The sequence below is a fragment of the Jatropha curcas genome, chromosome 10 (genome assembly GCF_041381405.1).
Source record: "Jatropha curcas cultivar XTBG-Jc1 chromosome 10, XTBG_Jcur_1.0, whole genome shotgun sequence".
Classification (NCBI taxonomy): Eukaryota; Viridiplantae; Streptophyta; class Magnoliopsida; order Malpighiales; family Euphorbiaceae; genus Jatropha; species Jatropha curcas.
The window spans coordinates 2,601,877-2,665,634 of NC_143160.1; the positions used below are offsets into that span (position 1 = coordinate 2,601,877).

At 33.1% G+C, this 63,758-nt stretch overlaps 9 protein-coding genes and 1 pseudogene across 11 annotated transcripts; 2 read left to right on the forward strand and 8 right to left on the reverse strand.

Moving 5' to 3' along the window:
• The first annotated feature begins 250 nt into the window (after positions 1-250).
• On the forward strand, positions 251-8,326 carry PGM (phosphoglucomutase). Its single transcript, XM_012234960.4, has 22 exons — positions 251-722; positions 806-871; positions 1,084-1,128; positions 1,224-1,316; positions 1,423-1,475; positions 1,922-1,973; positions 2,086-2,154; positions 2,521-2,589; positions 3,123-3,245; positions 3,324-3,376; positions 3,961-4,039; positions 4,123-4,187; positions 4,264-4,331; positions 5,803-5,921; positions 6,002-6,076; positions 6,189-6,304; positions 7,115-7,256; positions 7,411-7,492; positions 7,562-7,608; positions 7,718-7,795; positions 7,883-7,988; positions 8,090-8,326. The coding sequence occupies exons 1-22, from the start codon at positions 477-479 to the stop codon at positions 8,155-8,157; spliced, it is 1,914 nt and encodes a 637-aa protein (XP_012090350.1). The 5' UTR covers positions 251-476; the 3' UTR covers positions 8,158-8,326.
• A 6,736-nt stretch (positions 8,327-15,062) lies between these two features.
• GA20OX2 (gibberellin 20 oxidase 2) lies at positions 15,063-16,397 on the forward strand. The gene is made up of 3 exons (NM_001308765.1): positions 15,063-15,601; positions 15,706-16,027; positions 16,128-16,397. Exons 1-3 carry the CDS (start codon positions 15,063-15,065, stop codon positions 16,395-16,397), a joined length of 1,131 nt encoding a protein of 376 aa, NP_001295694.1.
• A 4,914-nt stretch (positions 16,398-21,311) lies between these two features.
• On the reverse strand, positions 21,312-23,337 carry LOC105648540 (carboxylesterase 20). Its single transcript, XM_012234962.4, has one exon. The coding sequence runs from the start codon at positions 22,621-22,623 to the stop codon at positions 21,607-21,609; it is 1,017 nt and encodes a 338-aa protein (XP_012090352.2). The 5' UTR covers positions 22,624-23,337; the 3' UTR covers positions 21,312-21,606.
• A 149-nt stretch (positions 23,338-23,486) lies between these two features.
• Positions 23,487-25,024, reverse strand: LOC105648541 (carboxylesterase 1). The gene has a single exon (XM_012234963.4). The coding sequence runs from the start codon at positions 24,817-24,819 to the stop codon at positions 23,656-23,658; it is 1,164 nt and encodes a 387-aa protein (XP_012090353.1). The 5' UTR covers positions 24,820-25,024; the 3' UTR covers positions 23,487-23,655.
• A 1,433-nt stretch (positions 25,025-26,457) lies between these two features.
• On the reverse strand, positions 26,458-27,933 carry LOC105648542 (carboxylesterase 1). Its single transcript, XM_089726682.1, has one exon. It carries the CDS (start codon positions 27,752-27,754, stop codon positions 26,744-26,746), a length of 1,011 nt encoding a protein of 336 aa, XP_089582808.1. The 5' UTR covers positions 27,755-27,933; the 3' UTR covers positions 26,458-26,743.
• A 925-nt stretch (positions 27,934-28,858) lies between these two features.
• On the reverse strand, positions 28,859-30,089 carry LOC105648545 (carboxylesterase 1). The gene has a single exon (XM_012234965.4). It carries the CDS (start codon positions 29,979-29,981, stop codon positions 29,007-29,009), a length of 975 nt encoding a protein of 324 aa, XP_012090355.1. The 5' UTR covers positions 29,982-30,089; the 3' UTR covers positions 28,859-29,006.
• Positions 30,090-33,379: 3,290 nt separating this feature from the next.
• Positions 33,380-37,916, reverse strand: LOC105648546 (Protein kinase superfamily protein). Its single transcript, XM_012234966.4, has 4 exons — positions 36,330-37,916; positions 35,848-36,249; positions 35,715-35,762; positions 33,380-35,543 (listed from the first exon to the last, which is right to left on the reverse strand). Exons 1-4 carry the CDS (start codon positions 37,444-37,446, stop codon positions 34,111-34,113), a joined length of 3,000 nt encoding a protein of 999 aa, XP_012090356.2. The 5' UTR covers positions 37,447-37,916; the 3' UTR covers positions 33,380-34,110.
• Positions 37,917-43,445: 5,529 nt separating this feature from the next.
• LOC105648859 (PTI1-like tyrosine-protein kinase At3g15890) lies at positions 43,446-45,031 on the reverse strand. Its single transcript, XM_089715583.1, has 4 exons — positions 44,913-45,031; positions 44,666-44,810; positions 44,312-44,574; positions 43,446-44,215 (listed from the first exon to the last, which is right to left on the reverse strand). Exons 1-4 carry the CDS (start codon positions 44,969-44,971, stop codon positions 43,603-43,605), a joined length of 1,080 nt encoding a protein of 359 aa, XP_089571709.1. The 5' UTR covers positions 44,972-45,031; the 3' UTR covers positions 43,446-43,602.
• A 3,703-nt stretch (positions 45,032-48,734) lies between these two features.
• Positions 48,735-50,083, reverse strand: LOC105648860 (transcription factor bHLH126). 2 transcript variants are annotated; one of them, XM_020684996.3, is made up of 3 exons: positions 49,587-50,083; positions 49,104-49,454; positions 48,735-49,016 (listed from the first exon to the last, which is right to left on the reverse strand). In XM_020684996.3, exons 1-3 carry the CDS (start codon positions 49,872-49,874, stop codon positions 48,948-48,950), a joined length of 708 nt encoding a protein of 235 aa, XP_020540655.1. In that variant the 5' UTR covers positions 49,875-50,083; the 3' UTR covers positions 48,735-48,947. The 2 variants fall into 2 exon arrangements, with proteins under 2 accessions (XP_020540655.1, XP_020540654.1); XM_020684995.3 differs by having other exon boundaries at positions 49,104-49,478.
• Positions 50,084-59,530: 9,447 nt separating this feature from the next.
• Positions 59,531-60,551, reverse strand: LOC105648861 (transcription factor bHLH36 pseudogene; annotated as a pseudogene). Its single transcript, XR_016322928.1, has 3 exons — positions 60,208-60,551; positions 59,728-60,075; positions 59,531-59,608 (listed from the first exon to the last, which is right to left on the reverse strand). The product of XR_016322928.1 is annotated as a transcription factor bHLH36 pseudogene (transcript).
• Positions 60,552-63,758: the final 3,207 nt, after the last annotated feature.

The following is a 63,758-nucleotide window of genomic DNA, read 5'->3' on the forward strand; positions in this document are numbered from 1 at the left end:
TCTCCGGATATTAGGAAAAAAAAGTTAAAATGAGTTTGATCTCGCTTTGCTTGAGAAATGATAGATAAGATATCACATGACATGAGGCACTGTTATCAATCACCTCCAGCAATAAGAGTTAAGAAGCTTAAAAATGAAAATTAAAAAAAAAAAAAAGAAAAAAAATCATGGAAGAGGCAAAACGGCTAAAATAAAGAGAGAAATAATAATAAAAAAAAGCAATTCACACTTCACATGATGAGATGTGACGTCCAACGGAGGATAAAGCGTTTCCAAGTACACGAGGCAGTCGAGGATTTCCTTACACAAAAATCAAATCAAATCGATTTTTGACTCAGCTCCACTCTTCTACTCTCAGATCTTCTCTTCTCGCTCTCACTCTCACTCTCACTCCCACTCCCACCTCTTTCTCTAACTGATCATCGTATAAAACAGAGAGCTATCATCTCCACTATCAAATAACAATTGGAAAATCAATGGCGTCTTCTTCTTGTTTCAGAATTGAAAACATCTTCTCTTCTGCTCTTAAGCATTCTAATGCAAACGCAAACAAAAAAGCCAACGTTTTCTCCCCTCAATTCTCGTCATTTTCTTTGCTTTCTTCTTCTCGTCTCTTATCTCCAAAACTCCCTCTTTTGAAATCCTCATTTTCTCATTCTCTATCTATCAGAGCCTCCTCTCCTTCCTCTTCCACCACAATCGCAGAACCTGAAGGCATCAAGGTTTTATATCGCTCTTTCTTTATCTCTCTGTTTCTCTTTATATGTATAATGACATTCTGGGGATTTTGTTTCGTACTTTTCAGATTAATTCAGTGCCAACGAAACCAATCGATGGGCAGAAGACTGGGACCAGTGGTCTTCGAAAGAAGGTTTGTTTAATTTTAAACTGTTTCTTTCTATTTTTTGTTTTTTATGGTTCGATTTTTTTTTGTCTTTTGTTGATAGAATAGGGGCAATAAATTCAATTCTGTGTCTTATGCTTGCTGTTGGTTTCTCTACTAACAATGGAATGTCCGGTTTCAAATTTGATTGCCTTGCATCGTGACGTCACTTCGTTCTGAATAATTTTATCCTTCTGCAGGTTAAAGTTTTCATGGAGGAAAATTATCTCGCCAATTGGATTCAGGTCTAATTTTTTTACATGTTTTTGTGCCATTTTATTTATGTCTTTGTGTTCATGATATGGCGGTGTTCATTTATTTATGGATTTTGCATGTGTAGGCATTGTTTAATTCATTACCGGCAGAAGATTACAAGAATGGTTTGTTGGTGTTAGGAGGGGATGGCCGATACTTCAACAAAGAAGCTGCACAGGTCATATTTGTTACTTATCAACCTGTTTTCATTTATTTTCATTTATTCTTTGGTTATATAATTCCTCTGTGTCTCACTGCTGGAGTTGCTTGGATTTGGAGTGCAGATAATTATCAAAATTGCAGCTGGTAATGGTGTTGGTAAAATTTTGGTTGGCAAGTGAGTATTGTGATTCCCTTTTTGTTCTAATATGTGATAAATGATTACCTGTTCTTCCATCAGTAATTCTGTAATCTGTGGTATTTATTTGGAAAGTTGATAGTGCTGGTTTTTCTGTTGGAAATTGGGTGATTGCTTGATAAAAGCTCACTAGGTTGAAATTTCTAATTTTGACTGAATCAATCCATTATTGAAGTTATTCAGAATTTCGTAGTTTTCATCAGTAGAAAGTCAATGAGGACCTCCTTGTAAGAACTATAAACTACCTAGTTTTCCAGTTGGCCTACTAGGGAATCACATTGTAAATTTCTGCAGGAATTCTATTCTCCTTATCTGTTTGTGTGTTTATATGATGCTGTTATAGTCTTTTTAAGGTTTGAAATCAATACTATGTATCTTTTTTTCTGCACACTTTTGCTGTGGACACTGATATTCCACCATTTCAGGGAAGGCATCATGTCTACCCCTGCTGTTTCTGCTGTAATCAGAAAGAGGGAGGTTGGTACATTCATAATCCTAATTGTTACTAATTTTGTCAGTAGTGATTTTCAGCTAATTGTTACTAATTTTTTTTCCCTTCTGTTTTTTATTTAAATTTATGGTTTAACAGGCCAATGGTGGATTTATAATGAGTGCAAGTCATAATCCTGGCGGCCCTGAATATGACTGGGGTATCAAGGTGAATTGCTGGTGCCTATCATTTGCACGCATCCAGAAATATATACATAGCTGTAACTTGTGTCTGTATGAGTTTTCCCTTCATGATATATTGCTATTGACTTGCAACCAAATCTATCCCCACTCCTTCACATTGTTTTTACCACCTATATGAGAATATGGCATTTAAGTGTTTCAGGAATTTCTAATGCAGTAAAATATCCATATTCTGTGTTTATCACTTGACATTTCTATTTATCTTGAGTTTTCATTCTCAAACCTTGATCAAATTTTATATATATCTTACAGATAATCACATACACGCACGTGGGAATTTTTAAGCTCTCAGATCATTCTTGTAATTTTAATGTTTCTGTTGATTTTCCAGTTTAATTACAGCAGTGGTCAGCCAGCACCTGAATCTATCACTGACAAAATTTATGGAAATACTCTATCTGTAAGTATCTGGTTGTTTATCTTTCTTAAGTATGTTCACATGCTCCTTGCCTTTATGCCCCTTCCTGATGAGTAAAGTTGAGGTTATTAGTAGTTCTCTTTTGGTTGTGGTTTTGAAATAGGGTATTATGCAGAATGTAGGGTAATTTAATAGGTTTGCTGTTGTATCCTATTAAACTATAAACAAATTGCACATTTATTTAATGTATAGGGTGTGAGAAAAATTTGCATCTTGCTATATCTAAGAATTAAATGAAGAAGTATAATGAAGATTGCTTATTTTTTATCAAAATTTTCATTTCTTTATATTCATACATCATTTGGTAATATTTTGTTTTAATTACTTAGAGGTATTGTAATTTTCTTTTCTTGTTCTTTGAAAAAATGTTAAATCATTGCATTTTTGCGAGTTAAGTTCCAGATTTTGGATTGCAATTGAAAATTATTATCTCCACTGAACATTTTAACCTGGGCATTAGCTGGCTATGGTTTTATATATGCCTATGTTTTATTTTTTTAAAAAAATCTATGCAGATCTCTGAGATTAAAATAGCGGAAATTCCTGATGTTGACCTTTCTCGTCTTGGAGTTACAAAATATGGAAACTTCATTGTTGAAGTAGTGGACCCAGTTTCTGACTACTTGGAGTTAATGGAGGTTAGAAGCAAAAGGCATCCATTTTGTATTACAATTCATGTAGATTGATAATAAATAACTATGAGAGATTCCTTGCAGAATGTATTTGATTTTGAGCTCATCAGAAGTCTCGTTTCACGGTCAGATTTCAGGTATGTGTCCTCTCATGACACGTCAGTTTTTTAGTCTACTGGCTGGTCCATGAACCTTTTTTTCTCTTCTCTACCACTTCTCTTTATAGCAGCTCAGATTCACTTGTTGTTTTATCCATATGATGCACAAAGACAAACATCTTTTTTTGGGCTATCTCACTGTTAGACAGACTCCTTATATGTTTACTGGACTTACTCTAAACTGACCTCGCATCATTTCTGAACTTAAGTCCATTAGTCTCCCTTGAACTATTTGTACTTGTCTTTGTAACCTTGTTTTAATAGGTTATTCTATTTCTGGCTGTATTTACAGTTGCATAATTGCATTTGTTCTTTCAATTCTGCTTACCTCTCTTGCAAAATGTTCAGCTTGATCATTATGTCCACCCATTTAATTATCTGTGGTTTTTGTTATTTGTTTTTTCAATATTAAATCTTCTTTTCTCTGTAAAGAATTATATGCTGTTTTTTTCCTTCAGATGCCTCTTTTTGTTCTTGCAATCATAGGCATCATGAATCTTTAAATCCTATGCTTAAAGTGACATGTCTTTGAATTGAATATATTCTAATTGGTGTTGTTTTAGGTTTATATTTGATGCCATGCATGCTGTCACTGGTGCTTATGCAAAGCCCATCTTTGTAGACAAGTTGGGGGCCAGCCTGGTATGTTCTGCACTTGAAATATTTGGAAAACAATTTTCATTTATGCCTAAGTTCTTGATAGGGATGTTATATTTTACATGTAGGATTCAATTTCAAATGGAGTGCCTCTGGAGGATTTTGGACATGGTCATCCAGATCCTAATCTTACGTAAGATGCGAACTGTGGATACTAAACTGGAAGCGATTTTTCAGTAAACCGATACTGACTTTGACTTGTATCACAGATATGCCAAGGATTTGGTCAAAATTATGTATAGTGAGAATGGGCCTGATTTTGGAGCTGCAAGCGATGGTATGTTAGACAACTTTTCACGTTTACTTGATTTTTAGGTTTGAGACTGAATTTTTTGGATCAAAATAACTAGAAGGATATAAAAAGAAGAAATCGAGTGTTGATTATATGGACAGATCTATGAGATGAATAGAATAAAACCTTAATTAAGAATGAAGATTGAGAAATAGCTGTGAATGACTTCATTTCCAGCATTGGAATATGAAAAGGTAGTGGATGCATCCAGACATTATCTTTTTATACCACTCCACATAAAGGAGGGATGGGATTTCTTCACTTGTTGAAGCTATTAATCCAGTGGAGAAAGTCTAAAACTTGAGGGAAAAATATTAAAAGACATTTACATTCTAAAGATGAAGAGCTAATATCTCAAGTTGACATTGCTTAAAACTTTAATTTTAATGAGAAATGCAATAACAGTGCATTATAGATTGCTAAGAAATCCACTAAAACTTTCTCTATGCTTGGGTTTGCTATAATGATATCAAGAGACATATAGTATGCTTGTGTTATAAAAGTTTAATATGTATCTTTTGTAATTGTTCTGTGATGTGTAATTAGATAAGATTATATATGAATTTATGTTTTCCTTGCTTGTGCACGTTAAAAGAACAAGTAAATCTGAGAATCTATTCTCAGGTTGTGCTGCTTGACAAGAATATCAATCTGAATTCCTCAAAAGGAATCCCAATTTGAGTTTCAAAAAACTGGGGTTGGTGTTACACAATGGTTTCAACAACCTATCCAGGTAGATGATATTAGTAGGTTAAAAGTAGTCAAAGGAGCAAAACAAACTGCCGTGATGAAATAATGGAAGAAATTTTGGAGCATCTAAATTGCATTGGCTAAGAGCCTGAGAAACATGCATTGCTAGATTTTGGTCTAACCATCTAACCTGGCCTTTTTGCAAAGCATGCTTGACAAGAATTAGTGTCAAATCCAATCCTCTCTTTAGTTTGCTGTAGGATGGATTTCAATGCTGAGCATGTGGAACTAGGTTTGCATAGATCTTGGTAGCTCTCATGCCCTAAAAGGGAAGGCAAGTGTTATTTAGTTTCAATCAAATAGCATGAGGAATTTTAGGATCTGTAAGTTTGGAATTAGTATAAGTGCAGGTGAGCTCCATTTTGATATTGAAGCTTTGTTAAGAGTGTGCATTAAACTGGATTGTTGCTGTAGAAGATGGATGGAAGTGGACCAGAAAGAAAATTCTGGTCAATAAATAACTTATTTTACACTAGTAAGCATGCGTTGTAGTTGAATGTTGAATGAATAATTTATGTTTATGGTTCAATCATTCAGGCCTTGTTTATTCTCTATATCATTATGATATCATGATTGACATCCTTTGTCAATAAATCTTTTGAAAACAGAACATAATTTCTATCCTCAGATTATGTAGAATTGAACTAACATAGATATGTTTATATTCATTTGCGACTTTGATCTTTTTTCCTGTTTCATTATTCAGGAGATGGTGATAGAAACATGATCCTGGGGAAAGAGTTCTTTGTTACTCCTTCAGACTCAGTTGCCATCATTGCTGCCAATGCACAAGGAGCCATTCCATATTTCAAGAGCGGCCCTAAGGTAGGATATTATCTATCCTTCCCTTCCATTATTTATATTCAAAGAAACAATTACAGATGACTTCTATTTTCAACCTTCAGGGTTTAGCTCGGTCTATGCCAACAAGTGGTGCGCTGGATCGTGTGGCTGAAAAATTAAGTCTTCCTTTTTTTGAGGTTAATCACTTCAAGCAAAATAGTGATTTTCTGAAGAAAATAAAGTTACAAGGCAGTTTATATCCATGAAGATGATTGAATCCTATTGAATGCTCTTGTTTCCTGGTTTCAGGTTCCCACTGGTTGGAAATTCTTTGGGAATCTTATGGATGCTGGAAAGTTGTCAATATGTGGGGAGGAAAGTTTTGGAACTGGTTCTGATCACATTCGTGAGAAGGATGGCATATGGTAACAGTCTATGGCATATAAAATAGGCAGACAAAATCACCCACATATACTGACACCAACACATCTTAGTTGTTACTTACATATTGTTGCTCCACTTAAGGTTGTCCTCGGGTTTCTACTTTTAGTATCCTATTATCCATTTCTATTTATCCATTCATCATTTTCTCATATTGCTGTACACCCATTCAGGCATCTTAAATTTTGTCATGCATAAGACCTTGCTTATCAATTATCAAAAATGACAGCCAGAATCACACCCCACAAGTCTAGTCCCACATCCCAAAAACCTGGTTTGGTTATACTTTTGGTATCAATGAATTGTTAAAAATTTCCTGGGAGCCTATTTTGTGGCAGCATAGACCTGCCACTGTGCCCCTCCGTCATGAACTTTGTCGTGGGACCAATTATTAAGGTGGGAGCCCTACCAGATAGTCCATTTTACTCATGGATCTGCATGCCACATCTAAATTCAATTTTATACTAGTCTGTTGACCTTATGAGGGAAGTTTTAATTTCACAAGGAAAGATTTTTGTCTCATTGTAAATGTGCGATTTATTATGGATTTGATTTGCTTGTCTAAATATCAAAAACATTCTCATAATCATGTTGTGTACTTGTTTTCCAGCATATCATAACTCCCCAGTGAGCATTAATGTTAGTTCTATTTCCTCAAGTTCTATCATATTTCAGATTTCTCTCGTTTCTCTAGGATTTCAGTAGAAGTGACTGATGATTTCCTTTTTAGAGGCAATGGCTGTTATCTACTGTCAAAATCCTGATTGGAATGAATTAAAATTTTTAAATGACAGGGCTGTGTTAGCATGGCTTTCAATTATTGCACATAGAAACAAGGACAAGAAACTAGGGGACAAGTTGGTATCTGTTGCTGATGTTGTGAAAGAACACTGGGCGACGTATGGAAGAAATTTCTTTTCTAGATATGATTATGAAGTAAGAAACAGAATTGCAGTTTAAATATTTGCACTGTTTTGTAATTACTGGATTAATTATCATTTTGAACATCTTGAAACTCGCTAGACTAAGCTGAATTGTCCTGACTCCTGGGAGATGCACAATTCCTTGATACATCTAAATTCCTTTTCAGGAGTGCGAGTCCGAAGGAGCAAATAAAATGATAGAATATCTTAGAGATTTGGCCTCTAAGAGCAAACCAGGAGAAAAATATGGTAAGTTTGTATATACATTCTTCTCATGATATCATATTCTGAAAATGTTTGTAAAATTTGTGGTGGTAGGGAGTTATGTCCTTCAGTGTGCTGATGACTTCAAATACACCGATCCCGTAAGTTAAAATCAGTGCATATTTATTATCTTTACTTTATTTCATTAAGTTAATTGGAACTGGACAATATGGTTGTTGTCACTTGTCTCCTAATGTTTATGTTTTACAGGTCGATGGAAGTATGGTATCAAAGCAAGGGGTTCGATTTATTTTCACAGATGGATCAAGGATCATATTTCGGTTATCTGTACGTGCCACTCATTGTTTTCCTTGTAGGATTTGAAACTTCATATGGCACAATTTTGACGCAACTAAAAATTTCCATGTGTTACAGGGAACTGGATCTGCGGGTGCAACTGTTAGAATGTACATTGAACAGTTCGAACCAGATGTCTCTAAACACGAGTTGGATGCTCAAACAGCCTTGAAACCATTGATAGGTCAGTGTACCCTTAACACAAGCAAAATAAATACCTATTATTATTGATTCTTTTTTTTCACAATAGAAATGCATACAAGTGATGTTTTTGGTTTGCTTCAGATCTGGCATTGTCTGTATCAAAGCTTAAGGAGTTCACAGGCAGAGAGAAGCCTACAGTCATCACATAAAACATCTTATAGTTGTTACTCTTGTCAATAAATGCTGCCTGGTATCTCATCTTTTTCCGGCTTAGTCTGCCACGAATTCTCAATTCAATTTTGGTTTTATTCAGTAAGTTCCTCCATGTAAAATATGTAAAAGCACGCGAGTGGAAATAAAAATCTCTTTTTCATCTGATATTAATTATCATGGATGGACGCAAATAGATCCAATTAAAATAGAAAAAGGCTGACTAATCTTGCACTTAATTATCCAATACAATTAGAAAATGCCTTACTGAAAGTGGGTTGCAGGGTGATAGTACCAAGTTGGGTCTAGTTTGATAAAATAAGATGATGCCTATTCAAAAGTGTTGTGCCTACTACAGGAACCAAACAAAGATAGATTAGTATTTTAGTTGTTGGGTTGGTGCTGGTACCCACCAAAATCACCAATTCCTGAAAAATCTTGGTCATGGCCGACCCTTCAAAGGGCATAAATAATCCTATGGTCTGGCTATGAGAATCAAAGTAGGTAGTATAAGTGTAAGTCCTATTGGTTTGGCGTTAGCAGATAAGATCTCCATGATATTTAGAACAACAGAAGAAACAAAAACAAAGCACCCAAAATGGCCTATCCGACCTCCTTTTGTGGGAGCTGAGTGTACAACTGAGACAAAGCATGACAACCAACCTTATAAGAGCGTATATAGTGTATAGTGGGAGAAAATATTGTCCTTAAAACACCCCACCCCACACCCCTCCCCACCCCCCCCCCCCCCCCCCCCAACTCTGCTGTTCAAATGCAATTTGACATGATGGAACAGCAAAGCACTTGAATAACGTAAGAGAACATGTTGGGACACTGTTTTTGTCCTCTCAACCTTTGCATATTACTATTACAAGTCACCTCTCAGAAACTTTTAGAACCCTCTCTCTCTCTCGGGATGTGACATTCTCTAGCTAACTACTTTCTCTTGTTCACTCTTCAGTCTCCGCTTAAGGGGAAAGAATACAAAAACAAAAAGGGACCCTAGAAATGTGCTTTAACTATAAGCCTAGCTAGGGCGTTTCTCTACAATAGTTTTTCTTTGGCATTGTAATGCAAGTGAAACCGCAAGTTAGCCCACAGCATAAATGAAAATGATGTTCGCAAATTGGATTACATATTGGGTAATAGCTAGAAAAAACAAAGAATAGATAAAGGTTAGCTGCCCCTGAAATGGGCACACAAGATTTTTTCTTTTTAGAAAAAAAAAAAAGAAGCAAAGCAGGAATAGTGTTCCGTTTGGAAATTATAAAGAGAGATATGAGGGGGTGGCTTTTTCTTGAAAAGTCCAAAACGAAGATCAATTCCGATTGTCCCTGCTCCCCATTTGTAAAAAATGTAATGGTGATTCAAAACCACCACCAGACCCACCACCAACAAATAATTGTACAGACAAGGGGAAAAGTAAGCATACTTTTAGTGGATAAATAAGAGGATGGAACTGTGTTTGTCCTAATTGACACATAACACAGTTTAGCTATAATTTTTTATAGATCCAACCTTGTTGGGTCTATCAGTTTCATGGGATTTGCTCTTGGAGAGAAAACTCAATTTGCCCCACCTTTTATCTGCATGACATTGTGACAACTCCACCATCATGTTAGTTGCCTCTACTCATGGACCTTCTTGTTCCCTCTTCCTCTTCCTATTCTTCTTCTTTCCCACCTACTGCCTCTCTGTCCTGTGCCCATTTTTCATATTTCACCTTTCATGCCTTTTGTTTTACTATGTAATATTATATTTATTCTGTTGTTTCATGCCTTCTATTATATATGCATTTATTATTATTATTATTATATATATATATTAAAGTTTTCAATTTTTTTGGTATTTTTATTTAGAGATATCTTTGAATCAGTGTATGTATATTTAGATGTATTATTTTTAATTTTCTCAATGTATTCTCCAATACTTACCGATTATTAAGTAAATTTCAAAGTTTAATTAATCGTTTATTTTTCAGTTACCCATTTAGTGTAAAAGGAATACAATTATTGATTTCGAAATTTATTAATCTTTCAATTCAAGAAAAGTCATATACTAACTAATTTTAAGTGACAGAAAAATAAATATTCATTTACGATGTTCTATCAATAAAAGCATTAAACTTTTGATGATATATATATAAATATATACCCTTCATTTCCAGCAGATACTCATTAAACAGTTCTTCTTAATCATTACCATCTAATTGAAATTGTTGATGGCTCATTATGTCAAATTAATTAAAATTATTCTACTAATCACAAAATAATAATGTAATTAGGATTTTGATAGAGACAATATAGTATTATGAGGAAAACTTTAACCTCTTATTACACTTGGAGGAATCATATTATATCAATTATTAGCCTATTAGTCCAATAATAGTAAATATTATATATTGATTTTTCAATATGACCGTTGATTAGAACAAGCCAAATAAGTTAAAATTTTCCAACATTATTTTTTGTATGTGTATCATATATTATATATTAAAATCCTTTAACTTTTTCTTTAAAAAATTAAAATCTTATTTAACTAATAGTAATTAGAAATTCAAATCACTAACAGTAAAAATAGATCTAATAATAACGTGATACCCTAAAATCCCCAATTGTATACCAAAATAAATGTAAATAAAAATCCAAGAACAATATTTGTTTTTCCCTTCTCAAAATTAAACAAAAATCTCTAAACTTTATTTTAACATTGTTTTGTTTCTCCCAACTAAACGACATGCTAATCTTATTGAGTAATGATTACATATTTTTAAACCTCAGTTAATAAATAAAAATTTAATAATATAAAAATCGATAAGTTTATGAGCTTAAATATATGTTTCCCGAAGTTTCTTAACAGTATTAAATTGACCTATTTTGAAAAATCTACCATTTGACATACAATTTGAAGTTTGACTTTAAAATTTCAAATTCCAATCATTAAAATGAAACCACGCATATGGATTTTTCTGTAGATACTGCTGCTTACTTATTACTAATTATACAATTGAAAATAAGCATCATTAGTGTTGAAATCTCTCCGCTTTTTATTTATTTATTTTTAATAAATAAGTTTCGCTTGAAAAGAAAAGATTAGTTTCTTCGAGATACTATCAAATCCTGAAATAGAGACTTTTTTTCAAGTGAGTTTTCTCTATATAGAAAGTTCCATATCAAATTCGAGATCAGTAATTTAAGGTGATGAAGCCCATTTTACTCTGCATCTAACATCTAACCGTTGATATTAATCTCTCCACTTGTTTGATGTGGACTATGATGGAGAATGTTTTAGTGCTTTACATGCAACTTCAAGTCAACTAAAAATAAAAATAATAACAAAAGAAGATACAATTGATCATAGTTTAAACAGTAGATTTGATCGTAACTTAGTGCTCTCAACTCTCACCACACACTTCCATCCTCATTTTCAACTCTCAACTCTTTCTTTTTTGGATAGTTTGTAGGATTTCGTGTCTCCCTCATAACACTTACTACAGTTTTTGTTGTCTTTAAATTAAATTAAATTAAATTAAATTAAATTATTTTTAAGCATTGTTTAAAAATAATTAAACTAATAAAAACAACAGAAGATGTTTGACAAAAGAGTGCAGGAAATGTGGCAATACAAAATATATGTCAAATTGGGTCCCAGCAGGATCAGACTTCGGAAAGTCAAATGTTAGAAAAATCAAAATGGACATTTTAGCTTTTAATTGGTTATCAAAGATTACGTATCTATATAATTTAATCGTCAAGTTAATAGCATATTATAATATAATCTCATGATTTGAGTTTTAGTGTGCTTTGCTTTTCAATTTCTCCTTGGAACCCTAACTAGTGCTTGCAAAAGTCAAAGCTGAAATAGCAGTACCCTATATATATACACATCTACAATATAAAATTATTAGTAATATACAAAAATACATGAATGAAAAAAAAAAAATACGTATTTTGATAATTTGGGTTGCCAACCACATATTGTATGCAGTTGAAAGCAACAACTCATTCTCTTGCAACACTGCTCTTTGTCCCTTCTCTTGTATGACGTGATGGACTGGAGCTTCTTCTGGCAACTAGCTAGTACGATGTATGTATATATGTATAATACAAATGTAAGACTCCTTCGATTAATGCCAAACTGCAACTTGAGAAACCCTATGCAGGTTGTAATTAACTTTCCAATGTCATATATATTTTGAGCTGAATAAAAAAAAAAAAAAAGGGGAATAAATAAGCAAAGTCTAAAGTCTCATGTCAGGAAATCTTGAAAATCTCCAATAAAAGGACCCACTAATAGGAATGATGTTACAAATGGGGCAAAAAGCAAACAAAGAATGGTGGAGCGTTTAGAGAAAATTGAAGTATGTTGCTCTTAACATGCCACACTTTCTATATATGGGTATAGTATCCAAAGTAAGTTGCTCAATCAGTTTATTGCTGGAGTAAAATCAGAGGCTTTGCTTTGCTTTTTGTTTTGCAAGTGAATGACGTTTTGGAGAACCCACCACCATTGTTTGTTGCTCCATATCTCACTTCACCTTAATTGCCACCTACAACCCACCAAACAATACCAATTCTTTTTACAGATTTTCAGAAAATTCTCGGTGTCTGGTTGCTTTCAATTCAATTCGTTTAGTTTCTGATTTCATAAATATAGAAACTAATCTCTCTCCAGGTTTTTTTGGTCATGAGATTTTTTTTTTTTTTTTTGGGTGGATAACAGACTTGACAATGAGATTAATAGGCAGCAAACGAACCACAAAAAATGAAGTGGCAAAGCAATCCAAGAGATCCTTATAATTAAGTCAAAAGAAAAAGCAAGTAATAAAATCTATACCATGAAACAACAAATATGCTCTGGTGGACCTGGTACGCCTGAGAAATGAGTGGGACCTTCAAACGGAAAAATATGGTTAAATAACGAACTGAGGTAGTTGCTCAGGGTTTTAATTGTTGCTGAAAAATGAATTAAACTTCAGTGGTGCTCTTCTGATATGAGTTTGGGATGTTTTGTGCTGGAAGGCTAATCTTAGTGCTGATTATTATTTAAGCTAGATAGTCCTTCGCATTTATTTAAGCTAAATATCTTAATTTTTGGACGTTTCATTATTTATTTTTGTGGGTTCTTCATCTGCTTTTGCACAGTAACAATTTCGTTTTTTAAGATCCTTTTTCTAAAAAAATATTTAATCAGTTCTGTTTAACTCAAATCTAATTAATACTAAACTGAATAAATCGGAATTTTTTTAATAAAAATTAATCAAATTCCATTTTTGTTCAATTTATTTGGAAATGTGAGCCGAACTAAATCAATTATAGCTTGATTGATTTGGTTTTGTTTAAGTGATTGTGGCTTATCCTTCCTGCTAACAAAAATCAGACCAAACTGAAAATTTTTATTTTTTTTATTAAAATCAAATAACTATTGAAGTCATAATTAGTGTTTATTAGATATTTAATATCTAAATAGATTATATTTTAAAAAAATTAGCATTGAAAAATATTGCATTAATATTAACTAATTATGTTTATATTAATTGAATTAAATAATTAATATATGAACATAAAAAAAATAAATTATAATTATTTTCTTAATTCTATCAAAACATATAAATTATATGAATAGATTTTAGGGAGGAACATGACTACCAATAAGCTCCCAATAAAACAGACAGCAAAATGTGTCTTGGAAGCTTGAAAGAAGTTGAGGAGGATTCTGAACCAACTTTTACACCCTGACACACATTGGCTTCATTCACCAAGGATAAAAAAATTTAAAAATAAAATAAAAAACAATAGAAGATCACACATGCTCACAGCTATTCTCCCTAAATTATATGTCTGACAACAACAACCCCAATAATAATAATAATAATAATAATAATAAATGTATAAAATAAAAGAAGAAAATGGTAATTAAGTTGGAAATGTACTGTAGGTGAAGGATAGTTTGAAGTGTCACTTCTGGTATTGTTTTTTTGTAGTCAAGTCCCAGAGTGTTTGGGGTTACATTACATAGCCATACAGTGCTATTACAAAACGTCTACTCAACGTACAAGTACGTTCTTGTATGAATGTGATGTTGCATTTCAATCTCACTTTCTGTATTCTGTTAGTGTACTACAAACTCATCGCTTCAGCTGGAAAAGCTGTTGCCTGTTGGTAAATGACTATCTACACATATTTTTTCTTTTTTCTTTTTTCTTTCAAATTTTGACGGTAATGCAATTTTCAATTGGACAAAAAAGAAAAAAGAGCCAAACTTCTTTCATTTTGCAATTTCACTCAGCTTTCGTCGAACTCTGTCTGCATCGGTGTATGGCCTTATTTATAGATTAAATTAATAAAAATAAAAACTTCTTTTAAAAATTTTTCTGACTTTTATTTTTTGTTTTCCACCGATATTTAAAAATGCTTTGATTTCAACAAAAAATTATTTTCATTGGTTTGATGTATGAAATAAGTAGGCCAATAGAAAGAATCTAGGTAAGTGAGTTTCAGCCAAAGAAGCAAAGCATTTTTTAGTTTTGATAGAAGACAGAGAAGAGTTCACAGGTGACACTAACATTTCTCTCTGTTTTTTTTTTTTTTTTTTTCTTTGTCAGCCAAGAAACGCCAAAAAAAGGAAAAAAAAATGCCATTGGGAAAAACACTTCCCTGGCAACTATAAAAAGGACACGATTCCAGTAAATTGGACCATCACCTAAATTTCTCATTAAGAAACACCTTAAACTGCAAATCTCTCCGTTGTAAAGCCCTCTCTTGCAAATACAAAGCAAGCTATAAGATTCCAAATTTTGTTCGCCCATCTCCCCAATGAGAGCGGTCTTGGCTTTTCTTTTAACATAAGCCTTAGCTCTCTCTCTCTTCCTTTTCCTATTAAATTTGTAATCTGTAAAGCAGTTATGGCAGTAGACTGCATCAAAACCATGCCTCAACACCATCAAGAAGACGACCAAAATAAACCTTTGGTTTTCGATGCCAGTGTTCTTCGATACAAATCTAACGTTCCCCAACAGTTCATTTGGCCTGACCATGAAAAGCCAACCGCTAATGCACCAGAACTCCCTGTTCCACATATCGACTTAGGTGGTTTCCTTTCCGGCGACCCTGTCGCTGCAATGGAGGCTTCTAAGCTTGTTGGCGAAGCTTGCAAGAAACATGGTTTCTTTCTCGTCGTTAATCACGGCGTCAATCAAAAACTGATACAAGATGCCCATCGCTATATGGACAGCTTCTTTGAATTACCTCTCTGTGAAAAGCAAAAAGCTCAGAGGAAAATTGGCGAGCACTGTGGATATGCCAGTAGCTTCACTGGCAGGTTTTCTTCTAAACTTCCATGGAAAGAAACTGTTTCTGTTCGCTACTCGGCTGACAATAACTCACCCAAACTCGTTCAACACTATCTCCGTAACACAATGGGCGAAACTTTCTCAGAATTCGGGTATATATCTATATATATATATATATAGCTCACTAACAAATCAAACGAACACATAAACATTTCTTTTACTATAAATATAAATGAATTAAATTCATGGACTGCAGGAGGGTGTACCAGGAGTACTGCGAGGCGATGAGCACTCTATCACTGGGAATCATGGAACTACTTGGAATGAGCCTTGGAGTAAGCAGAGAGCACTTCAGGGAATTTTTTGAAGAAAACGATTCTATAATGAGGCTTAATTACTATCCTCAATGCCAAAAACCTGATCTTACCTTAGGAACCGGTCCTCATTGCGATCCTACTTCATTAACCATTCTTCACCAAGACCAAGTAGGAGGTCTTCAAGTCTTCGTAGACAATCAATGGCGTTCTATCAGCCCAAATTTCCAAGCCTTCGTCGTTAACATTGGCGATACCTTCATGGTAATAAGTTTACATCCCATTAATTTCTAATTAATTAACAATGAGTTAATTACAAGTATTCTTATTAATTAACCTTTAAAATTTTTTTCTTGGTTTGTAGGCTTTGTCTAATGGAAGATACAAGAGCTGCTTGCATAGAGCAGTAGTGAACAGCAAGAAGCCAAGAAAATCGTTGGCTTTCTTTCTGTGTCCAAAGAGCGATAGGATCGTAAGTCCTCCAAGTGAACTAGTAGATGATAGCAATCCAAGAATATATCCAGATTTTACATGGCCCATGCTTCTTGAATTTACACAGAAGCATTACAGAGCAGATATGAAGACTCTTGAAATGTTCACTAATTGGGTTCAACAACTACAACAGAAAAATTAAGTGTCACAATTAATCAAAACATACCTGGCTCTTGGGATTTATTTTTATTTATTATTATTATTTCTTTTTTGGCCGAGGAAATTAAGTGACATTGGCGGGAGAAAATAAAAAATAAAATAAAATAAAGGAAGCCAGGAAAGAAAGAGACGGGAATCTTGTTCAAATTCCATCAAGACAAATAGCAAATTTAGAGACGAAAATGCCAGTTTTTTTTTTTTTTTTTTCGTTTATGTTTATAGGTCTGTAACTATTAGCTAGCTTTTTGGTCATGAACAAAAGGCGAGACAAAATAACATATAAGGAACCAATAAGAGGTTGGATGTGCTAAATTTTGTATTTTTCTTTCATAATATAGAAAAGAAAAATATTCCTATCCTATTATCCAAAAAAAAAAAAAGAATACAAACGTTATTACTTATTCACTAGTATTAAATTACTACTATTACCTCTCTTATCTCCACGTCTGTGGTCTTAGCACTACTTTTACAAACATTTACACAACTTAAATTTAAATTCTTCAAATTGAAATTCAAAGCTCTAATTAACATGTATAGTTTATGTCGCACTAAAACATAATTCAACGGTAAAATAAAACATATATCCCTTCCCAAGTACTAAAAAAAAAAAACCATATATAGCTATACACTTGGGATTGTACACTAGACTAAACTAATAACTGAATGGATATATATATATATTTTTTATATGTGTATTTACGATGAGGCACGCCACTCAAAAGCTTTGGTTTGCAGTTTCTACTTGTACCATTTGATAGTTGAATTCTTTAATTGGACCAAGAAAACTCTTAATTTTGTTTTTCTTGTAAAAAGTAGAGCAGAGGAAAGAAATTGTTTTTCAGAGTGACTGTGAGTTTCTGTGTTGATATATTCTTATGGGTAATGGGTGGGCAACACCAACACCGCAAGAAGGTCAAGTTCCAAGAAAAGAGCAAAAGAACACACACCTCTTTTTATGTTATAATACTACCTCTTTCTTGCATAACTCGGCAATGATTATCCAAAGGATGATATAAATTCTCTGAAATTGATAAATGTGAACCATGAATATTATTCTAACTAATTATAAATCCTTCAAGTATCTTAATCTTGAAATTATTTAAACACAATTAATTAAGGAAACTAACAAGTAATGATTGACGTAATATAAAAAAATCCGAAAACCCAAATGAAAAAATAGAGATTCCTACGTCAGGGTTTGCATCAACCAATAGTGTTATCTGTTATGTGAAGTTCCTGTAGATGGGTAGGGTTAAGAGGTGGAGTATAAATCCAAAAGAAAAGATGGCCCACCAATTGAATGATTCAGAGGAATAGGTTGCTAGAATCCATAAGAGGATTGACAGAGCTTTCCTTGTGTACTGTATTCGTATTGAATTTTTTATATATATAAATATATAGATATATCTGGAGATTTGGAAGGTTTTGAATAATAGAATAGCAAGGGAATACTTGCAACATTTGTCGTGGTGTTTGTCCTTAAATGCTGCAACATTCTTTCTGGTGATAATATAGACATCCTATATACATATAAATAACTTTTTTTCTATTTTAATTTTGCAAGTCCCCATGTGTAATTATAACCTCATCATTTCACTTAACTCTTCTAATTTTGGTTAAACTAGCTCCAAAACTTAATTTAAACAATATCAAATTTTAAAACTCTTTCTGCTCTTAGATGTCAATTAAGGGTCAGCATTCAGTTGCTTCATTTTGAAATGAATTCAACCAAACTAAATTAAAATTTTCAATTTTTTGAAATGAAAATTGAATCAAATCGATTACAAAATATTAAATTAAATTAAATCATTTTGCTTGGATTATTTTGATTCATTTCTAGCTATTTTTTCAGTTTTGGACTTCATAAATATAATATAAATATAATAATGTCACAAAAACAGAAACTCATTTAAAACTGATTCAAATTTGATCACTTTGATAAAGTATGCTCGGCCTAGATGTCACTAAGCATTTAGTTATTTTAACTTAATATCTAAGTAAAAGCTCATAATCGAGTAACCTTGCTAGCTAACACTCCTTTTAGAGCTAACATTCATCTCTCACAATATGGTAACAAGTTAGCATGTAATTTCAGTTGTAAATATACTAATTTATATACGAAAATGAAATATGAAATCGGGGGAATAGTTATTTGTTTTTTGGCTACACAGCCGCCACAGGTAAGGACAATGACAGTGCCATTCCCGTACTCCCTTCCAAAAGGCCCGCATCACGTGGAAACATTTGTTGTTTGTCCTGGCACCACTCTTTAATCCAACTCCATTAAGGAACATTTTTCCTTTTTTAAATAATCATAATATTAACAATTTCTGCCCAGCAAACTATTCCCTTCTCACTGCCCGACATTTCTTAGGATTTCTTTCATGGATGCCCACCTCACCTGCCTCTTCTTTCTTACACCTCCCTTCCTCCCCATACATGTTACTCTTAACCTAATCAATATCATCGTCTTTAACTAATACTTATTTTTTAAAAAAAGAAGAAGATTACTTGCTCATAAAATAGGATTAAAATAGTTAATTTGCTAAACAGTAGATTAATTGAAAGTTGTTTGTTAGGTATTCCAAATCAAGAAAAGTGAAAGGCAACATGGAATTAACCAAAAATAAGCAAGTATACGATGTTGGACTTGAAACAAAAGAATGGAAAATTTATTTTGAGGTTTCCAACATTAGAGAGCACCCACATGTTTCCTCTATGAATCAAAAGCCCTGAAATCTACCATGATTGAGTAGAGGCTGTTCAATCATGCTGTGGTAGATTCAGTTCAAATGGTTGGGACCAATTGCACATGATGGGTCTCTATCCAATGCTTCCCATGCAACTCTTGTTTTCTGTTTTTTTAGCAAAAATATGTTTTTATTTCTTTGGATTTGCGTAAGGACAAATATTTGCTTGTTTTTATTGGTAAATGCGTCCTTATCGAGTTGAATAACAAGTGAAAAACATACAATAAAGCCAACTTGAATACTAACAAAAATCCCTTCATAAAACAATAGCAAAAACAACAAAGCAACAGTTCAAACGGTTTCCCACCTATATATAATTATATTATTTTTCACAAACAGTAAAAACACCCACACACTCTTTAATTAATAATTAATAATTAATATACCCTAGGGCTACTCCAATTTCTTTCATTGCATGTAAGACAAAATTTTAGTAATAGTAAAAACCCTAATTCTCTTTCTTGTTAATCAGATGATAATATATATAATACATTCAAGATTAGCTCATCTTTTGGTTTGTTCTAGTTTGTTAGTTTAGCCCCATTAGGGCCACATGGTGACAAATTAAAGCACGATCTGATTGAGTTGGGATACCTAGTTCCTTTCTAATTAAACAATTACTTATTTATAAGATCCCTTCTTCCATAATTACGTGCCAGGATGTCCAACACACGACAAGGGTTAAATAATTATGCACAAAATCTTATTTCTTCTATTTCCTTGTCCTTTCTCTTGGCCTCATAGCTCGATAATGAAATTGAATAGAGAGAGATATCTTCTTAGAAAAACGACGAATTATAAATGTACATATATACATTCACTCCTCATATCTCTTATCCTCTCTTCGTCAAAACCCTACAACAATGGTAATTTATTTCTTGAAATAAATTATTTATGCAAATTGTAATTTATCGGTGTTCATGCAAGGATGGGACAAGCATTTGCCACGTAATGTGAAGAATTTGAAAGATGACAAATGATTTTTATTTTTTCTTTTCTTTCTTTTTTTCTAAATTGGGAGGTCTCTTGCTATGGATAAGTTGTTTATTTATATATATATACAAGGAGGTAATTGCATTGAATTATAGTGGTGTTTAATGTTTTCATGAAATTGCTTGAAAATGACATTAGCACTAAATTTTTCTTGCTTGCGTAAAGAGTAGAGTAGACTGTTATTATCTTATTATTTTGACCCGTTTGTAAATTGGCAATGGACAACACGTGTAACTAACGCCAATCTTTTGATATTGGCCGATTCTATTCTGTCACATTGATTGTCCAGATTAAGATTTTTTTTTATTTTCGTTACATTTGAAATTCCTAAAACGGACAGAGTCAGTCAGCTCTTTGCTTGGCTTTCTAATTCAACTCTTGTTCTTGAAGGTGTAAATAATGGGTTTCTTTACAATATTGCGAGCATTACTGTAGAAAACAGTTCTGGCCCAAATAGCCCATTTCAATAAATTCCAAGGCCTAAATAGCCCAAGTTTCTTTTTTTTATGGAGCAATTGCGTTGGACAAGGGCTAACAATCACTATTAATATCATAACGATTGTTACAACAATCATGACAAAAGCCGTGCCGTTTCTTATATTTTGAGAACCATCTTTATAAAACACGAAGTAAAAGAATATGAATCATCAACTCTGCAATGTCAAATTCAATCATATCCTGCGAATGTCTTTTCTTTTTTTTATAAAACGTATTTTTAAGCTCATAAATTTATAAATCTCTAATTTTTTATTGATCAATATTGAGCATTTTAACTTTTATTTCTATTAGAATTTAACCCTTATTTAACTGAAGCCATGAAATGTGCAACCATTACTCAATGAAATCATGTGATGTTCAGTTGGGAGAAAGAAGACAATCGTAATGAGAATTTTTTTTTTTTTTTGGCTTTAAAATGAAAAATCTGACATTGGTTTTCTATTATACGAGTTGATTTTTATTTATTTTATTTCAATGTCTAGATAGGAATTGGAATTTCTTTTTATAACATGTTATTCTCGCCGGAATTTTTCTTTTACTGTTAATAACTTCGATTCCCATTGCTTTTAATTAAATAAAGTTTTCATTTTAACAAAATATAAAATTATACGGTTCAATGTAAGTAAATAAGAGTTCTGAAATTTAATAAATAAAACTTAATAAATTCAGAAGCTTAAATATATATTTTTTGTCTTTTTCTTTTCCTGAGGTTATTAGGCTTATAATAGAAATTTTAATTCACACCCGCAAGAGACAATTTTAATATTATCAATAAAAAAATAAAAATTCATTAGTTCTCGAGCGTGACCAGTCTTTGCAGGGTCCCCCAATTTATTTGAAGCCAATAGCCAGGGCCCTGCTTTGGTGGGCTGCGTAATCATTAAGGCCGAACCTTCTTACGAGCAGGAAGAAAATAACATAAATTTCTTCGAGCGAGGAAACGGCACCGCATCAGCAACCAAGAAGTGAAGAAGATAGGAAATTTCTGTAAACAGTGTACAGGGCCTCGAATTTGGAGGGATCAACAAACTCTATTACATGACAATGTCCATCCAAAAATTGGCTTTCCACTTGTAAACCCTTCTCTTGCAGCATCTTCACAAACTCGCCTTGACGGTCCATCAGTGGGTCTTTTCTACCCCAATCTACCAATATTTTCCACCCTAACTCCTTCATCTTCGTCAGCGCATTTGAACCACCCTTTACCGTTGGATTGCAATACTCATGATCCCGGTCAGCACCAATTGGCAAAGCCAAGTTCCACATCAGGTCAGTACAACAAAGTGGTAAAATGAGATCAGTAGCCAATCTCAACTCCGATTCAGTCCTTTTAGACCCACCGAAGAAAGGTTGATGCAATATCAACCCTTTGATCTCTAAAGGATGTAGATCATGATCATCGATTGTCGCCGCCAGTTTTAGTCCAGCATGGTAAGCTATATTAGCGCCGGCACTACCCCCCATAAGAAAACAGTTGTTGAGATCAGCAGAGTCTCTTAACCACTCATCTGGAGTGGTTTTAATCCAGCGCACCGCCTCCACAGCATCCTCGTAGGCTGCAGGGAGGCGGTGCTCAGGTGCGAGGCGGTACTCAATAGAGACAACAACAGCAGACAGTTGAATAGCCATAGTTGCACAGAAATCTTGAGCAAAGGTTGAAGCTGCACTGAAGAGGATGAACCCTCCTCCATGGAACCAAACTATGAGAGGAAGTTTGGTGTGGAAGGAATGATCCTGTGTTTGCTTGGGTAGGAATATACGAGCCCATGTTTCATTTGATTGGTTGATGGTGAGGTCTTTGGTGAGAATAGGTATTGGGTGTGAATCAGATGCAGATAAGATGTTTGGAATTGGAATTTCCGGCAAGCGAGTAATGGTGCCATCGGGGGCGGGGATGATACGAAGGTGCTTGTAAGGATCGGTAATCGGATTTGGTGGAGGAGTTTCCGTCGACATTGTATTTCCCATTTCTTGAAGTTGGCAGAGTGTACATATATCGGATTAGCTGGTAGGCGGCTCTTATTTTCTTATTTTGGGTTTCGGAGGCCACCAACTTGCGACTTTCGTTTTATTTATTTATTTTTTGTGAGATTAATTAATAGATACAGCATTGTCTAATTGGATGGTTTGAGTCCAATACAACCATTGTTAGGATTTGTCTTCATTATTGCTTTGAACTTTTTAACAGAGTAGGAAAAAAACAGATTTGGTCGAAAAGGAAACGTTGAAATAAAAAAGAAACGCCGAAAAAAAAAGCAAATGCTCAAAAAGAGAAAACCCTAAAGAAAAAAAATATAAAGAAATATGAAATGTGTAAGAATAAATCTCTATGCACTCATGTGATTCAATAACGACAGGCGACGACTATAACGATATATATATATATATATATAAACAGAATTGAAAATTCTATCTTATCCCCACAAAGTATAAACATATATGGTGGTGACAAATTTTCAACAAAAATTAAATTGTTGATACATTCATATAAAAATGAAATCGAAAAATGTGAAACAACGTCAATAATGAGAAGAACAATAATAGACAACAATAAAATGAGAAAGAACTATGGTGAAAATAATATAGGCTGCAAAAGGACAACAGCATAAAAAGAAAACAGAAAATTAATAAAAAAAAGAAACACTAAGGAATTAAAACACCGATGATTAAAATAGGAAATTAATAAAAAAAATACTAAGCAATTAAAACACTAACACCTAACAAAATAAAAAAAAGGCATAAAATTAAAAAAAAAAACCCAAAATGAAAAGTCAAACCCACAATCTCTAAGCATAGTTTCAAAAATATGACATCTACTAAAATTACCTAAATAAATATCAAATTAATAGTACCATTCTATGTTTTTTTTAATTTTTGAGACGGATAATAATTAATACATGTGGTTATGAAGCTCAGTCCAAACTCGGCCCTGCTTTTGATGGGCTTCGTAATATTTAAAGCTCAACTTTCTTACTAGAAGGAAGAAAATAACATTTTTTTTTAAAAAAAATTTCTTTCAATATTAAGAGAACATGAAATGAAAGATTTGTAGGCAGAATTCAGGGCGTTGCATTTGGAGGGATCAACAAGCTCTATCCCATGGCAATGTCCCTTAAAAAATTGGCTTACCACTTGTATACCCTTCTCTTGCAGCATGTTCACGAATTCCTCATGACGGTCCATCAGTGGGTCTTTATCACCCCAATCAACCAATATTCTCCACCCTAACTCCTTCATCTTCGTCAACGCATTTGAACCACCCTCTACTGTCGGATTGCAATATTCATGATCACGGTCAGCTCCAATTCGCAAAGCCAACTTCCACATCAGATCAGCACAACAAAGCGGCAGATGGGGATCATTAACCATTCTCAACTCCGATTCAATCCTCCTGGACCCACCGAAGAAAGGTTGATGCAATATCAACCCTCTGATCTTTAAAGGCTGCAGATAATGATCATCCATTGTCGCCGCCAGCTTTAGTCCAGCATGGTAAGCTATATTAGCGCCGGCACTACTCCCCATAAGAAAACAGTTGTTGAGATCAGCAGAGTCTCTTAACCACTCATCTGGAATGGTTTTAATCCAGCGCACCGCCTCCACAGCGTCCTCGTAGGCTGCAGGGAGGCGGTGCTCGGGTGCGAGGCGGTACTTAATAGAGACAACAACAGCAGATAGTTGAATAGCCATAATTGCGCAGAAATCTTGATAAAAGGTTGAAACTGGACTGAAGAGGATGAACCCTCCTCCATGGAACCAAACTATGAGTGGAAGTTTGGTGTGGAAGGAATGGTCTTGTGTTTGCTTGGGTAGGAATATACGGGCCCATGTTTCATTTGATTGGTTGATGGTGAGGTCTTTGGTGAGAATGGGCATTGGGTGTGAATCAGATGCAGATAAGAGGTTTGGAATTGGAATTTCCGGCAAGCGAGTAATGGTGCCGTCAGAGGCCGGGATGATACGGAGGTACTTGTAGGGATCGGTGATGGAATCTGATGGAGGGTAGTCTCCTTGAACATTTTCTGTTTGGAAATTTTCGCCTCCTTCAGCTTGATCTTGCTGTTGGACTATCCCGTTATCTCCTCCTTGTGGGTTCCCTTGTTGAAGAATCTCCGGTTGGAAGTTCAACTGTTGAGGTACTTGTGCGTTTCCATCTTCTGCCATTGTTTCACCAAGTCAAGAAGAATTTAGAACTACTGTTTTGAACTTGCATAGTTGTTTTCTTAATTAGATCCTTTGTTTCTTTGCTGCGTGATGGAGTTGCAGTCATTCATGACAATGACTTGTAATAGAACCTCTTGTTGAAATTAGTAAATATTCTATCCATCAACTATATATATACTCATAATAAAACTATACTTGTTAAAGGAAATAATTTATATTTTTATAACCAAAAACGAAAAAGCATATATATAAATTCACTCCTCATCGTATCTTATCTTATCTTATCTTCTTCAAAACCTTAATATCCACATATTTCTTACTTATCCTCCCTTTTTTCAGCACCCTGGGTTGCTAAATTCCTCATATCTTACTGTACTATGAATGTTCATGTGACGATGGGGCAAGCATTTGCCACTTGATGTAAAGAATTTGAAAGATGACAAATGAAAAAAAATTTTTTTTTCTTATTTGTGATTGGGGGTTCTCTAGCTAGGGGTAAGTTTGTTTATTTCAATATACATGGAGGTAATTGTATAGAATTCTAGTGGTGTTTTATGTCTTCATTATAAAATAAAACACTTAATTTCCCTTTTCAAAAATTTATGAATACTTAATTTTCCACTCATAGATGGTTGTAAATTTCTATTAGATCACAATTTAGGATATTTAAGATAAGACTCTCTTCATATAAACTAGACTCATTTATTTATTTATTCTTTTATTGAGGGGTTTATAAAAGAGATTTTTTTTTGAAAGTTAAAAAAAATTAAAGAAATATATAATCATCCTAAATTATTTATGCACTTAATTGAAAAAATAATGTTCTAAATTAATGTGAGAATTTTCTAATTGACGGAGAAGATAATTTGAAGAAAATGATAATAGATTTTTTTTTTCTTATGATGAAATGTATAAATTAAAATCTTAACCTTAAAATTTAATTAAATGTTTATCTATTTTTGTTTGTCATATTATATCTCATTCTTCTACTTATATTTGTTTTTATTTGAAAATTATATATTATATTTATTCTATTCTATTCTACTTAAATTGGTTTAAATAGTTTTATATTTTTTTATACATTTCATCAAAATTTTAAGTCAATTTAAAAATTTTCATTTTCATTTTCATTAGTTAAATACTTACTAGTTTAGTCGTAGAAATAACAATTAAGAATATAAATAATTTGACTTGCAAGTTCATCAATTTCGATTTATTTTAATTCCTTTCTTAAACTAATCAAATTAAATAATAGTTATATAATTTTAAATGATTTTCAAGAATAATGGTATTTGTAAAAATTCAGTGGCAGTAGAGTTAGAAAATTATTAAAATATCACATTAAGTTGGAAAAAAAAAGTTTTAAGTGCCATTCAGTGTTGATTGGATCCACCTTTGTAATTGTGATGTATTATATAACTAGACATTTGCATATTAAATGTTAGAAAACAGCTCATAACTTTTGTAATATATATTATATTGTTTAATGTAAAATTTTATAAAATTTATGATTTTTAAGTGACTATATAAACTATAAAAAATTATTATGAGAAAAAAATATCAAATATCTTAAACTTACCTACAAATTTTTATCATAAAAATTAATATTACTTTCCAATAAGATAATATTACATTAAATTGAGACAAATCCATATAGCTTATGGTCAAAATGTAGTTGGAGTAGAATTGAAATAACCTATAATTTTACAATAAATAACTTCATGGACACTAGCTGGAAGGAATTTAAACGTGCAATGATAATATCTAGAGCGCAAACTCATGTAAATTATTTAATCAAATTGATGTAAGCAGTTACAATCATATACACAAACCAAACCTTCAAGCAGGGCCCTCAATAATCTTTAAGGCTCAACTTTCTTGCAAAGGAAAGAGAAGAAACTGCCAAAACGGTGCGCATCACTGACTAAGGAAGCAGTGACGAAGATATGAAAGATTTGTAGGCAGAATACAGGGCGTTGCATTTGGAGAGATCAACAAGCTCTATCCCATGACAATGTCCCTCCGAAAATTGGCTTACCACTTGTAAACCCTTCTCTTGCAGCATCTTCACGAATTCCTGTTGACGGTCCATCAGTGGGTCTTTATCACCCCAATCTACCAATATTCTCCACCCTAACTCCTTCATCTTCGTCAACGCATTTGAACCACCCTCTACTGTCGGATTGCAATATTCATGATCACGGTCAGCTCCAATTGGCAAAGCCAACTTCCACATCAGATCAGCACAACAAAGCGGTAGATGGGGATCACTAACCATTCTCAACTCCGATTCAGTCCTCTTGCACCTACCGATGAAAGGTTGATGCAATATCAACCCTTTGATCTCTAAAGGATGTAGATCATGATCATCGATTGTCGCCGCCAGTTTTAGTCCAGCATGGTAAGCTATATTAGCGCCGGCACTACCCCCCATAAGAAAACAATTGTTGAGATCAGCAAAATCTGTTAACCACTCATCTGGAGCGGTTTTAATCCAGTGCACCGCCTCAACAGCGTCCTCGTAAGCTGCAGGGAGACGGTGCTCGGGTGCGAGACGGTACTCAATGGAGACAAGAACAGCAGACAGTTGAATAGCCATAGTTGCGCAGGAATGTTGAAAAAGGGCTGAAGCTGCACTGTAGAGAATGAACCCTCCTCCACGGAACCAAACTATGAGAGGAAGTTTGGCGTGGAAGGAAGGATCCAGCGTTTGCCTGGGTAGGAATATACGTGCCCATGTTTTTTTTGATTGGTTGATGGTGAGATCTTTGGTGAGAATAGGAATTGGGTGGGAATCAGAAGCAGAGTCGGCTGATGAGAGGTTTAGGCTTGGAATTTCTGGCAAGCGAGTAATGGTGCCATCAGGGGCCAGGACGATACGGAGGTACTTGTAGGGATCGGTGATCGGATTTGATGGAGGAGTTTGTGTTGTCATTGTCGTCTATCTATGGATTCTTACAAACTTATTACCGTGTGAATTATAACAACTCTTCCCTTCTTCTTGTATACATCATTACTTCGCGCTTCAAATTGACCTTTCGAAGAATTAAGTATTAGAGATGCTATTTATTAATTAATAGATGAAGCATCCAAGTCCAACCCTTAGGATCTCTCATTGTTATCGCTTTCAGGGGACAGAGTTTGACTTGGGAAGAATTAAAAAATAAGCAAATATAAAATAGCATAGATGTGACGTGATTAGCGTTAATAAGCAAAATAAAAAAAAAATGTAACTTGTAAATTTTTTAAAAAAAAAGGTTAATAGTAAAATTATATTCATTAATTTATTATTCTCATTAAATCAATCAAACTTCTAATAATTATATATAATTGTTCATTTGTTTTGGTTTTAAATATTTAGTAAACATTTAAGAGTTAATAAATTGAATCATGTGTTATACATAATTTATTGATTATATGTTTACTATTCATTTAATGCCTTTATGGATTAGTCATTATTAAAATTAATTTAAAAATAAAAACAGATTAAGTTAGAACTAAGATTTTTTTGTTGTTGCCCTCTTAGGGTTATTCATTATTAATATATTTCTATGTTACCAACAACAATTTTATATTTTTTTTACTTTTATATATAAATATTGATTTGATATTCCACTGCTACAACTTTCACTTTCATTATTAATTATTCATAGAAACGATTTATTTGGATTCTCCCTGTTGCCACTTTCTACAGCTCACCCACTGAAGACAACATAAAATCTTTCATCACCACAATTCAAGCATTTCTACACCATGAAATCTCGTCCAATTAGAAATCAGGCATTGGGTTAGGCCCAAATAGAAAATGCTTCAAGCCTTTCTGGGCTTCATTAAGCAGGAGACCTCCCTGAGGGAATTATGTTCAAATGAACGCGGAATAATATTATTACAAATGATAATCTAAGACTGCTGAAGTCACATTTTGGTTTTATTTAATTTAATAATATTGATTTAATATTATTATCAATAATCGTAAAATATCTGATCCGACTGTACTTCTTACTTTCCTTAATAGATATAAAATTTGAGACCTTTCCACTTTAAAATTATCATCAATATAAAAATGATAAATATTATTTAAAGAGTGAGTTGTCCGGCCGTGAGAGGCCACATCCTTTGTTTTATTTAGGTAAAAAGTAAGAGGGTAACGGTAAGTAAAACATCAATTTCTTTTTCCACTTTTTACATTAATCAGACATAAATTTTTTTATAACCAGAAAAAGTGAGTCAGCTTTAAGCGAATCAACTAACTCCACCGTATGACAACCTTCAGTGAAGTGGGCAACAGTCCCCACCTCATTCTCCTCTAACAGTTTCGCGAATTCCATTTGACGGTCAATCAACGGATCTCCATAACAACCCGTCACCAGGACCCGCACACCCACTCCCCGAATACATTCACACATCCTCGACCAATTCCCAGCCATTGGATTACTGTACTCGTGATCTCTATCTGCACCCACTGGCAACGATAATTCCCACATGAAGTCACTTCCAGGCAAAGGTAAAATCGGGTCTTTCGCCATTTTCAGCTCCGACCCGGTTCTCTCTTTCCCACCAAAATATGGATGATGGAGTACCAACCCCTTGATCTTCAAAGGATCTAGTTTCTGAACTTGCTCGCTTGCTCGTAACACTGCATGGTATGCAATGTTACCGCCTGCGCTACTGCCCATGAGAAAACAGTTGGATAAATCAGTATACTCCGTCAACCAGTTTTCTTGGCTGCTTTTGATACAGTGCAGCGCTTCCATAGCATCCTCATACGCCGCCGGAAGACGGTTTTCCGGCGCTAATCGGTACTCAACGGATATCACCACTGCATCGAGTTGTGCAGTCATGGTCAAGCAAAAATCATGGGCTAAATTTGAAGCTGCACTAAAGAAAACAAAGGCACCACCATGATAGTAAAATACGAGAGGAAGTTTGTTGCCGGAGGAAGAGTGGAGTGCTCGCCGTGGAAGATATATTCGTAGCCAGGTTTGGCGAGTAGGGTTAATAGGTATGTCCTTGGTGAGGACCGGAGAGGTGGTGGTGTTGGGATCTGGTGTGGCAGGGACGCTTGGGAAGTGGAGAAGACGAGTATAGGTGCCATCAGGGTTAGAAACGATCAGAGGTTGATAATCAGATGAAGGAATAGGAGCGGTTTTGCTTTCTGCCATATTTAATTGCTATATATGTATAATATTAAAGTTTATGCAGAACTGCAAATCTTTCTATCTCTGTATATATATGCACAGAGTGATACTGGCGCTTTTGGACCAGCAAGCTGGCAAGACTTGAATTTTTTTTTCTATTAATGAATTTAAAACTTTGATAACCTTAAATAGCATTTTTAAAATTTCTATATATTAAATTCTGAAAATGCCCTTTATAGTCCTTTTATATGAGTGAAATAGTGGGAGAAAAATCTTAAAATCAATCCTCAAGCGGTTTGAATAAATAAAAAAAATAAAATTATTGCAGTGAATGCACTTCCTTTATGAAATAAAATTATTTCTTTCTTTTTTTTTTTTTTTGGATTGAGAAGAGACTGACATATTATACAATACAATTATATTGTTATTTAGTATAGATCTAAAATAGAAGGAACCATCTGTTGGCAATAGCGTCAAAGACACTTAATTCCAAAAATTTAGAATTAAATTTGAAGGTTGTTGGTTCTCATTATGAATGAGAAATATCATCTTATTAATCCTATTAATTTAGGTAGCTAATATTTATCGACGGAGAAATGACGTGAACAGCAATTGTTGTTTAAGACACCAATTGATATAAAATACTTATGATTACATTTTTTAAAACATTATTTTTTAATTTCTAATCACTAATCATCAAAATTCATACTAATACATAATCAAAAACAGTTATAGCCAATTACAATTATTAAATCAAATGTTTATATAAAAAAATATTAAATTAATTTGAGTCTAACTACCATCAATACTTTTTGTTTCATGAGCAATAAATTAATTATTTTGAGGTTGGAATTTGAATAATTTATTGAATTGTGGTTAGGTGGGCAATCAATGTAAAATCAAATTCAACATATGACGTTTGTACCATAGAAAATTCGTTTGGTATAAGACTTCATGTAAACTATACTACTCTGGCCAAACTTCTAGAGGCATCAACATTTTATCCCTTCCATTAGTTATTCTATATGATTATAAATAAATCATATAAATATGGAAGTGTCCATGCGTTTCAAAAATATTCAAATCCAATTTGATTTTTTTTTTTTATTATTTTTAAAAATAAACTCTTATTTAACTATTATATTCATTTTAATCTGATCCCATCAGATTAATTGTGGAGCGACTGTGAATATAAATATTTTTTTTTATTAAATTGAATTCAAATATTATAAAATTGGATCCAACCCAATGAAAAGGTTGTTTGAAGTTTTAAACAAAGGAATTATCTTCGGGACCAGCCCAATGTCCGATTTTATTTCTATCATGATAAATGCAGAGGAGGACAAAAAGGCCTTACATATGAAGCCCATTCAGGTCCACTCTCTCTCAAACAATAGGAAGACTTGTTTTAGGCAGTGATGCCGTAATGGAAACGGAGGGCCCACTGTACAATGTTTGCAAAATCCTTCCTTCTCTTCTCCATATGCAAAAATTGTACACTGCAGTAAAATTAATGAAATTAGATGCATATTACGATATAGTCCAGTGGTTAGTGCATATATGACCTGACAATAAATCTAGGTTCAAATCTCCTTTTCCCCAATATTCAAAAAATACATATATAATTGGAGATTATTGAAAGAGATTCAAGCAAATTGTTTATTTTATATGTTTTACATTTTTATTTTTATATCAAATTATTATAATTTTTTTAATATAAATACAACATTCTTCATTCTTTACTTAAAAAAAGATAATGTGAAACCTTATTAATATATTTTGCATATCTAGAGGGTCATTAAAAATATTTTGCACATCAAAACATAACATATATACCACTAAGTGCACATGTATATAAATATATGCCTCTTCTTTCCCTCCAACAGGAGTTATTGATTCGAGCCGCAAAGCTTAAGAAAAATGGCATAGTAAAAACAGTTTCCCTTGCGTAGGTCTGGAGCATTTTGCTTGTTTGGAAACATGGAATCGTAACTGAGAAATAGGGAGAAAATGAGAGAAAGAGAGGGGAAATAGAGAGAAAATTACAGAACTGAGAGAGACCATACGTTGGGAAGGAACGCTATTGATTGTAAAATGGCATATCTTTCCAACAAACATTATTGTTCTGAGCTAGTAAGTAAACTACCAACGGTGACTTTGCGTGAAGAGTTGTCCTTATTTTTTCATTGTCAACTCTCAAATTTTGACATTAAAAACTTACCAGGAAATATTTGAAGCCCACCAGTATAATTGATAGTTCTATATCTTGACTAATTATTTATCACTGATTAGACTCATGGATTAATAACACAAGAATTGTTAAAATAAAATTTGTTGTTAACATTCGTTCACTAATTGTTTTATGACTCGGAAATTTTGGATTCGAGTTAAAAATATAGAATTTTTCTAAAATTAGGAAGAAGTCTGCATACATAATCTCTTCACATAAACTAGAAATAAAGAATATTTACTAATGCTGAATTACCATTTTTATTTGTTCAAAAAATATAACTACAAAATCATATGATTATTCATTTCTTAACATGGAGAAATATTAATGAAGGAGTTCTCTTTAATTGATCATTTTGTCCAGTAAAAAACTATTTTTCCTTTTTACTTTTAGGTGCTATTACAAATTTTCATTCAGCTTAAAAACCAAATATACACTTTGACACAATTTCAAGAGTAATTGAATTCTAAATATTTTTGTGTACATACTAAAACAATTTCTGGTGTTTCACCACTTTATTTCACTTCCCTTTAAAATATAATAAATCATTTTTTCATTACATCCCCCCCAACAAAAAAAAAAAAAAAAAAAATCCTTAAATATAAGAAACATATCATTTAATGAATGTATTGAAATCATATAACTTTGTAAAGTTTGGAAATGAAACAATAGAACTTAAATAAAATTAAATAAAATCTTTATTCAAATATAAAATAAACTTTTACAACATATGAATTCAAATTAGCACATTATATTTCTTTTTACATAAATATATTTTGAAAAAATAATTGTTCTTAAAAAAAATTCTTGAGAGTAATTTAAATTTTCTAAGTACTTTTTAATTTAGGATAAGCACTCTCAATCTTTCAAAGTTATAAAAAATTTTAAATATATTGTAATTAAATAATAAATTATTAAAATAATTTTCAAAATAAATAAATTAAAAATTGCACAATATAAGAGTATTCAACTTGGAGATTTTTAAAACAATGACAACCCGCTCCTCACACATGTAGCTTGTGGTGCACATAATTAACATGTATTTTTAAGTGGAAGAATGTATTTTATTATTCAATGAGTTTAAGATTCTGATCACCAAACATTTGAGGCTCATTGATACATTCAATGAGATTAAGAAAGTGATTCTGAACTTCACAAAGAACAAGAAACGAAGAACATAGAAAAAAGAAGATGAACCAGAGAGAAAGTGTGATTGTATATTTCTCGAGATATAGCAGAATGATTATCAATTACAACAGAAATCCTATTTATGCTGAGATTACAACAATTCTAGATGATTCAGCTAATCAACCAAACTCCCGCCAGCTCCTGCAACTTGTCCAACAACTGTTTTAACAAACTCTTTAAGCACAACGTTTCACCAACACTTCCACTAGTAATTGAAACTCAAACTTACATCACAAGTGATCAAATAGATTTAAGCGGTTAAATTAATAATAAACCAAGAAATTTAAGGAAATTAAGCATGCCCCAACAGAGTTACTTTTATGGAGAATGAAAATTTGTTGCTATGTGTAGGGTTGTAGCTTAATTGTCTAACAGAAGTGATCCAAATCAATCACCAATGACATTACAGAGAGACATTTACACCATATCAGAGAAAAATTACTGATCAGGAAAACTGAAAAACACTGTTTCTGCGTCAGTTTACATTTTGATGCAACAAAATTTAAAATTAAAGTAAAACTTTCAGATTTGATGGGATAGAAAGCGACTAACTGTTGCAACCCAGAAGGCAGAAGCCACCCTTCGGTTGCAGCCGCCAATTTTTTTCTTGAAACGAAACTTTTCAACCTCTCATTCAATTTTTAAGGTATCAAAAACTGCTCAAAAATAATAAAAGAACCCCAAAGCAACCAAAGCTAGTATATATAGTTATTAATTTAATACCCATCAGTCAATTCAATAGGGTCCCCCAGAGGAAGATGATTGCAGAGACGACTGCAGCTGCAACAGGTGGTGGTAGCAGTCGGCGGCGGTGGGTCTCAGTTCTGGGTTCTGATCTAAGCACCTATTCTGCAACTCTCTAAGCATCTTAGGCACACCATTTGGACCCAATACACACGTCTTCACCAAATGACCGACACCCCACACGTCTACTTTCACCCCATGCAATCCCCTTCCCATCTCCGGAGCGTGCCTGCCACGTGCTTCCCCTATTTCATGTGGATATATTTGTGGTGCACCCACTGCCTCCTCAAACCCACATACAAACCACTCATTATCCCTGTCGCTCCTTCTCATTACCTTATCCCAACTCAGGTCTCTATGCATGAAAGATAAGTCGTGCAATGCTACCAAAGCTTTGGTCACGTATTTTAATGCCTCCACGAGTTGGTCGCAATTTGTTGGCTTAAATTTTACCCCTCGAGGCTTAAACACCAATGCCAAATCTTTCTCCAGTGATCGGAATATGAATTCTGCATGTGGGATTCTCTGGTCTAGACAATCGTATATTTCTTTGACTGCTGCAAATTTTCTTCTGTTGGTGAAGAATCTCGTGACAGTGCTTGGTGTCATCTCAATAACATTTCCATTACCCAAATCCACTCTTTCGAAATCGCTGAAAGTTAACTGCTTAAAAACGCCATTGTTAATACAGTTGAAGCAACGTTCAGCTAGTAATGGCAGTAACCCAGCTATTCTGTAACATGGGACTAGGGCTTTGAGTCTTTCAGCTGGGGAAGACAGGTCTAATGTAAAAAGATCAGTACGGATTATGCGATCTTGTGATCGGGACAAAGCGCAAAACGTTACCAAGAAGCCAACTGCAAAATATCCCAAAATGTACGGGATATCCATATAAGTCCATAGAAGCTTCTCCACAATAGAAGAAGAAGGATCAACTTGACCTTCTCTCAATTGGTCAGTTTCCTCTCCTCTCCATAAACATAAATTTCTAACAAATCCAGTCAAGTTTGGCCACTGATCTTGTAATGTATCCACCAGTGATGAGGAAGAAGATTTTCTTATAAAAACAACTTCTGCAGAACAAAACTTAGACACAACCCGATTTATGCAATCATCCCAAAGGCCAATGAAAGAATCTCTACTGGAGGCATTGCTGATGCTAGGGTTATTTCTGATAACTGAGCTTAAAATATCAAAAGAGATGCCTCTACAATCTAACGGTTCAGCAGTAGTAGTGAAAAATTGTTCTTTGCCTTGTGGTAAATCTCTGTAGACATCTCTTCTAAGTGGGAAGCGAAATTCTTCAGGTGGTGGTTCTTGTAAATACCATGAGAGTTCAAATAAGCTTGGAAGTGTAGTTGGTGGCACTCGAAGACAACCCACGTAATATTCACTTGGGTCTTGATTTTCCCATGGAGGATTTGCTGTTCAAACACACATTATTATTATTAGGCTCAAAACATTAACACATGCATACAACTCATAAATAGAAAATATCCGACGTATAGATAATTTCCCAATTACTAACAATAAATAATCAATACATGAAAATGGGAAAAATCGGTTGGATTCATAAGCCATGATAGTAAACTCACATCTTATTGAGGGTTCTGTTGAGGGAAGCTGAACCCTTTCAGTGAAACCTGGTACAAATAGAAAACTGTGAGATGTGCATTTCTAGACTGTTGTTTTAAGAATTGTTAGGTGTTGAGACAAAGACATTTCTACCAGAAGACGAAGCATAAGGTGATGAAGAGGACTTTCTTCTGCCAAAGACTTTTACTTGTTGTCCAGAAACGAACCTATCAACTGAAAAACCTTTTAGAAAACCGTCTTCAAAAGCTTCCATGGTGCAAGCTACCATGGAGTCGTCAAAGAAAGTAAGCTCATCTGCATTTAAAAAGCTTGACCCTTGAAGCCTTATTCTCCCTCTACTGTGTTCTCCTTCCTCAGCCCATAAACTAACTGATTCTTCCCAAGTCATCCTTATTTTACCAATTCGACGAAGCTCTTTTGAAGATGAAGTACCAGCAGCAACATCCATTGAAGATTCAAGCCCTAATAAACTCCCTCTATTACAATGAAAGTAAGCTTCACCTCCGCTTGCCATGACCAGTTGCTTTGATCTTGCTGCAAGAAAGGATATTATAAGTTTCAATCTTCAAAGATAACGTTAGAACAAACGTAAAGAGGAATTGAATTTTCTTCACCTGAAAGGCAGAAGTCATCTTCTTTGAGAGGAGGAGGCGGTGGGAGAGCTCTAGCTGGCCCAAGAGGAGTTCTACCATCATCACCGGAACCAATAATAGACGGTCCTCTGCTTTGAGAAGTTCGCATGCGAGCACCCATAAATTGCGACAATTCTTCAAACACTTGCTCGTCAAAAGAAGCAGGCAATTTACGTTCTTTCTTTTCATAAGGAGAGAGCCTAAAATAACTTCTCCCTCCTTGATCTCTTGCAATGCCTCTCTCCCATTCATACACCTTTCTAAACTCGCCTAGCATGTTATCCCATTTTGTACCCGCCGTTTTTGCATCTCTATTTATCCCATGCCTTTGCAAGAATTCTGCCACTTCTCTATCTTTATCAGCTCTTGTTTTTCCTCTTGTCGATTGGACCGTAATGTCAAGGCCGGCCGTTTGAGCAGTCTCTGCATGGTCAGTTCTTGAAGAAGAACCATAACCATCATACCCACCTTGGTATTGAACCCTCCACGCTCTGGCTAACCACAACATCTCATTTGGTCTCCAAACTGGACTCACGAATTTCCCTTTTCTAAGCTGATGGTGAAGTTGCTGGCCTTCTGGTTTGATCGGCTCTTGACCAGCAGAGGGAGAAGTGAGAGGGGAGTGTGTAGGAGACGACGCCGTATCCGAAGAGGAAGCTGCTGTAGCGTGAAGTTGTTGAGTTTGCGGGTTAGTAGTAGAAGTAGGATTCGTGGTCGGCGATGGGCCTGTCGGGCTTGATTCCGCGGCAACAATATTAACCGTAGCAGCCATGGGATTGGGAGTCTGTGTTTGTTGCTGGGATGGAGAAGGCAAAAGTTTCCATTGTGCAGTAGCATATCTGGGTCTTTTAGAGTTTACAGTCTCAAATTGTTGTTCAAAAGGAGAGGAAGTTGCACCAATTGGAACATAAAGAGTAGAAGAAATGAAAGGAGGTCCAGTAACGACAACAGACGGTGGCGGTGGCGGTGGCTGTTGGTGATGGTGTGGTCTAGCTTCTGGTGAATCGTCAAGTGAGTCTTTTAAGGGAGGAGATGAAAGTTTCTGCTGTTGTGATTGTTGAGTTTGTTTCTTGGCAGCTTCTCCTTTGTTATCGCCCATCTGTAATGGGCCCAGAAAAGAAGGGAACTCAGTAGAGAGATTTAGACTAAAACCGCAACAAGAAGAACAAGCACCATTCTTATAGAACCAACTTAGTTGAAAGTTCTAGTTTTTATTGCTAAAACCCTCAAAAGAGAGGTCTTTGGGGTGAGTAAAAAGGAAAAGAAAGAAAATAGGAGTGGGAAAATCATAGCAGGGAAAGGAAAGAAAGAAAAGAAGAAACAGAAAAAGACGGGATTGTGGAGCTGCCATTGACTAAGACCCTTCAGTTGATTATTAATCAGTTAATGCAACCACACATTACTAATTTGATGTGTGATTTTGACAAGTAATGAAGTGGAGAAAGAGAGGTAATAAAAGAAAATAAATAAACAAGAAGAAAGAGGAAACAACTGGTGTATATATGCATGATTAGAAGTGGTCATGATTGTACTTGGTACTGAGAAGCGCGGCTCTATAAAATTACTACTAAGATTGCTTTTTTTTTAGGGCATTAAATGGGGTTGCTGTGTTGTTTGGGAACAGAGAAAAATAAAATTAAAAAGAAAAAGAAAAAAAGAAAGAGTTCCCGCGACGAGTAAGGGAGGGGGGGAGTGTGTGTGTGTGTGTGTGAAAGAGAGCTCAGAGGAACGTATTTTAGTTGCAGAGTCTAAGACGTGGACGCATCGAATCGATGCCTCTCTCTGCCTTAGTGCCTTGTCTTTGGCCTATTTTGTTTCTTCCATTTGCCTGCTCTCTCCTTCCCTTCACTTTTTCGCTCTTTTTCTTCCATTTTCATTTGACTTTTTACTTATCGTATGGTATGCTTAAAAGAACATGAGAGATAGTTAGGTGATTATTTATGTAATTTACAATGTATATAAATGTTGCATAGAATATTAAAATTTTTAAAAATCTCAATATTAATATTGCACATTTTCGAAAACAAGCCAACTCTAATGCTCCTGCATTGACAAGGATTACGCGTCCTTATCCTAGTTTTCATCTTCAATTGTAATTTCTATTCCTTTCAAAAAAAAAAAAATTCAATATTAATATAATCATCTTTCTCTAACTTTTTGAACACTAACATTTTAGAGAATCAAAATCCAAAAAAATTATTGTTTGATTCATATAATGGCTTTTTTAGAAAATGGGAAAATAAAAAATAATGAAAAAAAGAAAATAATTAAGAAAAATAATGAGAAATTGTTAATTTTCTTTCTATGATTATATTTCATTTTGTTTGAATAAAAAGAATAAAAGAAAATAAATTATATTTTCCTTTATTTAGAAAAAAATAAAACTTCAAAGAAAATAAGATATTTTTGTAAATTAATAATAATTAAAAATTGACATTTTTTGGAAATTTGGAGGTATATTGGTAATTTCGAGAAAATAGTAAAATTCTTATTAATCCTTTGTTGATTATCTCTCTAAATTGGAGAGATCCCAAATATATAGACTGGGTGAAAAATAAATTAAATTTTATTTCCTTCATTATTTTTCTTTTTTATAGCTATTTTATTTCGTAAAGAAAAAAAATATTCATGAGGCAGATACTCTCTTTTTTATTTATTTAGTTTAACCAAATTGATTATTAGACAGGTATTGAGAAATTAAGAAATCATCACATCGAATAAGCATGTAACTATATATATATATATACAAATTTTAATCATAAGAAATTGTAATATAAAATATAACATTTTCGATACCATTAACCTTAAATTCATTGATTTCACTCAGAGAGAATAGAATGAATAGGACAACAGTAAAAAGAGTTTGGGATGTTGATTTACTGTTGATGGAGTTCGTGTCTGGAAAAGCAAGGAAATAATTAAAGAAGGAAAGACATGCAGTAGAATAAGTGAGTAATAAATATAAGCAAGTAAATGTAAGTGCTAAAGTAAAAAGACAACAACAGGTCTACACAACTAACTTTTCGCCCGTAGCTCATCTCATCTCCTCTCCTCTCCTCTCCTCTCCTCTCCTCTCGTCCTTTCTGTCTCTCGAAATTTAATGTCTCTGTCCTCTTTGCATGTTTTCTTCAAATTCTTGTTCTAACATCATTCATTTCATTGTTCTGCGATTTTTGGTAACTTCTTCTTCTTCATTTTTCCACCATTTTTTGCCTTTTTCTTTTCTTCTTCTTCTTCCTCCATATATTTATCTGTTGTCACTTGTCAGATAAAATGCCGTCTAGTGACCAATTTGTAATTATACTGTGCTTTCTGTCAGATTTCAACTTCTTTAATCACTTACTTTGTTATTTTCTTCTCCTTTGCAATTACTGATGTGTGTATATACATATATATATGTATGCTACAACTGATAAAGAAACAAAATAACAAATTACAGACAGAAATCTGAAATTTGGGGAATTTTGCACGGAAAACACCTCAGATGGTTTTTTCTTTGTTTTTATTTTTTTTATCAGCAAATGAAAAATTTATTTTATTAAATATATATATCCAGGAAAAAATAACAAATTTTTTCTTTGTTTTTATTTGCTTTGCTTTTGATTAACCAAGTTATATATATAATCCATCCTTCATAAAAATAAATATAAAGAATGAATTACATTTATGAATAATGAACTTTAATTTAATCATGTTAAATTTCATACAATTTACTGCTTTTATGGGGAAATGACTCTTTTTTTTTTTATTTATATTGAATATAAATTTATAATTTCTAATAAATTTTATAAAATTTATTTATACTAGTAAAGAATTGTTTAAAATAATTATTTATTTTTTTTCTTCTTTTATTTTCCGCTTCCTTATCTTTTTCTTTTTTTTAAAAAAAAAACATTAATCTTCGAGCAACCAACAAAGTGGCAACTACACTGCTATTTCTCAATATCAAAAAGCAAATAATAAAAGTTCTATTGTAACATGATGACAAATTTTATAACAATTTTCTTTTATAGTATTCATTCAATTACTAAAATCTTTATAAATGAAAAAGACCTAATTAAAATTGATAAATCTTATTTCTCGCGTCCTAAAAAAAAAAAAAAAAGGAAAAGATCAACTAAATTGATTGCTTAAAATTGAATTTTACTATTTTTGTAATAATAATGAAATATTTCAGACTAACGGATGGGAATTTCAACTCTAATCAATAGAAAATTAATCATTAAAATATAATTATCAGCTTATTCAGTGGTAATCGGGATTCTAATTGGTGGTTCCATTTTCAGATTCACCTATATATATATTTTTCATTTTCCTTCTTTCTTTCCTTTTGTTTTTAGGGTAGGTGTTGACGGTAGGCTCCTATCATTTACATGATCCTTTAAATGAAAACAATAAAATTACACTAAATTCCACGTCCTAAACTTTAAATTCTAAGATTGTATGTCATGAACTCTAAATCCTAAAATCTAAATTCTTAACTCTAAATCATCTCAAAACTCTGGATTCTAAACACTAAATCTTAATTCTTAGTCTCTAAATCCAAAAATCCTAAACCTTAAATTTTAATTTACTATTTTTAAGACTCATAATTTGTATTTTTCCCTTATTTCTCAATAGAAAGAATAAGCATACGTATCTTTGCTTCCTCTCACTGTATTTCTTTTACTTTAACTTGTTTTTAACAATTATTTCAAGTTATTAAAAATTCCATAATATAATTTTAAAAAAAAAAATTCAACTCTTGATCAAAGTCATTATGAGTGCTTACCACAATTCATTTTTAGAATATAATTGGAAAAAAAAAAATATAAATCCTGATTTTATTTGATTCTTTGGAATACGAGCCGAAGTTAAATATGGCCTTTTGCAAATTGAAAAAGAATTTTCCATGCACGCAATGTCTCAAGACGAATGAATAAAAATGGATGCTTTTCAGTTTATTGACTTTCTTCGTGGAGTGTATATGGCCAATTGGCAGCTGGATCTCAATTACAAATTTTATTATATAAATCCATCCCTGACATTTTATCAGAGTAGAGTGGATGAAGAACAATTTCGATAATCTTCTCCGTGGTTGCTATTCATGGCTTCCAATTCCACCCTTCTCTTCTTTGTGCTCCTGCAACTGCAAGGCTGCAACTATCAAGCTGGATCATCATGCCTACCCATAATTATTATATTACTAATAAACCTCTCTTATTATTATTTTTTAAAATTATTTTCCAAAAAGAAAACCATTTCAGTGATGTCTTTAATTTCGCAAACCGTTAATTAGGTGTTTAGCCATGGAGACACAGAATGACAAGTAAATGGCAGCTCATAACCCTCTCTACTTCTAAATCCTACCCTTATAGGCCGGCTGGTTTCCTTTTCACCTACCTTCTATTCTATATTTATAATAGCTAGCTTGTTCAGCTAACTCTATTCTCAATTTTTAGTCGTTCACAAAATAAATAAATCAATTTAATCATTGATATAAAATTTAAATTTAAATAATCTCCAATAACTTTAAACCTAAATTAGTAAATTATTATATTAGTCGCAATTGAAATGAATTGAAATTGAATCACATCACATGCACCCTTTTTCTTGGATTCGTAAGTGGTTAAATGGTTTCCAATCAAAACGAGAGTACACATGCAAATACCATTATCATCTTACCTTTTAGCAGATATTGGAACTGCTTTTCTTGTCTGTCAATGAAGAAAGTGATCTGAGAAAAGAAAAGAAAGAAGCTCTCCCCAATTCGTAGGGCGCCTTAGGAAAATAACAATAAAACAAAATTGAATATTATATCTTGTAGGTTTGCTTCCCTTTTTACTATAAAAACATGCACTTCGGGATTTGGGATAGTAAAGGCTGTTGCTGGAGTTATTCTGGCAATTAACCATTCTTTTATATATCAATGACTTTGCCCAACATAATAGGATTGGCCATTATTTTGTCTCATTTTTATTATTCGCCATGGCTATTCATAATTTTAAATTCATTGCAGCAACCTTCACATGCATTCCAAGACTAGCTAGCCTCCATAAATAGCCTGATTTCCACTGGTAAAAGCCTATCATGGGCATGCATGATGTAAATTTGGACTTCACGCTTGGTTTCTTGCCACGATATAATATTAAAAACGTACATCTTTCATCTTTTATATACATTTTTTTTTTCATTTAAAACTTGATGGATCCACAAATTGGAACACTCTAAATTCTAGAATTGGAATGTTATTAGGTATAGGATAGAAATAGTTCCACCGAAATAAATGCCATCAAGAGGGACACCTTTCTACGCCGGAATATTAATATGTATAAACATAAATTAAGAACAACCCATAATCGGGGGAACATTTTTTTGCTGAAATTCAATGGCCTGTCGGATTGAGGTTTGAAAAAAAAAGGGGTGGATGAATATATGATTTGTTTGCAGATTAAATTTGGGTAATACGGATATAGTGGGGTTGTTGTACTGGATAGTGGGGGGTCATGTTTTACTTTTTAGGAATTGAGAGTGATGGATGGTGACCAACATATGATTCTACACAACACTCATAACCAACTACTCCAGACCCTGCATTGTCAAAATCATGGACCCTTCCATGCACTTTGCACTTAAAGTTCCCTTTTTTCACACCACCAGACTACTCTGTCAAGGACTATTTTTTATATTGCAATTTTCTAAATTTAAAAATAAAAAAATAAATTGAAAGCACAAATTTGGGCTAATAAGGATATTTTAAAAAACATATAAAATTTGGAAAAAAACTTGGGTAATATCCGCCCCTGTTCAGTCCATTAACATTATGTACAGACAAGGCCCATTTTTGCTCTTACTGGGCCTGACATCCTTTCATTCTTCAAAATTTTTTTTTTTTAAAAAGAAAAAGATATGAATGAATATATAAATTGATAAATCAAGTTGATATCATTATCACTTTTTGGCTGTCTTCATATTTTAGATTTTAATATTGTTATTTAATAACATCAGCGCTCTGTTGAAATGAAAGCAATTGACACCGTCTTAAACATGTAGCTTGCAGAGATAAAGTTGCTAATAAATTATAAAATACAATCAAAGGAAGAAACAGACAAATAGAGATGCCCAAATCACATTGTTTCTTTCCAACTTGGATGTTTATTTACAATCACTTATGAAAATACTCAACAGGAACGTCTTGATCAAATTCAAGATTACATTGAATAAATAATAATAAAAAACCCTAAAAATTAAATATCCATTTTGATTTCGACATTACCTATTTTTTTCTTCGCACATCGAAATTTTTCATTCCTAATCCTTCATGATCATCGTAATCTGTGTCATCATCGTTGTTTTCTTGGTCATCTTGCAAATAAGAAACCTCTTTTGTCCTTCTTGTGAATCCACCCTTAAGCCAATCTACAACCTCTAACATGGTAGGCCTATTCTCAGGATTGCTATCAGTGCATCTCATAGCGACTATAATGGATGATTTAAGCTGAGCTAAATCATATTTACCTCTTAATTTAGGATCAGCAATGTGATTAAGTGCTCCTTTTTGAACATATGGTGTGACCCATTGGACAATATCTCGCTTAATGCCTCCAGGAAGTTTCTCTAATGGTTTCTTGGCGCTAATGATTTCTAGTAGTAAAATTCCGTAGCTATATACATCACAACTTTCAGAAACTTTTCCCCACATGGCATATTCAGGAGCTAAATAGCCAAGAGTTCCTTTTACTCTTGTGGTCAAATGAGTAACACCGTCTGGTATTAGCTTTGCAAATCCAAAATCTGCAACTTTTGCTTTAAATTCTTTATCTAAAAGAACGTTGCTGGCCTTTATGTCTCTATGGATTATATGAGGATTAGCCTTATGGTGCAAGTACCTAAAACGATAATTAAATTTCAAAAAGATTTTAATATAAAAAGCAGTAATTTATTTGCCAAAAGATTAAGGGAAATTATTAATCTTTTTTACTTACGCTAATCCTTCAGCTGAGCCAATGGCAATTTTGATTCTTTTGGTCCAATCCAGCAAACAATCTGAAGCGAGTTGGCCATGTAAATGAGTGATTAAGCTATGATTAGGCATATAATCATAGACTATAAGTCTTTCGTCGCCGCCTGCGTAAAATCCTCTTAAACCTAATAAGTTCTTGTGCCGTACTCTCCCAAGTATCTCTACTTCTACTGCAAATTCCATCTCCGCCTTTGCAGTCATCGCCTTGAGTCGTTTCACCGCTATCTACATGCAATAAAAGCTTCTTTGGTTCAAGAAATTAATTAACAGAGCAGGAGAAAATGAGAGAGATAAAAAAAAGATTAGACATGATTGCCTCATCGCCTTTACTTGTTCGACCCCAATAAACACTTCCAAATCCACCTTCTCCAATTTTATTATCATTATGAAAATTATTGGTTGCATGAAGAAGCTCTTTGAGGGTGTATCTCTCCCATGGATAATCCTTTTCGTTACTTGAACTGCAAACATAAAATCAAAGAGTGTAAGAAAAAAAAAAAAAAAAAAGAAAAAAAAGAAGAAACAAACAAAAACTTCCGCTAGAATTTGTTGAAGGCATATACCTGATCATCGTGGGTTGTGCTTCTTTGGGGAAGACACAACAGAAACATTTCCATTTCATTTTTTATTTTCTGTCCAAGAAATAAAATTGCAGGATTAACCAAATTATACTGAAATTGTAAGAGCAAAAGAAATATGGCGAGAGAGAGAAGAAGTCTTACAGTGAAGACAAAATGCAGCTGAGTAAGTCAAGAATATCGATTGTATTGTAATATTAATAAATTGAAAAATAAAAAGATGGATCTTCTTCGTCAGAAGCACACAATAACCTGGCGGATGTTTTCTAGTGCTTGTTGATAGTATTTTGTTAAATTAACTCGCTTTCCCACTGGAAATGTAATGTTTAATTATTATGTTGAACATTTTTAGGAATTAATTTATAGTTTATGGCTGGTATTAAAGAATTAAATATGACATGGTTGGTTCATTTTTTAAGTGACAATGGAAAGTGACTTCTATCCAGTGGATAGCTTCTGCTTACCTACTTATCAATCTGGACCATATATTATATTTTGGTAAGAAATCTGGACCATTTGATTCATTGATCTTCAATTTGATTAGTGTCAACGCATGCCATTGGCGATCTTAACCATGGGTTTTAAAACTTAGGTTTGAATTAGCTGAATAAAGATCATATATTCAAACACAAACTAATACTTGTCTTAAGCTACATTCTCTATCTCTATTGGAAAACAGAAAATATGATTTTCCAATCTAATCTAATTTACTAGTACTATCAAATAAAATAATTTAATATTTTTTATTTTTTTATGAAAAAAAAGAATCAAATCATAGATTTTATGTGCAGGTATAAAATTACAAATTTAATGATAATGGGAAAAGTCACGTCAATAAGCCAAATATTATTTACCAATCCATAGGTTAAACCGTTTAATCATATATTTATATTAATTGATTTTTTAAAGAAAAGAAAGGAAATCTTATATCAAGATTTTTTATGAGAAAAATCCTGTATCGTTAAACAAACTAAAACTGGTAATCGTGTTCTTATCCCTTTTTATGAATATATATCTACTGAATTATATCAGAATTCTGAAATTAAATATGTTTTGACATTTTCAAAAATTCTTATATTTTTTATTAAACTTTACTTGTGATATTTATTTAAGACATAATAATAAAGCTCGAGTGTATATATAGGCTTAACTTCCTTGATCCACTAAAGTATAAGCATTAATAAGAATTATCTAGTGGGCACGGTGCAATAACTAAATTCTGGGCCTTAGCCCCATCCAATATTTACTAACACGCAAGAATAGGCCGTGGCCCATCAGAATATATTTACGATTTTTTCAATAAAAAATAACTAAATAATCTGGTCAACCATTTAGTATTTTTTTTTTTTTTTGAGGGAAATCATTTAGTAAAATTTAAGAACTAGAGCATTTAATTTAATTTTTGATGTAACATTGGTATCATGGTTAATTTCATTATTAAAATTTCCAAAATTTGAGCGCATCTCTCTCTCTCAAAAGCAGATAAGTAGTTTTCATATATTAATATCTTAAAATTTTATTTTTTATTTTTGCAATTGTTCACAACAACTTCATTCAAAACAATAATTCAAAGGTTTGATGTAGATAATAATCTTTCAAGCAATGACGAAAGGAGAGGTATTAGAGGAGGCTTCGCCCCTCTTAACCCAAAATCCCCCACTACATTTAAAGTTTTCAATAATAAGTTTTTTCAATTTTACTCTTATTTAAATTTTGAAATTTTTTCCATTTTTTTACTTTTTATTTCTTGCACCATCACTACATTAATATATTAATTTACCAAACTCAGTAAAATTTTTAGAAGTTTGGCATATGGACAAACATTAAAGAGCTGTAAAGTCTTATTCGCTTATAAGTATAATAATGATGAAAACTTGAAAGGCTTCCTCTGCTGCCCTGCCCATTGGGAGTATTACTGGGGACCTCATTTCCCTCCCGACTTTATCTCATAATGATTAATACTTTAATCAAAATAGAAATTTATTGAGTGGAGGTTATGATGGATCATTTTCTTCTTATAGGAAGGCTATGCCAAAGACCTGTATTATTAGGTAAAACTAATCTGAATGCATGCATATAATTAGTTGAATACACCCAAAACTTATAAAATAAAACAAAAGGAAAAGAACTATGAATTTCAAAAGTTCATACATTAATTATTCATTAATTCTTCCTAAAATATGGGAATTAATTTATGAAGTGAAATTAAACTAAGTTCTATATGCATCCATCATTTTTGTCGAGGAAGTGCAAAATAATTCTTTAGTTAGGATCAATAAGCATATAGATTGTTTCACCGTTTAATTCAACAAAAAAAAAAAAAAAAAAGAGTATAATATAGTCATTGAATATAAAAAATTTTCTTTTTTAAAAATAGAGTCTAAATTATGATTTATAATCTTCCACGATCAACATCTTGAACAAGAAAATTGGAGATATATTCTAAATTGACCATATCAGCAGCAAACTATATTGGAAGTTGCCTTACCCATCTCAAAATATCATTAAAATGCAAAAAAATTATATTAATCCTTCATATACAGAATCATAATATATATATATATATATAAAATAAACTCTTTCTCAATGCCTCAACAAACTTGTCAAAGAACAAAAAATTTATATCAACTCTCAATTAGCGTTGCACATCCACCAGAACTACCACGGCTTCAAATTCCATCACACATCACTGTCTACTAGACTTCTGCTATGGTCTGGAGTAGTTAATCTTTTGGGTTTAAAATGTGCATAGAAAATTTGCAACAAGGAAATTTTATTTGTTAAATAATCACAACAATATAATGTACAGTAGATCAATAATTAGTTTGAGCTAAGTGTAACTATATCAGTATGGAGCAACTAAGGATGTAAATTCATTTATATGTAGATCTCATAACTATGGAAATATATTATTTTACGTTAAAAATTTCAGCTATTGATAATCAGTTCATTTAAATCTTCTTCAAAAAAATAATTATCTAAATATTAAAGTTTAAATCAAAATTAAGAACATATAGTTATTTGATATGAAACAGCTAATTTATTTCATGAATGAATGATGCATTAAACTAAAAAGGGTTTATGGTTTTTTTTTTTTTTTTTTTCAAAATGGAAAAGGGAGTTGTGACCAAAATATTGCATAAGAAAAAACTTTTTACCTTTCTAAACATTTTACAAGAAAAATGCAACAATAATAGAAGAGTTTTTCGATGCAAATAAGATCTCTGGTTGAATTGATAGTTTCAGTTAAGTATCAAAAGATGCCATGAAATCCTGATTACAAATTTGAATGGTGGTTTGCTGGTTCCAGTGCATCTATATATGTAAATGTAATGCACTGAAATCGCATGCTTATGAAGTTTGATAAGGGTTTCAGTAAATATATATATATATATGTATAATGAGGACGGATGGATGATTATTTATCCACTATCAAGTGACGTAATTTACATGACGATCATGCAGCTTAACATGTAGAGCGTCTGAACACATATAAAGAAAAATGAAAATTATCAGCAGAGATTGAATTAACCGGAATAAGCAAAATTACCATCTTAATTAAAACCAGAAGTGCAGAAATAAATAATACACTTACCAGCGGAGTCGCATTGTGCCATTCGATTAGTCAGTCAATTCAGCTTTGTATATGGGTTTTTCTGCTTGTTTCAATACTGCACATGCCAAATATATATAGAAACAAATATGTTCATGCATGCAGCTACACACACACTCCAAATGAACCTATTTCTCCTTCCTACCAAATCCATATGTAATATATATATATATTATTTTCAAGGAATAATTCAATTAATAAAAATTAACAATCAGATTTTCATTTTCCCACTTCAATCACCGAAAAAATGGTAGCCAAAGGGCATCAGCAGATATGTTTTACAGCTAGCCAATACATAAACATAACTAAAGTTAAGGATTCATAATAAGTATATATATATATATAATTTAAGGCAGTGCAGATATAAATATATAAATAAAAAATTAATTTAATCAGTAATAGATCTCTTATTTCAAGATCACATCATTCAATTTCTGTTGCAGCGTAGTTGGATCAATGCAGGTTTCATGGCTAGCCTGCAAAAGAAATGTCAAAATGTTAAAAATCCACAAATTATTAAACCGAAACTATTATCTAAAAATTAATAGTACGAAGAAAAATACCTGGCACTGAATAGTGCTGTATAACCTTCCATCTGTATTGGTGGAAATGCAGCAAACAATATCAAATCCTTCTTCAAGAAGCGCTTCTAGCACCGTTGATAAAAGAAAAGTTTCCTCTCCAGAATCACTACTTATAACAACCTCTACTCCACCCACATGAGACCAGACACTGACAGTAGCATTCGTAGAATTATTGTGCACTACTGTACTTTGATTCCCTTCTTCTTGGTCACCAACGCAAGTCAAATTCTTGAGCTTATCTCTCTTAGCACTCAATTCTTGAACGTTACTTTCAAGGTGTTTTATATATTTGGCAGCTTCATTTACATGATCAGACATCGAGCGCTTTCCCTGCATACCCCCATCAACGAAACCCTAGAACCATAACTACATGCTAATGAGGACTAAACAAAGCAATTAATTATGCAGAGACCCATAATTAGCTAACAATATTAAGTAATTAAAATATTAGAGGTTGTTGACCTGGAGTGATTGATGAGGGAGAAGGGACCGAAGCGATGCCTGAAGAGTTGACATTTGTTGCCGTCTTTGCCGTTCGATCTCCTTGCGAACGATCTTCTTTTTGTCATTATTAGGGTTTGAAGATGGTAATGTTATAGAAGGTTGCTGCAGGCCATCTTCCATTAAGTAATTGCTTGTTCCAAGTGAAGTGAATTGATAATCCAAGATTAATGGATTAACAATGTCTTGGTTGGGATAATTAGAGGAGATCTGGGAAGAAAGTTCATTATTTTGTTGGAAAGGAAACATTGAATTGAGGCAAACTGATGATCAAAGCTAAATTAATAAAACTTGATGCAACTAGCTAGCCAGCATTAATGGAGTTAAAGAAGAAGAAACTATTGGATACGGTTGTTGACGGTGGTCTATAATTGGCTAAAAATGCCAAAGATTCTCCCTTTGTTATAGTCAAGGTGAGAGAAACGTTGCCTAAAGCAATGTGCGTGGGACAGGGACGGAGACACTCTCTTTCGCTTTTCTACTGAACAAATTACAACTAATTTCATTTTCATATTTACCAAACCCGATATTCCGTTCCCATTATTTTTTGGATCATTCGGATAAAATTGAAAACGACAAACAATTATTTGATTTCGTTTTGTGGTTGTGCCTTCCTCTTTACTTTTGCCTCTCTCTCTTTCTTTTTCAGAATAATCATGTAATTGGTGTCTCAGTTCTGCTATCTTTTTATTTTAGTGCTAAAACTTTATTTTTTTATAATTAATTGTCTACATATACGCATTTTTTGAATGAAGTAATTTATCCAGAATTATATTTTTCAAAAAAAAATTAAAATAGATAACTTTACTTAATTATTGTTATTACACACAAAAAAAATATGTATTCTGCACATCTCATGTTTTATTTTATTTTTATTGTTTTATAACTCTTTTTTTTAAGAAATTCAAATTATCTTTTTATTTCATATTAAATATCTGTTGGGTTTGGGTTCTCTTCCTATGTGGTAAAAGCCCATATTTTGAAATCCACTAACTAATTATTATTTTACAATTATGCCCCCAACTAACAGCTATATTCCTAATATTTTTTGGCTCTCATTTGATCGACACACAACCAGAAATCGTGTGAGAAAAACAGAGGAGAGGAGAGGGTTTTTCTGCACAGCCCCATCTAGCACCAGCCACCGTGTTCTGGAGATTCCTGGAGTTTCAACCGTTGGATCGTTGTGATTTTTGGATATGTTGTTCTTTGCTCTCTGTTCTTGATTCTCATCGTAGGGATTTTCATTTGGAGGTTCAGAGATTGAGTTCTGGGTCTGAATCCGAAGTTGTCCTGTTCTGCTTCTAGCTCTGCATAGCTTCATCTTCTTCAGCGTTTTCGGCAGTCATCCTTTGTCGGATTGAGCTGATTTTTGGTGAGCTTGTTCCTAACATCCAACTCTTGATTTTGGCTGATCAGTTTAATTTTTGGATGAGTAGAACTTTTTTAAATGTATTGAGAACAGCAGCTGTGTTTTGTGATCACTCTATTGTGTTCCCACACATTTATTTGTGGTTGTTTGTGGTATAGCTACATATTTTGATGGTTGTAGCTTGCTGTAAGTTGTAAGACAATATTTGTGATAGTGAACTTTATTTCCTTTGACCGGAGGAGAGGTCCCGTGGTTTTTATCCTTCACACTGGAGGAGTTTTCCACGTAAAAAAATTTGTGTTCATGTGGTGAATGTTATTTTTGATTGTGTATGATTTGGGACAGCTTGTGTTGCTTGAATTTGTTGCTCATTGTTACTCCTAATAGATTCATTCAAGTGGGGAAGTTTTTGTTGTGAGGTCAGATTTTGTGTTACTTCCCATCACAGTGGTATCAGAGCTGCAGTTATTTTGTTGATTGAGCATTTTTTGCTTGTTTGAATTATGGAGGTAAATATGAGTAAAATGATTTGTTTGGATGGCACAAACTATCACACTTGGAAAGGAAAGATGAAAGACCTTTTGTTTTTAAAGAAACTACATTTGCCTGTATTTGCTACTAGTAAGCCTGAGTCTAAGTCTGATGAAGAATGGGAGTTTGAGCATCAGCAAGTATGTGGTTTTCTTAGGCAATGGGTTGAGGATAATGTATATAATCATATTGTTAATGATACAAATGCCAAAACTTTGTGGGAAAAGCTAGAATCTTTGTATGCTTCTAAAACTGGTAACAACAAGTTGTTCTTACTTAAGCAAGCCATACGCCTGCAGTACAAAGAAGGGAGCTCAGTACTTGACCATGTAAATGAATTTCAGGGTATCTTTGATCAGTTATCCAATATGGGTGTCAAGTTTGATGAGGACATTATGGGACTTTGGTTGTTGAATACACTTCCTGACTCTTGGGAAAACTTTAGGGTATCTTTGATAAATTCTGCTCCTGATGGTGTTGTAACTATGCAGTATGTGAAGAGTGGTGTTCTGAATGAAGAAGTAAGAAGGAGAACTCAGGGCGCTTCCACATCACAGTCAGATATTTTGGTTACTGAAAACAGGGGGAGAAGCAAGAGTAGAAGTCATGATCACAACAGTAGAAGCAAGAGTAGGAGTAAATCAAAGTCAAGGTATAAGAGCCTTGAATGTCATTATTGTGGTAAATCTGGGCATATCAAACGGTACTGTTACAAGTGGAAAAAGGATAACAAAACCAATAAAGGCAAGCAAGAAAAGAACGACAATGATGAAAATGGTGATCGTGTCAGTGTTGCTACTTCAGTTGATTTGGCTATTGTTCATGATGGAAGTATGATTAATGTTGCCAGTAATGAGGTTCTTTGGGTACTTGATAGTGGAGCTGCACACCATGTTGCTACAAAGAAAGAATTCTTCACATCTTACACTCCTGGTGATTTTGGAACTTTACGGATGGGAAATGGATCTGTATCCAAAGTAGTGGGCATTGGCAATGTAACTGTGGTGACCAACCTTGGTATGAAGTTGATACTTAAGAATGTTAAACATGCGCCAGATGTGAGGTTGAATTTGATATCCTGTGACGCTTTATATAATGATGGATATGGCACCAATTTGTTTAATCATGGCATTGTTTATAAAGGCTCTTTGGTTGTGGCTAAAGGGTTTAGAGGTTCAGGTTTGTATTGGCTACTGACTACTATCCCTACAGATCTTGTGAATGCAGTTGAAAATGATAGTTCAACAGAATTATGGCACAAGAGATTGAGTCACATCAGTGAAAAGGGTCTGAATATTCTAGCTAAGAAGAATTTGCTTTCTGGTTTGCAAGGTGGAGAGTTAGACACTTGTGAGCATTGTTTGGCTGGAAAACAGAAACGGGTCTCCTTTAAACATCATCCTCCTTCTAGAAAAGAAGAGTTGTTAGAGCTAGTACACTCAGATGTATGTGGTCCTTTGAAGGATAAGTCATTTGGTGGTGCACAGTACTTTGTGACTTTTATTGATGATCACTCAAGAAAGCTTTGGGTTCGTGTGTTAAAGTCAAAGGATCAGGTACTCGGTGCATTTAGAGAATTTCACACTTATGCTGAGAGAGAAACAGGTAAAAAGTTGAAATGTGTTCGTACTGATAATGGAGGTGAATATTATGGGCCATTTGATTCTTATTGTCGAGAGCATGGTATCAGACATCAGAAGACACCTCCTAAGACTCCACAGTTGAATGGCTTGGCAGAAAGGATGAACAGAACCTTGATGGAGAGAGTTAGATGTACGCTTTCAGATGCAAAACTACCTAATTCTTTTTGGGGTGAGGCATTGTATGCAGTTGCACATGTCATCAATCTTACTCCTACCGTTCCTTTGAATAATGATGTTCCTGATAGTTTTTGGTATGGTAAGAAGCCTTCATATGATCATCTACGGGTATTTGGGTGCAAATGTTTTGTTCATGTTCCTAAAGATGAAAGGTCCAAGCTAGATGCCAAGACAAGACAGTGTATCTTCATTGGCTACGGTCAAGATGAGTTTGGCTATAGGTGTTATGATCCTATTGAGAAGAAAGTTTATAGAAGCCGTGATGTGGTCTTTATTGAAAATCAGACTATTGAAGATATTGGCAAAGTGGAGAAACCAAAACCTCAAAATAATAGCTTGGTTGATGTAGATCCAGTTCCGTCAGCTTCAACACCTGCTGCAGTTGATGTTAGAAATCAGGTTGATCTTCAGGATAATACTGAAGAGGCAGATGGGGTTGATATTCCTATAGATGATGCAACTGATGATCAGTATGAGACACTTGAGGGACAACAAGAGGCTCCAGTCAGAAGGTCTACCAGAAATCATATTCCATCTACAAGGTATTCTCCTAATGAGTATGTATTGTTGACAGATGCAGATGAGCCAGAATGCTACCAAGAAGCTGTTGAGAGTGAGGAAAAGACAAAATGGATTATTGCTATGAAAGATGAAATGCAATCCTTATATGACAATGATACTTTTGAACTGGTGAAGCTTCCTAAAGATAGAAAAGCCTTGAAGAATAGGTGGATCTATAAGGTGAAGCATGAAGAGAATTCATCATCCCCTCGGTATAAAGCGAGATTAGTTGTCAAGGGCTTTAGTCAGAGAAAGGGGATTGATTTTGAAGAAATTTTCTCACCAGTGGTTAAGATGTCTTCCATCAGGGTTATCTTGGGTTTAGCTGCTACACTTGATTTAGAGATTGAGCAGATGGATGTGAAAACTGCATTTCTTCATGGTGACTTAGAAGAGGAAATTTATATGGAGCAGCCTGAAGGTTTTGTGGTGAAGGGCAAAGAAAATTATGTTTGCAAGTTGAAAAAGAGCTTGTATGGTTTAAAACAAGCACCAAGGCAGTGGTATAAGAAGTTTGAGTCTGTTATGGTTCAGCAAGGCTACAAAAAGACTACTTCTGATCATTGTGTTTTTGTGCAAAGTTTTTCTGACAATGACTTTATCATTTTGCTGTTGTATGTTGATGATATGCTTATTGTAGGTCCTAACTCCTCCAGAATTATGAATTTGAAGAAAGACTTGAGCAAGTCTTTTTCTATGAAGGATTTAGGCCCGGCAAAGCAGATTCTTGGCATAAAGGTCATTCGTGACAGAAGATGCAAGAAATTATGGCTTTCACAAGAGAAGTATATTGAGAAGGTACTACAACGGTTCAATATGGCTAAGGCTAAGGCTGTAAGTACACCTCTCCCTACATCTATTAGATTGAGTGTGAAGCAGTCTCCTTCCAATGAGCAAGAGAAAGAATTCATGCAAAAGGTTCCTTATGCATCTGCAGTAGGAAGTTTGATGTATGCTATGGTTTGTACTAGACCAGATATAGCTCATGCAGTTGGTATAGTTAGTAGATTTCTTTCTAATCCAGGTAAGGAGCATTGGAATGCAGTTAAATGGATATTGAGATATCTCCGTGGTACTTCAAGTTTGAAGTTGTGTTTTGGGTCTGAAAAGCTTATGCTTTGTGGTTACACTGATTCTGATATGGCTGGGGATATTGATTCTAGAAAGTCTACTTCTGGGTACTTGATTAAATTTGCAGGGGGAGCTGTGGCATGGCAATCCAGGTTGCAAAAATGTATTGCTTTATCTACTACAGAGGCTGAGTTCATTGCAGCTACTGAAGCATGCAAGGAGTTGCTATGAATGAAAAAATTTGTGAATGAGCTTGGCTTTACTCAGGAAAGGTATGTTTTATTTTGCGATAGCCAGAGTGCTATTCATCTTGGTAAGAATCCAACTTTTCATGGTAGATCTAAACATATTGATGTGAGATATCATTGGATCCGTGATGTTTTGGATTCTAAGTCAATTGAGCTTGAGAAGATTCATACGGATGATAATGGTGCTGATATGTACACAAAGTCTCTACCAAGAATGAAGTTTGAAATATGCCGTTTGAGTGCCGGTTTGGGCACCTCTTCCACATAGTCGGGAAGGGGGAGAATTGTTGGGTTTGGGTTCCCTTCCTATGTGGTAAAAGCCCATATTTTGAAGTCCACTAACTAATTATTGTTTTACAATTATGCCCCTCAACTAACAGCCATATTCCTAATATTTTTTGGCTCTCATTTGATCGACACACAACCAGAAATCGTGTGAGAAAAACAGAGGAGAGGAGAGGTTTTTCTGCACAGCCCCATCCAGCACCAGCCACCGTGTTCTGGAGATTCCTGGAGTTTCAACCGTTGGATCGTTGTGATTTTTGGATATGTTTTTCTTTGCTCTCTGTTCTTGATTCTCACTGTAGGGATTTTCATTTGGAGGTTCAGAGATTGAGTTCTGGGTCTGAATCCGAAGCTGTCCTGTTCTGCTTCTAGCTCTGCATAGCTTCATCTTCTTCAGCGTTTTCGGCAGTCATCCTTTGTCGGATTGAGCTGATTTTTGGTGAGCTTGTTCCTAACATCCAACTCTTGATTCTGGCTGATCAGTTTAATTTTTGGATGAGTAGAACTTTTTTAAATGTATTGAGAACAGCAGCTGTGTTTTGTGATCACTCTATTGTGTTCCCACACATTTATTTGTGGTTGTTTGTGGTATAGCTACATATTTTGATGGTTGTAGCTTGCTGTAAGTTGTAAGACAATATTTGTGATAGTGAATTTTATTTCCTTGGATCGGAGGAGAGGTCCCGTGGTTTTTATCCTTCACACCGGAGGAGTTTTCCACGTAAAAAGATTTGTGTTCATGTGGTGAATGTTATTTTTGATTGTGTATGATTTGGGACAGCTTGTGTTGCTTGAATTTGTTGCTCATTGTTACTCCTAATAGATTCATTCAAGTGGGGAAGTTTTTGTTGTGAGGTCAGATTTTGTGTTACTTCCCATCAATATCAACAAAAATGAGAAAATAAAATGAGAAAGAAATTTAATGATCTCAAAAATCAAATGAAGTGATATGATATATAATTTTGATACTAAGCATATATTCTAGTCAAATTCATTTAATTATAAAAAATTTATTAATTCAAACACTCGATGAATAAAAAAAATAAGAAAAAATAGATAAGATTAAAGTACCAAATTTGTAATTACACAATTTCTTTTACCATCACTTTATGTAATTACTAAAATATATAAGTTGTAATTCCATCTCTTCCCTGCCAGAGATAAGTATGACTTATTTAATTAATATACTTTTCCTCTACATATAATGATTTGGAGTACTAATAATTAGCTTAACAATATATACTTATGACCTAAATTATTTTCACGTATTCAAACAATAATTGACCTAAATTGTTATGTTTTTCATGAAGACAGTGTCTTGTCTATCTCTTATGTGTGTGTTTTCATTTAAAAAAAAAAATGACCTTAAATTAAGTCAGGAAAAAATAATCAAGGAGTTTACTGAATCAAGAGGTTCATAAAAGTTATGATGATGATTTACTGTCATTTGATATGATTATTTGAATGTATGGATAAGATGAACGTATATGCTTTCCTGATAAAGAATTGGTACAAGATAAAGTCATAATAATGGAGATGCATGTACAGTATCAACAATATCAAGAAGGAGATCTCACGTTTGATATACTTTAGAAGCAGTGCTAATAGATAATTAGATATAATAAAAATATAAACAAAAGGATTAGCTTAGCTGTTTCGTATCTTTGCTTTCTCAACTGCACTGTTTCTATTGTGGGTAGCGTTTACGAAAATTATATTATAGATAGAACGTCATACCCACATTTCAAAATTCCTTTCTAACAACCCAATGTAAAATTATCAGATTAAGCTAAGATGGTGGGCTCCAGAATTTCTTTTCATCCATTCCTTACTATAGTTAATCAGTTTGCTTAACTAGTGTTCATTCCTTTTGGCCAAGCACAAGCTCTCTCATAGTAACTTAACACTGGTAAACTAAACTAGCTAAAAATTCTGCTTACGATGAATGTTTGGTGTCTTACTCATACGACACCACATCAATATGCTCATAAGCTCTCATTGGTCTTGATGTAATTAATAAAAATCAAAAGGTAATTATGTACTATGCTCATACCAAACCTACATATATATATATATATAATCAAAGCTGAGGAATCAGTTCTAACCTCTTTTGATTTCTTTGGCCAACTATATATATATATATATATATATATATATATATAACAGTCAGATCTTATATCGATAGGCATTTGGTCATAGGCTATGAGTTGGTGGTAGACTCTCTCTCTCTCTCTCTCTAAAACTTATTTTTTATCGGCAAATGAGAAATTAGATTTATTATTAAAGAAAATAAAATTCCAAGTGGGAAAAACTCGCATCATCATAAAACTAAACCCAAGACATTGGGCTTTATCCTGTATACTCAAAAGACCTAACCCGACATGAGAAGTAAAAGCCTACTACAATAAAAAAAAAAAAAAACACAAATGAATACCAAAAGCTTATCAAAAACTGCAACTATTTTTAATGAGAAGGGAAAGCAGATTTACAAAGAAACTTAATTAACAAGTATATTATGAAAAATTAATGTCGTATAAAGAATCAGCGGTAGGAATTAGGATTCTCAATCGCAAGAGTTAAGTTTCCTAATAAAAATATTTTAATTGAAAAGAAAATTTGAATATACGGATGGATATTATCAATTATAATGTTTTATTATATTATTATGCATGAGATGATGGACATATCTGTTGCTATTGGCTTTACATATCTCCTTTGTGGATGACTACATGGGATCAACCTTGTTATATATGTACTGGAAAAATGTTGTTATATGTTAACTCACTCTCCAACAAAACTCTTGTTCTAGGGACAATCAACGAGCTTATATGAAAAGGGAAAAGGATTCATAAGATCATTAACGGAGCAGCTGCGTCTCAAATGGCGACAAGTTAAAGTTTCTATGCTATGTATAATCTAAAAATCCAATGTAGCAGAAGATGAAGTAAAAAAAAAGAACTTTGAGTTTAGACGCATGTGATACAATAGTATCAACTTGAGGAAAATCATTGCAAAATGAAATAACTCATGGGATAGCTAGCCTACATTTATGTTCAACATTTCCATGTACGTTCAACATTTCCATGTACTAATGTAACCATCACGCCTAGACAAGTGCTAGCCTAAGGTGTTTTTACTGTGATCTTAATAAGAGGATATGAAGGATTCATGTAATCTTATTTCAAACTACTAGTATAATTTATGTTAATTGTTTAGGTCCTAATTGAACAAAAAAAAGCAATAACAATGTAACATATTTTTCTCATCACAGTATTACAAATTAAATACAAATTATAACCATATATAAATATTATATAATTTAATAAATTACATTATAAAAAGGTTCTTATGAAGACTAAACAAAGTCCGAACTGAATTCTGTCGAGCGGAAACTCATCTCTTTATTCATATATTCATGTTCAAACATAAAAAATTAAGTGAATCGAGCTCAATTTAACATGTTTAGTTTGTGAATGAACCGAGCTTTGGCTCAGACTCTATTTACAAAGAAAAATAGAAAAAAATATTGTGACTTGCTTATAGTTTTATACTCTAATTCGTCCATAGAACTTGTTTACTATTATAGAGTTAACTCACCAAGCTCATTCTAATGTGCAACTTTGATTCATTGGTTAAATAAACTTGACAAGCAAGCTTAAATTTGGCTAGTTAAATTTATTGAATGAACTTGGATGATTTTTATTTTTTGAATCGAATTCAAGTTGTTCATAAACAGTTTGATTTATTTGTAACCCTACATGAAAATAAGAGGTGCTAGCTTGAGAGGTTTGGATCCCATATCAGTAATGGATGAAATTATTAAGCATTTTACATAAATCAATCTGTTATCATTCAAACAACTTAACTGTTTTTGGCATATATAGCTGAAAATTACAACATGAAATGAATGGAATTGTCAAGTGTTACACACCTCTTCCTACGGGGAACCGCGAATGACACCTATTTTGATGTTGGATTTAATCCCTAATAAACACAGTTACTTTGTCACTAGGAATTTTAAGCACTTGATGAAGGAATTGCTTCAATTAACTTATTTTGCAACTCATATACGTCGATGCACGTCAAGTAGCTGACCTATAAAGCCAAACATAGAAATGCGAGCTGCGTTTAGAAAAATTAATTAAAACCTAAAAATTAATAACATGTAAAACCCTAAACCCATAGTGATCGATGATATTAAGATATGGTATTACCTCACATTGAATGGTATGTATGACTCTTTGTTGCACGTTGGTCGAAACGCAGTTAACTACATTTAGCCCTTCTTCAAGTAGCAGTTCCAACACTTTTGAAAGCTGCAAATCTTGCTCCCCAAACCCACTATTTATCACTACCTCAACTCCAACAAAAGATGAGCGAACCACTACATTAGTTGATGGACTTCTATTTAACTTGTTCTCAGTAATTTCGGGGCCAACAACCTTTAAATTGGATGATCTCTTTATCTCATCTCTGCGCAGACTAAATTCTTCAATCTTTTCTTGCAGGTGTTTAATGTATTTCACTGCTTGATCAACATGATCTGATATTGCACGTTTTCCCTGAAAATTCCAGAATCAAAGAGGGGAAAAAGAAAACCCTAATATTAATTCAAGAAATTAATGACGTTTTTTCACATAATTAAGAAATTATCAAGTAATTAATATAGACAGAGAAAAAAAATAATATATCACCTTGACATATTCGAAAGGGAGTAGATTTCTAAGACAAGTGTAAAGAGTAGCCATCTCTTGCCTTCTTCGTCTCTCCACATCTCTATGCATAATCCTCTTGTTACTATCATCATCATCATCATCTATATTTTTGGGACTAAAACGACGACGTGGGTTTGGCTGCCTGGCATTTGCAATGTTGTTTGGGTGGTCAAAGGAATGCGCAGAAGACTGACCAAGAATCCGGTTCAGATCTTGGGGGATTGTGTCTTCTTGATTAAATGAAATCTGAAAGGATAATTGACTGTTATTTTTGTCGGAAGGAAACATGGAGAGATACAGTTGGCCTGAGACAAAAAGGAGTGGATACGTTAGTTAGGGTTTGAGATTTGGGACGATGATGCCAAGATTCCACTGTTTTGCCTTCTTTATATAGACAAGTACTGATATTCAAAGGAGACTTTGAGTACACTAGTACTTGATGTCAATACCCACTTACCTAATTGTAGATTTATAAATAATTAAGGTGGTCTGCGTGCGTGCCATTCATTTAATTAATCAAGTCTCAGACCTCTTTAATTAGTCTCTGTTCTTACAAGTTAGAACTGTGCGGTTTGCTAATTAAATTTTAAATTTTTTTGCCATTTTTAATGGGTTTTCTCTTTCTTTGAGTATTAGGGGAGGGGTTCTCAGAACTCTATATATCAACAGGTTATGCATCTATTTATTATTGATTATGCAACAATATATATATATATATATATATATCGGTTTTCCTTTCAAAGCTCACTCAATATATATTAAAATGAAATGTCATATGTCCTAAAAAGAAATGTGATATTATTAGTTGTTCTTGTTATTAGGATTTTTTTTTTTTTTTGGTACGTGAAAAATCTTTAATGATAAAAATGAAGGCAAATATATTTTATCTTTTAATATTTTTCAACTTATTAAGTAGATTATACCTTAACCCTTAATTTGGGTTTAAATTTAATTATTAATTTATCACATGTTACATATATCTGTATAACATTTTGTGATGTATACATAAAGTCTCCATCCATAAATAAGAATCAGATTTAAGTACGTTTTTCTCGTATTTTAAAAAAATCATTTAATTTGTTTCATTTATAATAAATATTGAATAAATTAACTATATTATCCTTATTTATCATAAAGAAATAAATTTTTAAAAATTATAATTAAAAGTTCATCATTTGCAAAGGGTAAAAATTAGAAAAAAAATGATTATTTTCAATTAAAATCCACAAATATGACACTTATTTTGTGGAAAGAGGGAGTATATAATAAAAACTTTTAAGTGATTATATGGGAGTCTATAGTTACCAAGCTGAAAACAACCTCTTCGAAAAGGAAACGTTAGGGATTGATTTGGATTATCTTTTCCTTTCCTTTTTCCTTTTTTTTTTTTATTAATTTTGTTTTCATTTATTTCCAACAATACAGTTTACAAGCAAAACTTAAATAAATGGAAGAACAAAAATCAAATTATATACATATGAATATGAAAGGTCTGGTTTTACATATTATATAAATTTATTTATTTCATTATTTTAAAAAAATAAATCATGTAGAATATTCTAAGTTGAGAACTTATAAAACTATACATATTTCTTATAATTTGACGCTGAGAATCAAATTTCAATTAATATATATATATAAAAAAATCACTTGTCATCTATTAAATGAATCCTCTCTATTTGACATCGCTTTCCTTTCTTACTTCAACAAACAGCCACAAAAATATGAATTAATTAATAATTTATAAGAATAGAAAATATGTAATGATGATAGATGGATTGTAAATCCAGCAAAAATGCTCGGTTGGAGTAGGGTTCCATCATTTGACCTTTGAACGACATCGTTATTGTTGAACTAACACTCTCTCATCAAAGGTCTCGCGCACCACATGCCTCAACTCTTTCACTAATTATAATTTATATCCATTTCTTTCCTTTTTTTTTCATATATACAAACGAAAAACATATTAAACGTGCATAGTATATATAATTAATAGTGGCTTGCTTATTCTATTGGGGAATAATAAATTATTCTGATTAAGAATTATATGAAACAAGAAATATTAGTGGCCTTTAGTTATTAATACCAACAATATCATGAAAAGATCTCCAACTAAGATAAAGATAAAGCACTAATTTATATTTATAATCGGTCTAAAAGGTTGGACCGGCAGCTTTAGTACAGGTTTTTGTTTTGACCTTTAATTAGCTGCTTTCTTCATTGTTTAGCCTAATTATTTCATATTAATTATTTGGTTACGCCCTGCCGGCCTGGTAGAAGAAGCTCCTGTTGTTAATTAATGCACTTTAATTAATTAATTCTCTTTCAGTACTAAAAAGATAGTCCATTTTATATTTTCATACAAATTAATAAAATAATAATTATTATGATTAAAATATAATTTTTATAACACATGAGCAATTGTTATATTGGAATAATAAGTAAAAACTAATGAGAATATAATGATAGAATTAACAATTTAAAAATTAACTATAATGCAAAAAAAGGAAAATGAACCGTATTTTGAGAAAAACTAGAAATGAAAAATGAACCATCTTTTTTGGACGGAAAGAATATTATATTGATTGGTCGCAAACAAATCGCTGGGATCAATGGTGCCATACCGTGCCCTGAGTATCCGGGAAAAAGTAGAATATTTGATGGAAGAACGGGGATCCTTTTGAACAGCATGTTATAATAGGGAACCCCATATATATTAGTAGTATATTATCTTTTCCTTTCTCATTTTGATTACTGGGGTTTGTAGAGGAAAAAAAAAAAAAAGAATGTCGTTTAATTGCAGAAATGAACCACTTAATGATGGGATTGTCTTTCGCATACAAATGCACAATTAATTATTGTCTTACAGTGCATGATATGGACTGATTATTATGATATTATTATTGGATAATCCATTGCCAATTGACTAATTTTGGATTTTTGTTGAAGAAGAGCGAAACTAATATTATATAGGATTGATCAAAATATTTCCACAAGAAATCTCAATAGTAAAATGTTTAGATTGCTATAAGCTTAGCTCATTTGATGTTGCAGTTGGCAGTGCCGATGGTTTACGGTTAGGATCTTCTAGAACTCGGATAAATGCTTACTTTGACCATTGACTAGATTCAATAAATGTCCAATTTGATAAAAAAATTTAAAAATTAAAATAATTAATTTAGCAACTGTACAAAAAACACATTTATAGCAATACATGTGAAAGAATTACTATTCATCCCCGCATTTTGATAAATAATTATTCCTTATATTTTAAAATAATTCAATAATTTAATCTTTCGTTTAAATTTTGCACTTTTATCTATTAGTTTTGTTTTTCTTTTTCTTTATAATCGGAAGATATAATCCCTTCGGATCGTAAAGCATAAAAATTTTTGGTACTCTAGTAAAATATGTTTGTTGAGGATCAAACTTGTATTCTTACCCTTCCAGCAAAGTGTGATTCTCAGGGATCAAAATTGTGTTCTCACCCTTCTAAGGGTTGAGATCGCTTACCACCTCAACCAATACCT

Excerpts from the sequence above, each read along its gene's own strand:
- LOC105648540 (XM_012234962.4), bottom strand. The coding sequence starts at position 22,623 with ATGGGAAATACAATGTCGACGGAAACTCCTCCACCAAATCCGATTACC.
- GA20OX2 (NM_001308765.1), top strand. The coding sequence starts at position 15,063 with ATGGCAGTAGACTGCATCAAAACCATGCCTCAACACCATCAAGAAGAC. Across the intron at positions 15,602-15,705 it reads GAAACTTTCTCAGAATTCGG|GAGGGTGTACCAGGAGTACT; the intron begins GTATATATCTAT and ends CATGGACTGCAG. Across the intron at positions 16,028-16,127 it reads ACATTGGCGATACCTTCATG|GCTTTGTCTAATGGAAGATA; the intron begins GTAATAAGTTTA and ends CTTGGTTTGTAG.
- LOC105648545 (XM_012234965.4), bottom strand. The coding sequence starts at position 29,981 with ATGGCAGAAAGCAAAACCGCTCCTATTCCTTCATCTGATTATCAACCT.
- LOC105648860 (XM_020684995.3), bottom strand. The coding sequence starts at position 49,874 with ATGTTTCCTTTCCAACAAAATAATGAACTTTCTTCCCAGATCTCCTCT. Across the intron at positions 49,479-49,586 it reads TCCCTCATCAATCACTCCAG|GGTTTCGTTGATGGGGGTAT; the intron begins GTCAACAACCTC and ends TTATGGTTCTAG. Across the intron at positions 49,017-49,103 it reads ACAGCACTATTCAGTGCCAG|GCTAGCCATGAAACCTGCAT; the intron begins GTATTTTTCTTC and ends TTTCTTTTGCAG.
- LOC105648546 (XM_012234966.4), bottom strand. The coding sequence starts at position 37,446 with ATGGGCGATAACAAAGGAGAAGCTGCCAAGAAACAAACTCAACAATCA. Across the intron at positions 36,250-36,329 it reads AGATGACTTCTGCCTTTCAG|CAAGATCAAAGCAACTGGTC; the intron begins GTGAAGAAAATT and ends CCTTTCTTGCAG. Across the intron at positions 35,544-35,714 it reads AACAGAACCCTCAATAAGAT|CAAATCCTCCATGGGAAAAT; the intron begins GTGAGTTTACTA and ends GTGTTTGAACAG.
- LOC105648542 (XM_089726682.1), bottom strand. The coding sequence starts at position 27,754 with ATGACAACACAAACTCCTCCATCAAATCCGATCACCGATCCCTACAAG.
- LOC105648541 (XM_012234963.4), bottom strand. The coding sequence starts at position 24,819 with ATGGCAGAAGATGGAAACGCACAAGTACCTCAACAGTTGAACTTCCAA.
- PGM (XM_012234960.4), top strand. The coding sequence starts at position 477 with ATGGCGTCTTCTTCTTGTTTCAGAATTGAAAACATCTTCTCTTCTGCT. Across the intron at positions 7,609-7,717 it reads ACTTCAAATACACCGATCCC|GTCGATGGAAGTATGGTATC; the intron begins GTAAGTTAAAAT and ends TATGTTTTACAG. Across the intron at positions 7,989-8,089 it reads AGCCTTGAAACCATTGATAG|ATCTGGCATTGTCTGTATCA; the intron begins GTCAGTGTACCC and ends GGTTTGCTTCAG.
- LOC105648859 (XM_089715583.1), bottom strand. The coding sequence starts at position 44,971 with ATGAAATGGAAATGTTTCTGTTGTGTCTTCCCCAAAGAAGCACAACCC. Across the intron at positions 44,575-44,665 it reads GAACAAGTAAAGGCGATGAG|ATAGCGGTGAAACGACTCAA; the intron begins GCAATCATGTCT and ends TATTGCATGTAG. Across the intron at positions 44,216-44,311 it reads GGCTCAGCTGAAGGATTAGC|GTACTTGCACCATAAGGCTA; the intron begins GTAAGTAAAAAA and ends TTATCGTTTTAG.